The sequence below is a fragment of the Rhinoderma darwinii genome, chromosome 1 (assembly GCF_050947455.1).
Source record: "Rhinoderma darwinii isolate aRhiDar2 chromosome 1, aRhiDar2.hap1, whole genome shotgun sequence".
Taxonomy (NCBI): domain Eukaryota; kingdom Metazoa; phylum Chordata; class Amphibia; order Anura; family Rhinodermatidae; genus Rhinoderma; species Rhinoderma darwinii.
In genome coordinates, this window is record NC_134687.1 from 516,077,242 (window position 1) to 516,149,330 (window position 72,089).

The following is a 72,089-nucleotide window of genomic DNA, read 5'->3' on the forward strand; positions in this document are numbered from 1 at the left end:
CTAGAAAAAAGACGACTAAGGAGGGACATGATTAATTTATATAAATATATTAATGGCACATACAAAAAATATGGTGAAATCCTGTTCCATGTAAAACCCTCTCAAAAAACAAGGGGGCACTCCCTCCGTCTGGAGAAAAAAGGGTTCAACCTGCAGAGGCGACAAGCCTTCTTTACTGTGAGAACTGTGAATCTATGGAATAGTCTACCGCAGGAGCTGGTCACAGCAGGGACAGTAGATGGCTTTAAAAAAGGGTTAGATAATTTCCTAGAACAAAAAAATATTAGCTCCTATGTGTAGAAATTTCTCCCTTCCCTTTTCCCGTCCCTTGGTTGAACTTGATGGACATGTGTCTTTTTTCGGCCATACGAACTATGTAACTATGTAACATGAACACCCTGAAAAGCAAATTTGGTCCGGTAAGGTCCCTACTTTGTTTCTTCCACCTTTGTACCTGTTATGTCACTGGGTCAGTTGTAAATAAGGGACCCCTGTTTTATTTTGTATTTGTATACCTTAGGGGAAATATGTATGCACCAGGAAACCCTTTTTTTTTAAATGTGCGGTTTGCAGGATATCTCTGTCTTTCACCTACAAGAAACCTCTTTGTAAGAAATGCATTTGAGAAGATTGTGACAGAGGATTCACCCACCTTCCTGGATAATTTAAAGACACTAATTAGAGAAAAAGTTTCTTCTGATATTGCCTCACAGGTATCACCAACTGATCTTGCGCATCTTTCTTTACCCTCTACTTCGGCCACTGCGGGTCCTTCTTCATACCATGAAGTGGACAATGTACCAGATGAAGGCGGAGATTATTGACTCTGATTCCTCTGATGATACCTCAGACCAGCCATTTTATATTTCTGATGATACAGAAACTCTGCTCAAAGCTATCCGTACGGTGAGCTTTTATCTTGACTCACAGATCCTACATACTGTAGATGTAACGTCCACCAGGAAAGTGGACCCACTGGGCTACTCCACCGTAACAGAGTAGCAGCTGGCCAAACAAATATAGGACAGTCACTGGTCGATGGTACATTGGTGACAGGCTGGTGCCAGATTAATGGAAGCTGGCTTGTGCTAGGTTACCGGAAGCTGGCTTGTGCTGAATTATCGTAAACTGGTTTGTGCTGGATTATCAGAAGCTGGTTTATGCTGGATTATCAGAAGCTGGTTTGTGCTGGATTAGCGGAAGCAGGCTCGTGTTGGATTAGCAGAAACTGGACTCGTCTCGGACACTGGACTCGTCTCGGACACTGGACTCGTCTCGGATACTGGACTCGTCTCGGATACTGGACTCGTCTCGGACACTGGACTCGTCTCCAACACTGGACTCATCACAGACACCATACATGGATACTGGACTCGTCTCGGACACTGAACATGGATACTGGACTGGATAGTCATGGACACACATTTCAGGGAACTGGAAATGGAACCTTTTCATACTAACTCTGGGTTAGAACTAACATTGCTCAGGCACTGAGGCAGTGGGCAGAGTTCCTTAAATGGTCCAGGATGCGCTGGGATAGGCTGGGGCAATATTCCTGTGGCACACGCTGGCCTTTTAAGAGCTGGGACAAGTGCGCGCACCCTACGGGCATAGGTTGAGAGTGGAGGAGAGAGCAGTGCACGTCGATGTCCCTGGGCAGGGAGAGGCCGGTGACATGGACAAGCAAGCTGGCGGCCGCAGGGGCTCCACAGTACCCCCCCTTACGCCCCCACTTCTTATGTCCAGAGCGTAAGAGGAATTTTTTGATGAGCGCACGAGCATCAATGTTCTCTTCAGGTTCCCAAGATCTCTCCTCAGGACCAAAATCCTTCTATTCCACATTGTAGAAATTGTTCCCTCCAACCTTCTTGTAGTTCAATCTCTTTGACTTCAAATACATCTGAAGAGCCCCTGAGAGCAGACGCAGAATTAAACTACTTACTGTACCGGTTGAGGACCAAAGGTTTCAGGAGAGAAACATGGAAGGAGTTGGAAATCTTGAGAGTAGGAGGCAGACACAGTTTGTAAGACACGGGATTGATTTGTTGTATGATTTCAAAGAGACCAAGAAACCTGGGAGCAAATTTGTAGGAAGGGATTTTTAGGCAAACATTTTTAGAGGATAACCAGACTTTAACTCCAGGAGAGAAGTAGCCGTGGATTCAATCGTATGATTATTATATGAAAATTCGGCCCAAGGGAGTAGATGTGCCCAGTCGTCATATTGAGTCGATACAAAATGGAGATAGTTTTCGAGTACTTGGTTAATTCGCTCAACTTGACCGTTGGATTGTACGCAGACGAGAAGTCCAGTTTTATATCCGGGAGTTTGCACAGAGCTTTCCAGGATTTGGATGTGAACTGGACAGCATGGTCAGAGACAATGTGGAGAGGTAATCCGTGCAGAAAAAACACATGTTGAATAAAAAGACTTGCCAGGTGAGGAGCTGAGGGAACGCCTGATTGAGGAATGAAATGTGCCATTTTGGAGAAACAATAAACAACTACTCAGACAATGATTCAGTGTAATGAAGAGTAAAGAAGACCTTCAGGAACCAGCAGTGGCTGGAGTAGGGCCATAGATTTGTAATAAGCAATTTTGTTTTCAGCACACCTGGTACATGCAGATACATAGTCTTGAACCTCATTGGTTAGTGTGGGCCACCACTAGTTGCGAGTGATGAAGTCCCAAATCTTACGAATGCCAGAATGACCTGCCAACTTGGAGTTGTGGACCCAGAAGAGAATCTTCTTCTTGTCAGCAGTAGGGATATAAGTTTTCCCTGGTGGAATGTCTCTGATCTGTAGAGGAGCAACTGCTATTATGCGTGAGGGGTCAATAATATGCTGAGGGTCATCTTCATGGTCAGTTGTTTCAAATGAATGGGATAGAGCGTCTGCCTTGATATTTTTGTCAGCTGGGCAAAAATGGAGTTGAAAATTGAATCTGGAAAATAACACAGACCACCTGGCTTGAAACTAAACCAAGAAAATATGATCGACTACGGCACACAATAATGAAAAAAATATATAAATTTTATTAAATAACAAACATGAGACAATTTAAAAGATGGAAATGAGGAATAAGTCACACAATAAAAAGACGTCGCATCAATCAAAAGGTCGGATATGAGTGTTGTGTCAACATGTAAGCAGTTTACATTATAGCAGCAATAGGGAACGCATATGATCACAGAGGAAACCGTGTCCGGTTGAGATCACAGCAAGTAAGAGCCAGACATGTCCAAGAACAGCAATATGGTCAGTACAAAAATGAGGTACTAGTGATTGTAGCGATCTCTGCATAAGTGTGAGAGATAAGTATGGATCGCAGGAAGTTTAGATACACGATGTTACAGGACAGTGTAACATATCAACAAATCTTTGGAATCAACGGAAGGTAACCAGAGATGATGGACAAAACAAGGCAATAGCTGCTAGACAGAACAAAAGTTATGAAACATACCGGTGGACATGATGGAAGTGTGAGATGAGACGTCTGGACCCGACGCGCGTTTCGGCAACTGCCTTCGTCCGGGGTTTAGGGTCAGACTACTTGTGCCCAGCTATATGTAGTACACAGAACGTGTATTTGATTAGTTAATTAGTTAAAACAGTGAGGGAGGAGGTAGCATGAACAGGGTGGAGGTAATCGGCGTCTGATGCGGGGTACAAAGATGGCGCTGCCCCACTTCCTGTACCACGTCATCAGAGAGGATGTGAGGTGGCGAGGACTGACCACGCCCCCCCACATCCTACTCCAATTGCAGACAGCGGTCGGAAGAGGCCAGAGCCACTCCCCCCCCGAAAGTATGTTGTTACAGATTGTAAACACCATCAGCGCACAGCCACCCATGATACATATGCCGGCAGTGTGTTGGACGGGAGTGATGTGTGAATGAGTAATACAACGAACGTAGGTGTAAAACAATATGACATGAGTGGGACGATCTGGGAGGAAAGTGAAGCGGATTGCCTGAGATGTGTGGGTGCAGAGATAAATGAGTATATGCAAACATAAAAAAGTGATGATAAGTAAGAATGTGTGGGGAGGATAGCAGTGAAAAAATACGACAGTTGAAAGTGAAAATGATATAGTGAAGTGGACGGGCAGTGATGAATAAAGAGTGACTAAGTGAAGTTATGCAAGGATATTGATGCTTGAGTAAGAAGATACGTACAGCATAAAAGTGTAAGACGGTACCAAGAAAATAATTCTGGGGCCGATGATGTGAGTGAAAATGATGAATAATAAACACAGGTACAAAAAATGGAACAGTGAATTGATGTGGGAAACGTGTACAAGAGAAATATTAAATAAGGGAGGAACTGCCCCTAAACAAGGAACTGTGATGTAGCGTGTGTTGAGTACATATAACACAATCTTATAAAAGAAATAGAGGTTTGTACTTATACAAATACCTTATACGACCACACATATGAGGTGCATATTGTATTTGACGGAAATGCAATCCTATATCACATGAAGAGAACATACTAAAAATAGTGCATATAATGCCTATACGTGAGGAAACATATACCACGTGTATGAATAAAGTGGCTGAAAATGTTGTTGCAAAGCTAACATTGTATATACATATATAAATAGAAAGATGGTAATAAAACAATGAAATATACTACATTTATATTTAATATTAGAGTCGCAGCAAAAAATGATGTATACATAAACACAGACAAAACGTACAAGATTCAAATTCTCGTTCTTATTTTCTTTTTTGTTGAGAAGTTTTTTTGACTGAAGTCCAATCGGTGACCTCCTAATCATCAGGAAACAGCATGATTCTGTGTACAAAAATGAGCAGAAAGAGGGTAGTTAGTACTAAAAAGTGACAACGGAAATGAGGGAAGGGTAAAAACCAAGACCCACAACAGGAGTCAATGGCTACAAAAATGGAGCATAGCTCAGAGATTCATTTAATCCATGTGGAAACATTGTCCCAAGAGTCCAGATCCAGCGAGTCTCGCATTGTGCGAGCTTTTGTTTTATGGCCCCACCTCTCATGCCACATATGATGTGGTCAATTCCCCTCACCTTTAATTTAGAGGGGTCGCAGGAATGATGCATTTTGAAGTGCCGGGCCACAGGTTTCAAGTTCTCCAAGTTCTCTGCCCCCGATGCCCGTTTTATGTCGGCCATGTGCTCTCGTACACGAAGGATGAGTCCCCAATATTTGGTTTTAATGTTTGCAAAAATGTCAGTGAGCTTCAGAGTAAATACACAAATTTGTTACACCGCCGCATGAAAGTGTGGTGGAACAAAACCTTTCTGGAAAATTATATCCAGAGAAATCTTGTCCCAAGGGGTCTGAGAATCCAGATTTTCCCATCCTTTCCAATTTTTGAAGAAGAGTTCACCTCTAAATGGGAAGAGGTATGCAACCAGAGCTCCAGGAAATTCATGGAGCTCTTGGTTGACCTTAACCAAAAAATGATATTATCTATGGATGAGGAAATAGAAAGTGTCCAGGCCCAATTATTCCCACTAATGTCTGCAGACAATATGTCCAAATTTAAATATAATCTTGATGCCCAATTTGTGGAATGGGAAAAAGATATTCAAGACACTAAATCTAAGAAATTCTCTAGAGACATTGGAGATTTCCAAAATAATAAAGTATATAGGTGGAGAAGAAATCAGGCCCCAGGAGGTCGTAGCCGTACTCCTTCAATTTCCTCTGTATCCTCCCAGAGTGAAGCAGATAATATGCCTTATAGACCCAATTTTAATACCCGTCCAAAAAGGAAACTGGCACAAAGACAAGTGGCCAATAGAAAGCGACCAGATGTACGGGATCAGAGCAGCCGCCTAAAGGTAATCAACCTGTCAACACATACTTTTTCTAATACTGATTTAGAATTAATAGCTAAGGGGTTGACGTTCTCACCAAGCACTGGTTTTGACATGTTCTCTGCAGTGAAAGACCTACATATCTTTGGTCGCTCGCTCATCTTCAAAAAATGGTTTGACAAACCAGTGGACAGCGAATTCTTCCCAACAGCAGAGGAACAACAGGCACTTAAAGCACTAGAGGACCTGTTAGATGAGCACAAGACCGATGCAGGTAATGTTCCAGCATGCATTCGCATTAAATCTAAGAAGTTTCCTGCCCTTAGCCTGTGCCCTGCGGTGGATCTTTTTATTAAATCAGTGACCCAAGAATTTTGGAATATTCCAAGGTACATCAAAGATGACAATCTAACCCCCTCAGAGAGAAACAGCCTCAAACAATTACAAAAAATCAATGATGTAATATTCAAGGCGGCGGATAAAGGGGGAAATGTGGTGGTCTGGCCATGTACTATGTATGAGGCAGAGGCGAATAGACAGCTAAGGGACAAACAATGTTACAAGAAATTAACTTTCAACCCTCTGTCGTCCTTTAGATCAGAATTACAGGTCAAACTTCTGCAGGCAGTAGAAGACAACATCATTTCGAAAGAACTAAACATGGCACTTTCAACTGATGAACCCACCATACCAACCCTTTACCTATTACCCAAGATCCACAAAAATGAAAAAATTCCACCAGGAAGGCCTATTATTTCAGGTAGGGGTAGCCTCACTGAGGGGATTTGCAAATTTATTGATTTCCATCTCAAAAATTTAGTTATCAACCTACCCTCTTATATTCGTGACACGGCCGATTTGTTACAAAAGATCAGCGGTGTCAGCATCGACAGTGACATGCTCCTTGTTACCATCGATGTAGAGTCTCTCTACACGTGCATCAAGCATGAAGCTGGGATAAGGGCAGTCAAATACTTCCTTTCAATGTCAGAACTAGAAAAACCCCTTTGCTCATTCATCGTCCAGATGCTTGAGTACATCCTAACACATAATTTTTTTTTTGTGTTTAATGGTTGTTTCTACCTACAGCTCCAGGGAACGGCCATGGGGGCAGCGTGTGCACCATCCTACGCTAACCTCTTCCTGGGGCTGTGGGAAAGGAATCTCTTCTCAGATGACCGGGGTGACTCAATGGCACGGGTCCTCTTTTGGGCCCGTTACATTGATGACATCCTGGTCATCTGGAAGGGTACACACGCTGATCTTGATTCATTTATGATTGGGTTGAATAAAAATGATGAAAATTTAAAATTCACCTACAAAGCACATCCCAGCTGCTTGGACTTCCTAGATGTCAAAATCTTTGCAGATGAACAGGGTTTTCTTCATAGTGATGTGTTTCGGAAGGAGACCTCCGTTAATGCATTGCTACACTCTTCCTCGTCTCATCCTTCACAGACTATTCAAGCGATCCCCATTGGACAGTTCTTACGAATAAGGAGGATATGTTCTTCTGACTCATTATTCGAGAGACAGGCAAATGACCTCAAAGACCGTTTTTTGGAACGGGGATACAGCATGAGATCCATTAAAAAAGCCTATCAAAGGGCTAAACGTACACCCAGGGATGACCTATTATTTCCCAAGAAAAGGCCAGACAAACACAGTCAGGTAAGATTCATTACTGGGTATCATTCCCGATGGCCACAAATGAGAGAAATCCTAAAGAGGTATTGGCCGATCTTACTGACTGACCCCACTTTAGACAGATTTATTACGAAATATCCTAGCGTCACAGCCAGACGATCTAAAAATCTGAAAGACCATCTTGTCAAAAGCCATTATGACCCAACAAAAACAAAATATCCATTCGGGACCAAGGGTCCAAAATGGGGTTGCAAGCCTTGTGGACAATGTGTCGCGTGCCCTAACGTAGATAAAGCCACTACCTTCACCGATGCCTCTGGCAGTAAGACCTTCAATATCACTCACTCCATCACATGCACCACTAAAGCTGTCGTGTACTATGCGGTTTGTCCTTGTCCAAAAATTTATGTTGGTCTCACTTCCAGAGAGTTGAAGGTTCGTGTACGAGAGCACATGGCCGACATAAAACGGGCATCGGGGGCAGAGAACTTGGAGAACTTGAAACCTGTGGCCCGGCACTTCAAAATGCATCATTCCTGCGACCCCTCTAAATTAAAGGTGAGGGGAATTGACCACATCATATGTGGCATGAGAGGTGGGGCCATAAAACAAAAGCTCGCACAATGCGAGACTCGCTGGATCTGGACTCTTGGGACAATGTTTCCACATGGATTAAATGAATCTCTGAGCTATGCTCCATTTTTGTAGCCATTGACTCCTGTTGTGGGTCTTGGTTTTTACCCTTCCCTCATTTCCGTTGTCACTTTTTAGTACTAACTACCCTCTTTCTGCTCATTTTTGTACACAGAATCATGCTGTTTCCTGATGATTAGGAGGTCACCGATTGGACTTCAGTCAAAAAAACTTCTCAACAAAAAAGAAAATAAGAACGAGAATTTGAATCTTGTACGTTTTGTCTGTGTTTATGTATACATCATTTTTTGCTGCGACTCTAATATTAAATATAAATATAGTATATTTCATTGTTTTATTACCATCTTTCTATTTATATATGTATATACAATGTTAGCTTTGCAACAACATTTTCAGCCACTTTATTCATACACGTGGTATATGTTTCCTCACGTATAGGCATTATATGCACTATTTTTAGTATGTTCTCTTCATGTGATATAGGATTGCATTTCCGTCAAATACAATATGCACCTCATATGTGTGGTCGTATAAGGTATTTGTATAAGTACAAACCTCTATTTCTTTTATAAGATTGTGTTATATGTACTCAACACACGCTACATCACAGTTCCTTGTTTAGGGGCAGTTCCTCCCTTATTTAATATTTCTCTTGTACACGTTTCCCACATCAATTCACTGTTCCATTTTTTGTACCTGTGTTTATTATTCATCATTTTCACTCACATCATCGGCCCCAGAATTATTTTCTTGGTACCGTCTTACACTTTTATGCTGTACGTATCTTCTTACTCAAGCATCAATATCCTTGCATAACTTCACTTAGTCACTCTTTATTCATCACTGCCCGTCCACTTCACTATATCATTTTCACTTTCAACTGTCGTATTTTTTCACTGCTATCCTCCCCACACATTCTTACTTATCATCACTTTTTTATGTTTGCATATACTCATTTATCTCTGCACCCACACATCTCAGGCAATCCGCTTCACTTTCCTCCCAGATCGTCCCACTCATGTCATATTGTTTTACACCTACGTTCGTTGTATTACTCATTCACACATCACTCCCGTCCAACACACTGCCGGCATATGTATCATGGGTGGCTGTGCGCTGATGGTGTTTACAATCTGTAACAACATACTTTCGGGGGGGGGAGTGGCTCTGGCCTCTTCCGACCGCTGTCTGCAATTGGAGTAGGATGTGGGGGGGCGTGGTCAGTCCTCGCCACCTCACATCCTCTCTGATGACGTGGTACAGGAAGTGGGGCAGCGCCATCTTTGTACCCCGCATCAGACGCCGATTACCTCCACCCTGTTCATGCTACCTCCTCCCTCACTGTTTTAACTAATTAACTAATCAAATACACGTTCTGTGTACTACATATAGCTGGGCACAAGTAGTCTGACCCTAAACCCCGGACGAAGTCAGTTGCCGAAACGCGCGTCGGGTCCAGACGTCTCATCTCACACTTCCATCATGTCCACCGGTATGTTTCATAACTTTTGTTCTGTCTAGCAGCTATTGCCTTGTTTTGTCCATCATCTCTGGTTACCTTCCGTTGATTCCAAAGATTTGTTGATATGTTACACTGTCCTGTAACATCGTGTATCTAAACTTCCTGCGATCCATACTTATCTCTCACACTTATGCAGAGATCGCTACAATCACTAGTACCTCATTTTTGTACTGACCATATTGCTGTTCTTGGACATGTCTGGCTCTTACTTGCTGTGATCTCAACCGGACACGGTTTCCTCTGTGATCATATGCGTTCCCTATTGCTGCTATAATGTAAACTGCTTACATGTTGACACAACACTCATATCCGACCTTTTGATTGATGCGACGTCTTTTTATTGTGTGACTTATTCCTCATTTCCATCTTTTAAATTGTCTCATGTTTGTTATTTAATAAAATTTATATATTTTTTTCATTATTGTGTGCCGTAGTCGATCATATTTTCTTGGTTTAGTCTCTTGTCAATTATTGATCGATGCACCAAGTATATCTTGGTCATTACCTAGGATCCAATATAGTGCATGCAATATAGCTGGCAATTATGCTTTACAGTTTACTGGTTATCTTTTCTTAGCACTACGTTTTATTGTATCCTGTTCGTTGGTATTCTATCGGTTTATATCCACCTGGCTTGAAGCATATTCAGACGTTGTGCTTTACTGTACTGTAAGTGGATGAGGTTCTTGTGATCAGTGTAAATGACAACTGGATGTGCGAAACCCTCCAACAAATGTCCCCACTCTTCTAGAGCCAGCTTATTGGCTAGGAGCTCACAATCACCAATGGATTAGTTCCTTTCTGCAGCAGAGAAAAGTTTGGAGAAAAAAAAACACAGGGGACAGCTTTTCCCTTAGAAACTCTTTGGGAGAGAAGTGCTCCAGCACCAATGGACGAGGCGTCAACCTCCAACCAGTACTGCCGGGAGACATCAGGATGGCATAGAATGGAGGCAGAAGTAAAGGACCTTTTTAGCTCTGTGAATTCAAACTCTTGCTCCAGGGTCCATTTTTTTTCATTCACCCCCTTTTTGGTGAGGGCAGAGATGAGAGCAGTAAGCGAAGAAAAATTAGGGATAAACTGGCGGTAGTAATTCGCAAACTTCATAAATCCTCTGTATAGCATGGAGACCTTGAGGACAAGGCCAATGAAGAACGGACTTTACTTTTTCTGGATCCATCTGGAGTCCATGATCCAAAACAATATAACCCAGGAAGGGTAAGGATTTCTTTTCAAGGGTGCATTTTTCCAATTTGGCAAAAAGGTTGTACCCCTTAACCGTGACAGGACATGGCGAACATGCTTCCGGTGTGTCATCAGATCGGGTGAGTAGATGTGATCCAGATAAACCACCACGCAGACATACAATAGATCCCGGAATATGTAATTTATGAATTCCTGGAACACAGCTGAAGCATTACATAACTCGAAGTGCATCACGAGATGCTCATAGTGACCATCTCTGGTGTTGAATGCAGTCTTCCACTCATCACCTTTATGGATACATATCAAGTTATAAGCCCCATGAAGATCCAGCTTATCTGATTGTCTTCTAATCTGTTAAAAAAAAAAAAATCCGCAGACCATGAGTATGAAAGAAGTTAAGGAGTCTTTGTCTATCTGGGTTAAAATGTTCCAGGGTCTGTAAGAAAAGAATATAAGAGTCTTTCCGATCCATAAAACGGTTAGAAAACTTATTAACAAGGAATGTAAGGATCCAGAAAAAAGAGCATCTGTCTCCAAAGCGTTTAAACGTAAGTTATCCTGTTACAGAAGAAGAAGCAGATTTTTAGGACAACATCCCCAAAGGTAATGCACCAGTGGCAAAAATTTTTAAAAAGTAGTCTCTTCCCTTCCCTGAAGATATGGGTATGCTTAGGGACCCCATGGATAAGAGAGTGGTAGGCTTTCCAAAATGTTCTTGAGTAACTACAACTGCCATGCTGAGACTAGGAATTGCGGCCACCTGCACTGCCATATCTCTGAGCATTCTCTTGCAGCTGGTACTTCAAGAGAAGATCTTATTTCACCTATGCCTATGCTTAAACAAGCAGTACATTTTATGGCAGATGCTTCAGCAGGCATAGTGAAAATGGCTGCAAGATCTGCAACCCTGGGCAATGCAACAAGAACGATCTGGCTCAGGAATTATAGAGGAGATGCCGACTCAAAAAATAAATTGTGTACCATTCCCTGTGAAGGGAATCGCCTATTTGGATCAGGTCTGGATGATATTTTGGAGAACCCTTTAGACAACAAAAAAGGTTTTCCATCAGAGCAATTTTTTTTTTTTTTACCAATGCCAATACTTTCAGAAGAAGAGGAGAGGAAGACCAGGAGAAGAGGTACAGACAGATCACATCACCAATTCAGGGGAAGAGGAAAGGGGTTCCTCTTTAATACACCCTCTACTGAGCATCGTTCCAAGTGACACCAGTTATCCGGCAGGAGGCCGATTAAAATGTAATCACCTGTCTGAGAGGACATCACATCATCTCCTTGGATCCAAGGAGTGGTCCAAACAGGCTACAGATTGGAGTTCGAAAATTCTACTCCATCAAGATTCATGACAATAAAAAATCTATCCTCCCTTTATCAAGCAGCTCTGGTGAAAGAAATTTGTCTCCTCCTAAAAAAACATCTCATCTTCAGTTCACTCAACAGACCTTAACCAACTTGGGATGGCTAATAAACTTAGAAAAATCAATTCTGTCTCCAAGCATAAGAAAAATCTTTTTGGGAATTTTTTTGGGACTCTCAGAAAATGATCTCATTCCTTCCGGAACAAAAACAACAATTTCTGATCAACCAGATTTCAAGTTTCCGCTCCATCACTTCAGTTACCATCAGAGAGGTAATGAAATAATTAGGAGTACTGACATCCAGGATACCAGCTGTATTGTGGGCCCAGGCCCACTCAAGCATTCTCCAGAATTTTCTTCTTTCCTCTTGGGTCAAAAATCAGTCCTCCCTGGACAAAAAGATCTGGATTCCATCAAGAGTGAAGAACTCTTTGAGCTGGTGGATGATCACAACAAATCCCCAGAGAGGAGTACCATGGACACCTCAGAATCAGTTGGTCCTAACCATGGATGCCAGCAAGCGGGGTTGGGGAGGCCACACTGCCAATTCATTTGTCCAGGGAACATGGAATTAGTCTCTATCCTCAGCATCCTCAAACCTGAGAGAACACTGACGGCAGTATACCAGGCTTTCAAAGCCCTAACCCTAGTATCAAAAGATCGCCATTTAAAAATCCTTTTGGACAACACTACCACGGTAGCTTATCTCAACAGACAAGTGGGCACACAAAGTTACAATCTATCTCATGTGGCAGCCCAGATATTTTGTTGGGCATAGAAGAATGTTCTGTCCCTATCAGCAGTTTACTTCAAAGGAAGCAAAAAACGACATAGCATATTTCCTCAGCAGGGAGTCTCTGAGGGAAGGGGAATGGAAACCAAACATAAAAATCTTTCAGTCGATATGCAAGTAGTGGGGGGTGCTACCATAGATCTCTTTGCTTCCAGAAGAAATTTTCAGGTGCCAAATTTCTTTTCTCTGGCAAGAAAGAAACCCTCTGCAGATAAATGCCCTTTGACAAGCATGACCAAAAGATCTTCTGTATGCTTTTCCTTCATTCTCTCTTATTTCCAGGAATCTATCCAAGATCATCATGGAGAAGGCACATGTCATCCCGATTGCTCACTTTTGGCCCAAAAGGACCTGGTTTCCGCTGCTTCTCCACCTATTAAAAGGATCTTACTGGACTCTGCAACTCCTTCCGGATCTCCTTCTCAAGGGCCAATTCTTCACTCTTTGGTTCAGCTACTATGATTAACCTAAGGGGTTTGTTGATAAAGTTTTTTCCACTCTGCTTCTTAGTCCTAAAGAAATAACTTTTATGATCTTCCTTAGAAAATTGAAAACCTTATTAACATCCTCCAAGGACAAATGGGACTACTCCACCGTTCCAGATGTTTCACTTGTGTTAGATTTCTTGCAGGCTGGCTTGAACAAAGCTGGTTAGGCTTTCTTCCACTGCGGAAGAAAGCCATTCATACTTACCCCCTCTCTCCTCTGATGTCCGCTCCGGCTTCCCTGGATGACGTTTCAGGCCATGTGATGCTGCAGCCTGTGATTGGCTGCAGCGGTCACATGGGATGCAACTTCATCCCAGGAGGCCGGACTGCAGGAAGATGGAGGGTATTCTGGGTAAGTAGGACTTTTTGTTCTTCCGGCGTTGCACTTTTTACGGCATAACGCTGTGATTATGCCGTAAAAGTCGCAAAGTTTGGCTTTCTGTTGTGAGTTTTTCATCCCCACTGAATTCAATGAGGAAAACCTGCAACGGAAAATCTACAAAAACGCAGCATATATTAACATGCTGCAGAATTAAAATTCGCACCTAGGTCAAGTTATTAACGTTTTGCTGCATTTTATTTTCCCGCAGCATAGACATGAGATTTTCTAAATCTCATCCACTTTGCTGCTACTGCAAACAGAATTTCTGCACACAATTTCGTTGCGGAAATTCAGCAGCATTTACGCTACGTGGGAAGCCAGCATAAAGGTTTATGTGGCTGCTCTAAATGTTTTTTTCTACACTAAACTAGCTGATCTTTCTTTAGTAAAAAGGTTCACAAAGGGGCTTCAAGGATCCGTTCTGCTGTACACCCTTCTGTCCTTCCCTGGGACCTAAACTTGGTACTATCGGTGCTTACCAATTCGCCTTTTAACCCCTTAATGACCAGCCTATTTTGGACCTTAATGACCAGCCTATTTTGGACCTTAATGACCAGGCTATTTTTGACGTTTTTCAATCGTCGCATTCCAAGAGCTATAACTTTTTTATTTTTGCGTCGGCATAGCTGTATAAGGTCTTGTTTTTTGTGGGACAAGTTGTACTTTTTAATAGCACCATTTTGAGGTACATATTATTTATTGATTAACTTTTATTAACTTTTTTTTGGGGGGGAATAGAAAAAAATCTGAAATTTCGCCACTCTACGCCAATCTGAATCTTCGCCGTTTACCGTGTGGTATAAATAACACAATAACTTTATTCAGCGGGTTGTTACGATTGCAACGATACCAAATTTGTATAGTTTTTGTATGTTTTACTACTTTTACACAGTAAAAACGCTTTTTTTTCTAAATGATTTGTTTTTGTGTCTCCATATTTGAAGAGCCGTAACGTTTTTATTTTTTCGCCGATGTGGTTGTATGAGCGTTTTTTTTTTTGCGGGACGACTTGTAGTTTTTATTGTTACCATTTTGGAGTAGATGCGACTTTTTGATCACTTTTTATCACATTTTTTTAAAGTCAGTATTCACAGAAAACAGCAATTTTTCCATAGTTTTTTATTAATTTTTTTTTACGGCGTTCACCGTGCGGGTTAAATAATGTAATAGATTTATAGTCGGGGTCGTTATGGACGCGGCGATACCAAATATGTGTAACTTTTTAACTTTCTTTTTTTTTTTTTAATAGTAAAGCATTTTGTAAGAGGAAAAGCTGGGTTTTTCATTTTTTTCACATTTTTTTTTAAATTAACTTTGTTAAACTTTTTTTTCACTTTTTTACTAGTCCCATTAGGGGACTATAATATGCGATTCTCCGATCGCTATTATAATACACTGCAATACTTTTGTATTGCAGTGTATTACTGCCTGTCCGTTTAACATGGACAGGCATCTGCTAGGTCATGCCTGCGGCATGATCTAGCAGGCATTCACTCTAGGCAGACCTGGGGGCCTTTATTAGGCCCCCGGCTGCCATTAGAGACACAGACACTCGGCGATCGTATCGCCGGGTGTCGGTGGGAGAGAGAGGGAGCTCCCTCCCTCTCTCCAAAACCACTCAGATGCGGTGCTCGCTATTGAGCACCGCATCTGAGGGGTTAAACGGGTGAGATCGATACTAATATCGATCTCACACGGCAGAGCAGGGACGCCCCCAGCCCTCAGCAGCCTCTAGCAGCTGAGAGCAGGGAGATCTGACAGTTCCCTGCTCTGTTTACTTATTCCGATGCCGCAACGTAAAAAGTCTATGGCATCGGAATAAGTGACCGACGTAGAAACACGATGGGCCGGTCACTAACGGGTTAAGCCCCTTGAAAACATCCCGATAAGGTTATTAACCTTTAAAACAACCTTCTTACTGGCCATAACTACGATCAGGAGATATGTCTTTCATCCTTTTGTCAAAACCCGGCTAATAAGAAGGAAAAAGAATTCCACATGTTGGATGTCCGAAGATCTGTGCTATCTTATCTACAGAGAACGCAGGAATTTCAAAAGTTGGATCATCTACTTCTTCAGTTCTATGGGGAAGAATAGAGGTTGTGGTGCTAGTAAGATCACTAATGCAGGATGGATAAAATTGGCTATTTCAACTTGCTATCAGTGTAGAGCTCTTCCTGTTCCTAAGGGACTGAAAGCCCGTTCCACCAGGGCAATGGCAGCATCCTGGGCTGAGTAGGCTTCTGCCTCCCTTGAACAGATTTGTAAAGCAGCTACTTGGATGGATCCATCCACCTTTTTTCGCCGCTATAAACTACACGTTGGTGCTAATAGTCAACTTGCCTTCGGGCGTAAGGTTCTGTCTACTGATGTCCCACCCTAATGTCTTCTCTGTTAATCCTCCTGTCAGTGGCACTGTGGAAATGTTAGGGAAAGATGATAATTACTCTTACCGGTAATTTGAATTCCCGTTAACCTCCACAGTGGCACTGGATCCCCCCCCCCTGTATTATTTGCTGCCTATGTTGCACTAGGGCTGGGCAATCAATCGGAAAAAAAACAACAGAAAACTGAAATTCTGCACAATTAATTGATGTCATCCTGCACATTTCGGTTTTTTATTTTTTCCCCCCCCGGTTTAAACTGTATCCTCATCTTCAGGACGCAGACACAGTTGAATCCAATAGTAGAGCAGGGAGCCGTAAGGTCCCTGCTCTACCTTTCACTATACCTTTGAAGATATATGCATAATATACGTCTATCTTAATAAATTGTGTTAATACAGTTTTCAGTTATTAAGTGAAGCAGGTAAGAGGCGGGACCCTTTTATGGAACTACATTCTCGTTGTTTCCTGTTCCTGGGAGCGGGGGATCCCTCCTGTGCTGCTGTGGAGGTTAACGGGAAATCAAATTACCGGTAAGAGTAATTATTATCTTTTTGTGGCATTTTTCATTTGATATCATTTTGTACATGCTTTTTTTTTTTGGCTGTATTTGAAGACCTATGAAGAAGCCTATAAGAAAAATGCCTGAAAAGATGTTATACTCAGAGCAGCATGCTGCGTTTGGGACAAAACACAACTGACCACAAAATTGCCTCAAAAACATAGCAGGTTTTTTTTTAAGCCAAAGCCAGGATTCGATTCAAAAGGAAAAAATATATAATAGAAAGTCTAAGGACACCTTAACACACACAATTTTTCTGGCGTTTTTAACAGCATCAAAAAATGCTTCTAAGAACGCTGAGGGTATGTTCACATGCTAGCTGTCATTTATGGCTGAAATGACAGCCTGTTTTCAGAAGAAAACAGCTGTGTCGTTTCAGCCGTAAATGCTCCTCCTCGTAATATACGAGGCGTCTGTGACGCTCGTATATCTTGAGCTGCTCTTCATTGAGTTCAATGAAGAACGGCTCAAATTACGTGGCAAAGAAGTGCCCTGCACTTCTTTGCCGAGGCAGTCAATTTACGCTGTCAAACGACGACACGTAAATTACAGGTCGTCTGCACAATACGTCGGCAAACCCATTCAAATGAATGGGCAGATGTTTGCCGACGTATTGTAGCCCTATTTTCAGGCGTAAAATGAGGCATAATACGCCTCGTTTACACCTGAAAATAGGTCGTGTGAACCCAGCCTAACAGTTTTCAAATGTAATATACGTTTAAGGCATTTTTAGTTGCGTTTTTTGGGGCCTTTTTCATTTGGTGTTATATTGTACAAGCTGTTTTTTCTGGCATTTTTGAGATCCCATAGAGAAGCCTATGGGAAAAATGGCTGAAGAAAACGCCATACCCAAAGCAATTGGAACAAGATGCCACTGACTACAAAATTACCACGAAAACACCACAAAACAAAACGCAATTGTGTGTAGTGACTTTAATATTTTACTATAGACTTTAATGTCACATCTGGCCGCACTTAAAACTGCATGAAAAAATTCCACTAAAAACACCATTAAACACACTACCAAAAACGCAGCAAAAAAAGGCTTCACACGGCTAATTTCTGTTCCGACGGGCCGTTTTTTTACGCGGCCGTTATCGAAAAATGGCCGCGTAAAAAAACGGCCGCGAAAAAGAAGTGCATGTCAATTCTCAAGCTGTTTTTGGAGCCGTTTTTCATTGTCTGTATTGAAAAACGGCTGTAAAAAACGCTGCAAAAAACGCGAGTTGCTAAAAAAACAGCTCCGTATTTTCAGATGTTTTTTATTTTGAGTGTGCACATACCCTAAGACTTCAGAAACACCAGAAAAAAAGCATGTACAAAATAACACCAAATGAAAAACACCACAAAAACCGACACTAAAAATACCTTAAAAAACGCAAGTTACATTTGAAAATTGCTAGCATTTTTATAAGCGTTTTTTGATGCAGTTTAAAATGCCACAAAAAAAAACTGTGTGTAAAGGAGGCCTTAACAATGTTTTAAAGACTTTTTAAATAAATTTCTTTTCATGAAGCCTTCCACATAGGATCCTATAAACAGGTCCAAAAAAGGTAAATAAAATAATTAGATAAATTAAAATATAATGTGCAAATAAATGGTTGTCTGGCTGTGTAGTCTGAACCGCTGCGTCTAATTACAGTTTTGAGGAGGCGGTCCAGACTACACAGCCAGGCAACCAACCAATAAATGCACTCCAGACTACAGAGCCAGACTGATAGGCAGCAACCAGCAGATTTTATATCTACTCTTTTTCTTTTATAGAAATCTTCTCCGGGCCAAACAAAGTTCAAATGCTAATAAAAGTATAGTATATTACAAATTTGTTTATTTTTAACTATTTAAAAAGAGTGACTTTTAAAGCAACTGTCTCCTGACTGGGCAGATATTATGAAGCACTTTTGGGGGTTTAAAAATTAAAATATCTCTCCTCTGTTCCTCGACTTCCCCCGGCTTCGGAATGGAGTGAGCAGGCAGACACTGATTTGTGACATCACCAATTATACTTGCCCACTCTATTCACATAGACTGTGCTGATGATCGCTTTAAGGTGAACCTACACTACGATGCCATTGTTCATACATCATACCCCTGTTTCATTTTGTTGAACTAATATGTACTGTCTACATCACAGCATATACACCTGAATAAGCGGTCTGCTAATCTTTATTCTATACTACAGTGTGCTAATAAATATGTGCTAATATCCATTTGAACAACACTTTATTGCTCCCGTGCATTTTGTGTGTGATGTATAATCTATACTGTGACTATATAGCTTACATTTCTTATTTCACAAATGGGTTTTCTTTTCCTGCAGCATACGTAATATATTTTGAGTGCAAAAGTTCTACAGCAGGCTTGAAATTAGAGGCTTATAAACTCTCAGACAAATGCTCTTGGTTTGCTGGAGAAATATATGTCCCTAACTACTGAATATATTTAAAACTGAAATACTGTACCATCTAGAAATGAACTGTGACCATGTAGTATATATATATATATGATTGTCAAACATGTCATGCTATTTGCCAATTACTGAGTAAATTTAATGCAAATGCATTAACCTATTTAATTCCTGCAGTTATAGTATTCAAATTTTCTTTTAAAACATATTTCAATATATTTCATTGTATAATCATGCTGGATTTATCTATAGGCACCGTAGGCACATGCTTGAGGACAGGCTTGAGGAAAGAGCACCTGGAAGTGGCAAAATGTACATATAAAAACACATTTGACCGTGGATTATGTGTATGTATATGTTCCTCTGGTGTAATTGTATTAAGAATAACGGCATTTCCAGGGCCAGGCTTTGGGCTGTGAAACCTGCGCTTTTGTACAGAGGCAACAGTCACCTTTACTGGCACCCAAGACTTCTGACCACTTAAAATAGTAATATTAATTATATAGCAGTTTTTTTTAGGTATTGCATAGCACCATTATTTTTTCACTTTATGTATGAGGCTGTTATCTGATCACTTTGTTGGTATTATTTGAGCACTGAATGTTAGTATTTACTTTATTTATTATGTGGCACTGCTACTTAGGAACTCTACAGTGCATTATTTTTGCGGTGTATGAAGGTGGCAGGACTGTATAGAATTGTTTTTTGGTCAATGTATAAGGGCACGGCCAGACGTGGCGAAGTTCCACAGCAATTCCGCCACGTCTGGCCGTGCCCTTAGACTGTTATTTGTGCACAATATGAGCGTTCGAGCGCCACCAACCCTTGAAATAGCTGATCGGCGGAGGTGCCTAGACTCGGACCCCCACCGATCACATATTGATGGCCTATCCTGAGGATAGACCATCATTTGTATCTCTGCGTGAAACCCTTTTCTGTAGTAGCCTCATTGATTTTCGGAGTCTATAGTGCTAGACACTTTGTGCCAAAAGGCTCCTGGTATTTAAATGAGCGAGTGAGATGAGTCACCTACTAATTTTCAGGCAGAAGCATTTGCTTATTCAGTCTTTGTCATATGTGCTCACACGTGGCGTACTTGCAATGGATTTCCACAGCGTTAACATACAGCTCAAACAATAAATGTTCACAACGTTTTTGGTGGCCGGACCAACCACCACCATCTCTAATGTAGCATATCTTCACCCATACATGGCCAGACAGTAGCCGGTTTCACCACTGAACAAGTGCCACCTAGTGCATGGAATAAAAAGACAGCAGCAACAATATAACACAACGGCGAGACACAGGGTTTAACCCATTAGTGACCACCCAGAGGTATTTTTATGGTGGCCACTAACGGGCTTTATTCCGATGCAGTAGCCTTTTTATGGAGTAGTTATCGGAATAAAGAAACACAGCAGGGAGCAGTTAAATCTCCCTGCTCTCAGCTACCGAAGGTACCTGAGGGCTGGGAGCAGACCTGCTCGAGTGGGCAAGATCGAAATAGGTATCGATAAGTATCGATCTCGTCTGGTTAACGCCTCAAATTCTGCGTATAATAGCGAGCACCGCATCTGAGTGGTTTTGGAGTGGTTTAAGATCGCAGGATGCCGGTTTCTTCTATGGCAGCCGGGGGCCTAATAAAGCCCCCAGGCCTGCCTCTAGTTAATGCCTGCCGGAGGCATGGCCTAGCAGATGCTTGTCCATTTTACACGGACAGGCAGTAATACACTGCAATACAGAAGTATTGCAGTGTATTATAAAAGTGATCAGCTGATCACACAGTAAAGTCCCCCAGTGGGACTAATAAAAAAGTAAAAAAAGTTTAATAAAGTTAATAATAAATAAATAAAAAATCAAAGTAAAAAAAATGAAAATCCCACTGTTACACATATTTGGTATCGCCACGACCGTAACGACACCAACTATAAAGCTATTGCATTATTTAACCTGCTCGGCAAACGCCGTAAAAAAACAAAAAAAAAAACAATGTAAGAATTTATGTTTTCTGTTCATCTTGCCTTAAAACAAATTTGATAAAAAGTGATCAAAAAGTCGCATGTACTCCAAAATGGTACCAATAAAAACTACAAGTCGTCCCGCAAAACAAAAGCCCTCATACAGCTGCATCGGTGGAAAAATAAAAAAAGTTATGGCTCTTCAAATATGGAGACTCAAAAACAAATAATTTTGAAAAAAAGTGTTTTTACTGTGTAAAAGTAGTAAAACATAAGAAAACTATTAGGTTTTGGTATTGTTGCAATCGTAACAACCGGCTAAATAAAGTTATTGTATTATTTACACCACAAGGTAAATGGCGTAAATTTAGGATGCAAAAAAGGGTGGCGAAATTGCTGTTTTTTTTTCCATTCCCCCCAACAAATGTTATTAAAAGTTAATTAACAAATTATATGTACCCCAAAATGTTGCAATTAAAAAATACAACTTGTCCCACAAAAACCAAGACCTTATACAGCTATGTCGATGCAAAAGTAAAAAAGTTATAGCTCTTTGAATGAGACGATGGAAAAACGTAAAATATATCTTGATCATTAAGGGCACGGCCAGACGTGACGGAATTGCTCTGGAAATCCGCAGCGGACATTTTCTCCATTGGTTTCCACACCTTTTTACTTAGGTTCGTGCTCACGTGGCGGAAAACAACTCTGTGGACCATAGGCTGCGGTGCGGAATTTGGTGTCCGCAGCATACACTCACTGTTGCGGAATTTCTCCATTGACTTCAATGGAGATTCAAAATTCCGCAATGAAATCCGCAGATGTTATGTGTGTTGCGTTGCGGATTGGTTTTACGAACAGGATATTTCTTCATTCTGGCTGGACCTATATGTTTCGAGGTCTATAGCCAGACTGAGATGAAATGTTTTAAAAGACAGCAGGATGTACTCTTCACCTGAATACACAACGGCTAATCCGCAGCAATTTACTGCACATTTTAGGCAAGGCCGCAATGGAATCTGCAACACAGATTATGTGTGGCATTAATGCGGACAGTGTCTACAGAAAAATGCCACTTCTGGCCATGCCCTAAGACTTAAAATAGGCTGGTCATTAAGGGGTTAAAGCTGCAGTACACAATACAAGTAGTACATATAAGTACAAGGCCATGGTGCGTCACTAAAGGCATATTAAGGCCATCAATATTTAACCCTTTCTTTGGGATTAAAGAATACAAAAACCTAATAAAGGTTTGGCTCTTGGAATGCGACATTGGAAAAACAAAGATTGGCTGTGTCTCCAAGGGCTTAACTGGTTGCCGACACAGGACGAGAATGCTCGTCCTGAGTGGCGGGTACTCCGCGCATTAGGACGAGCATTCTCATCCTGTGTGACAGCCAGTGTCCGCGCGCAATCGGGAACGGGGCAATGGCTATAATACAGCCACTGCCCCGCTCTAACGATGGAGAGAAGATAAACATCTCTACGCCATTAACCCCTTGAATGTCGCGATCAAATCTGATCGCAGTGTTCCAAGTAAATAAGAGGAGGGGGGACTGCCCTTTGATCGTGTCACAGAAAATCCCTGTGACGCGATCAAAGCCCATAACTTGTATGGCCAGACAGCCCAGGGTACATTGGAGGACCCCAGGGCTGTCTGAACATATTTCCTGTTGTTAGGGCATACTGAGGTATGCCCTAAAAGCTGCCTGTGTACAATCAGTACACTGTGTACAATCAGTACGCAAGCTAATGTAATGGCATATAGATATATGCCAGTACATTACAGTTAAAAAATAAAAAGCAAAATGAAAAATCCCTTTATGGGATTAAAAAAAAGTTAAATTAATGTAAAAAAAAATTAATGTTCGATAAAAAAAAAAGGAAAAAAATACACAGAAATACACCAAAATAAAAGTGAATTAATAAGTCCCACATACCCCAAAATAGTACAAGTGAAAACTATGTCTCGTCCCGCAAAAAACAAGCCCTCATATCACTACATTAGCGGAAAAATAAAAAAATTACGGCTCTTGGAAAGCGACGATTCAAAAACAAATAATTTAAGTTCAAAAGTGTTTTTATTGTGCAAAAGTCGTAAAACAAAGAAAACCTCGACATATGTGGTATCGTCATAATCGTACCGTCCCATAGAACAAAGGTAATGTGTTATTTACGCCGCAAAGTGAACGGCGTCAATTTAAAACTCATAGAACTGTGGCGGAATTGCTGGGTTTTTTTCTATTCCCACCAAAAAAATGTTAATAAAAGTAAAAAAAATTCTATGTACCCCAAAATGGTGCCATTATGTTGACGGAAAAAAAACAGCTTTATAGCTCTTTAAATGCGATGATAGAAAAACAAAAAAAAATTGAATGGTCATTAAAGCCTAAATTAGGCTGGTCACTACGGGGTTAAAAGATCTGTATCTCCAAAAACAGGGGACGCTCCGGCCAATAGCGTACTTCAGGTAACTGGCATCTCTCACCGTGCCAAAACACAAACAGGAAAAACCATGTAGCTACGGCATTGGATATAGGTAGTCACATTATCACTACTCTTTCATGTCAGATATTTAGGGAACGTGTTTAGTGTATTAATGCTATATTAGCTGTGTATCGGAATGTGCTGTATAAGGCCTCATTTACACGAACGTGATATACGTCCGTGCGACGCGCGTGCTTTTCACGCGGGTCGCACGGACCTATACAAGTCTATGGGGGCATGCACACAGTCCGTGAGTTTTGCTCAGCGTGAGTGCGCTGAAAAAAACTCACGACATGTTCTAAATTTCTGCGTTTTTCGCGCATCACGCACCCATTGAAGTCAATGGGTGCGTGAAAACCATGAAGGTCGCACGGAAGCACTTCCGTGCGAACTGCGTGATTCGCGCAAGAGCTGTCAAACTCTGAATGTAAACAGAAAAGCACCACGTGCTTTTCTGTTTACAAACATCCAAACGGAGTGTCTTAGAGATGAGCGAAACGAACTTCACCGGGTTTGGCCGAACTCGTTTTGACCGAACCCGGCAAAAAATTTTCCGGTACGCGACGTCAGGAGACAGTCACTGTCCAGGGTGCTGAAAGAGTTAAACTGGTTCAGCACCCTGGACAGTGACTTCCGATCACAATATAAATGAACGTGTAAAAAAAAAAAGAAGTTCTGACTTACCGATTACTCCCGGCTTCTTCCTCCAGTCTGACCTCCCGGGATGACAATTCAGTCCAAGTAACAGCTGCAGCCAATCACAGGCCAAGCACAGGCTGCAGCCAATCACAGGCTGCAGCGGTCACATGGACTGCCGCGTCATCCAGGGAGGTGGGGCCGGATGTCAAGAGAGGGACGCGTCACCAAGGCAACGGCCGGGAGACCGGACTGGAGGAAGCAGGAAGTTATTGGTAAGTATGAACGTCTTTTTTTTATTCACAGGTTGCTGTATATTGTGATCGGAATTCACTGTCGAGGGTGCTGAAAGAGTTACTGCCGATCAGTTAACTCTTTCAGCACCCTGGACAGTGACTGACGTCGACTAGCCTCATCTCTATGATGGTGACTGCGCGAAAATCACGCAGTTGCGCATCATACACTGATGACACACGGAGCTGTCAAGTGCCTTTTGCGCACGCAAAACGCTGCGTTTTTTTGCGTGCGCAAACTGCACACGCTCGTGTAAATGAGGCCTAAAGGTCTGAACACAGTTTGATGGTGTGATTTGATCTCAATCAGCTATTTTAGGTATCCGGTGTTTGTGCATTGTATGTGTTGGGGCGCGGATGCTATATATATTTTGTTCGTTATTGGTCTTGGCGATCTACAGGAGCTTGCCAGGTTTCTGCCACCCACACATACTACAACAAGCTGTTAGAGGGGCGCTAGTGTTGCCTCCTGGACCTGTGTTTATTTCTTTATTTGCTATGTCCACACAGTGTTTGACAAGTTGGGTAGATGGAATGTTACAAATGGAAATAGAGTAGTGTTTTACCCATTATCCATTCAACATGTGCACATATATCCTACATCACTTCACAGGGTTCAGAGTCTGGCCTGCTTTTCCTGCCAGAGATTATCTAGTTTAACCTTTGGATCAATGTTAGGCTATGTTCACACGGCCTATTTTCAGCCGATTTTCAGGCTGTAAACGCCCCGAAAAACATCTGCCCATTGATTTCAATGGGAAAAAACTGAGTTTCGTTCCCACGGGGCGTTTTTTTAAAATGGCCGCGTAAAAAGAAGTGCATGTCACTTCTTGAGCCGTTTTTGGAGCTGTTTTTCATTGACTCAATATAAAAACTGCTCAAAAACGTCCGTAACAAACGCTGCAAAAACCGCTAGTTGCTTAAAAAACGGCTGAACATCAGGGGCTGTTTTCGCTTGAAAACAGCTCCGTATTTTATGGCCATCTTTGGTTTGCCGTGTGAACATAGCCTTAAATTGGTTAAAGGACCTTTTTAAAAAATATTTTTACACAAGCAGCGCCACTTTTCATTTGAATGTGAGTGATCTGCAATGCCAGACATAGCCCATGGGCAAGAGTGGAGCTTTTTCTCGAAAAAAGGAGGCCATTTTTTTTGTGTATCCTGGACAACCCTTTTAAGCTTTAGGCAGGACCAGTTGGGACTTGGCTGTCATGTTAGCCATAAATTGTGATCTATATCTTTGTCTGCCTATATAATCTTGTGCGTTTCGTTCCATTTCCAGTTGGCTAACCTGCAATAGAGCACAGAAATGTATTCCTCAGTAAACAGTGAGACAATTTTTCCAGAACCTTGGAGTGGTTTTACCACTATGCTGTATTCTGTGACATATTTGCAGCTCAACACTAATGAATTACAAAATTATTGTGTAGGAAGAATTATATGTGAATTATTGCAGAAAATGATATTCATATTTGTGTTTTATAATATAATTGCTGTCCTATCTGCATCATATTTTCTATTTGGAGATATTTTGTTACCACGTTTATTGTGTAGTTAAAAGCAAACACATCATGCTGAATGCCAGGATGAAGGCAGACAATGATTTAGTTCCTGTTCTATGGCTACAGGCTAATATAAATAATGCAAATAATTCATTCCAGATGGCAGGTTTATTTCATTCTGTTATACCAGCATTCGAAAACTTCACAGATTATGTGAAACAATGGAAATAATGCTAATATGACCTGTGCTGCTTGTCTCACATCCAAAACTATTTGCATTTATCTCTCCTAATGTATCAATTAATCTAAGGAATTAAGGCTTAATTTTTGCGGGGAGAGTTGGAGTTTCTATTGGCAGAGTACCATATAATGTACTGGGAAACGGAAAAAAAAATCTTTGTGGGGTGGAATAGGAAAAAACCTCAATTCCTTCATACTTTTTTTGGTTTACCATGCGGTAAAAACTAAAACGTAACTTTATTCTGCTGCTCAATATGATTACGGTGAAACCAAATGTTGGACTTTTTTTTTATCATTTACTATTTTTACAAAGAAAAAACTATTTGTTAAAAAAAAAATTGTTTTGTGTCACCACAGTCTGAGAGTCATAACCTCTTTAGTTTTTCGTCGATTGAGCGGTGTGAGGGCCTATTTTTTCTGGACAAGCTGTCATTTTTATTGGTGCCACTTTTTCGTACATACGATTTTTTGATCACTTTTTATTACATATTTTTTAGCACTAAGTCGACCACGTGAGTTAAATAATGGTATATTGTAAGGGCACATTCAGACGTGGCGGAATTGCTGTTGAATTCCGCTGTGGACAGTCCGCAGTGGAATTCTGCAGCAGTCGTGTTTTTACATTTGTTTCTATCCATTGTTGGGAAACTTAGTTCAGACGTTGCAGAAAATAACTGTGCGGAATTTAGGCTGCGGTGCAGAATTTTCCCTCCACAGCATGCACATTGTAATCCGGAGAAGCAGCGGAATTTCACTGCGGATTTCAGCATTTACATTGCAAAGGCTGAAATCTGCAGTAAGTCCGCTGTGATATCCACAACGTCTGAATTACCTGTCAAATATGAAAATGTTGCTGCAAATTCGCAACGAATCTGCAGCAACATTTTCATCTGATAAATTCTGCCACGTCTGACCATGCCCTCAACCTCCTAACAGTTTAAATGCCAGGGTTGCTATTGACCGCAGCATTTAACTAGTTAAACGGCCAGAATCAGAGCGATCTTTGTTCTTGGCCGTTAGAGCAGCGTGTCCGCAGTGATACACAGCTGACACCTGCAACATATGGAGCAGGCTCAGTGCGTAAACCCGCTCCAAACTTCGCACCCCCACCCCAGTTTTGTCATGGGGCGGGAAAGGATTAATGTAATTAATTAGATGTAAGTAGAAGAGATAGTGTTTTGTTTTTTAAATGTTGTAGTTATGTTTTTTTAACTTAAAAACTTCCTGGAGGTGGAAATATTGGAGACATACATGTCCTTCCTGCATTGTCTGTAGTGTTTATCAAGTATCCCCTACTTAAGCACAGAATGAGGACAGAGTGAGTACCCATTGGAGACATGACATGTACCCCCTGTGAAATATATACCAACATGGTGTGTCTGCTTAATGGCAACTGAAATGAATGGGAGTTAATAATCACAATAGTGTCCATATACATATAAACTTTTGGGGAAGAGATAGTGTGGTGCCACCTCCCCAAGAGAGTGATAGGGGAAATGTATAAAAAGTGTGTATAGTGTTATTATTCTTCCTTATTTAGGCCTCTAGCAGTACAATAGAGCTGTCAATTAAATCAAATGATTGAGAGATGACTCTACTGACCATATCCCAGTCCATACAGCAAAGCTGAAAAGTAAGTTGCAGAAAACAGGAAAAGTCAGCCTATTGTGTGTGTGCTATAGTGGCCAATGTAAAAACTGCAGGATATTTTTACATGTATAGTCATAAAAACTAGCAATAAAAACCTAATCTAATATGTTAAAATATATTCAGTTATACTGTGTATTAATAGGAAAGGCAATCATTTAAATACATTTACTATATCATATAATAGCATTATAACACATCTGAATTGTTCTGTTTGTAAGCAATGTATCTTATATATAAGGAACCAGAAAGCATTTCAGACAAGTGACTCATAATGTTAGACATATGGGAGCCAGAGAATAGAGAAGAGCTCGGGCCAAGAGCCAGAACTGTAGCAGAGCTTGATGGAACAATAGGTTTTGGTATTGATTTCTATCAGAAGATTGCTTCGATTAAATGTGTGAAACTAGAACAGAGTCTTGTGTTGCACAATAATGATTCACTACAAAAGTAGAATATGAGGCATACTGTATAACTCTATATTTGAGTATGGAAAATGTTTTAGAGCCTGGTCTAAAGACAATTAGAGTCTAATAAAAAGCATAATATAAAAAAAAAAAATTGAAAATAGGAAGAAATTATAACATTACAGTATATTTAATATATGTACGAAAATAAACTGTTTGCTACGTTTTTCAGTGGTATGTGTATATTGATATGCATATGTGTGCACATTTGTGTATATTGTATTAACTTGACGGAATTTAATGTAAATCAATAGAATGCCTAGTATGGATATAGCCTTATTCAGTGATAATTGTATTTCTGCCATAAAGAAGTGGTTCTCACTTTGACGTACCTGTGCAAGCTCCAGCAATGCGTCCTCTCCTTCCTGTACATGCAATACTCAGTAAAGCTAACCATAATCATAGACACACTATTTAACCACTTCCTGACATTTGGAAGGGAATCTATGTAGCAGGCTCCATACTCAGCATGTGTCTGCTGTATGTTACAGTCAACACCTCACTGCAACGGCCGATATCGGCCCGTTTAACCACTTAGATATCCCCTACCTTAACGATGAAATCACAGGGTGCCGACGACTGTCATGGTAGCCTGGGGGCCTACTAAATGCCCCCAGGTCTGCCATCTTGGTTCTTTGCTTAACAGGATCCAGTAAAAAACACAATATACTGAAATACATAAATATTGCAGTATATTGTGCAAGCGATCTAACTATCACTTGTTAGGGACTTTATTTATCAGTTAAATAAAGTTTGTTTTTATATCCAAAAAATATACATTATATAATAACCCTTTTATGACCAAGGGTCAATGAAACCCCGTTGTCCAGGTCAAATTTTCCATTTCTGATATGCACTTCTTTAAGCAATAATATATTTGCAACCGCTTTGAATATCACAACTATTTTTAGTTGTTTTTTTTTACAAGACTTATGAGGCTTTAATTTTCTAGATTCGTTTAATTAATTCCATGTTTTACATTTCTATTATGAGCAGAAAAATCACCAAAAAATGAGAATTTTTAATATATATTTATCTATATTTTACATATATATATACACACTGTTGCAGCTCTGCAACAATTCTCTCTCCGTCAGCCTGGATCGCTTATGTGGCGCTCTCTACAGAGTGGTTGTGTGTGTCGCCATCTACATGGGGGGTGTATTCCGGTATCCGGTTGTGTTTAAACTGAAGGAGCACTGTACTCATTAAACCCTGTTCCAGGCAGCCAACATTTATATACGTGACAACAGCAGTTGGAGCGTATATAGCCGTATGGCTGTCGTGAAGGGGTTAATGTTATAAAACCACCCTTTTCCCGTTTTTCCCTAAAGTAATGAAAAAAAAGAAAATAAACATAATTGGTATCACCACGTCCATAAAAGTCCATACTATTACAATATAACATTATTTAAAAAGCACGGTTAACATAGTAAAAAATAATAATGTCAGAATTGCTCTCTTTTGGTCACCTTGTCTCACACAAAAAATCAAATAAAAAGTGATTAAAAAGTCGCATGTTCCTCTAAAAATATATATTTTTAATATTTTGTTTTTTCTTTGTAAAAGAAGTAAAACATTAAACAAATATATACATTTAGTATCCCCGTAATCGTTTTGACCACCAGAACAAAGTTAATATAGTTTTTATCACACGGTGAACGCCACAGAAATGAGGCCTGAAAAACTATGTAGGAATCGCTGTTTTTTTCCTATTCTACGCCACAAAGTATTTTTTTTTTTTAGATTTCCAGTACATTTTATAGTACTTTAATTTAATGCCATGAAAAACTACAACTCGTCCTGAAAAAAACAAGCCTTACATTGCTATATTGATGGGATTTTTTTTTATGGCTTTTGAATGCTGAGAGGAAAAAAACAAAAATTAAATGAAAAACCGAAAAATGGCTGCGGCGCCAGAAAGTTAAAGGGACTTTCCACTGGACGCTTTGTTAGTTGTAGTAGATTATTCCCTGTTTTGACTTGTGAGTTATTTCTGTCTTCTGTGACATACAGTACGTAGACCTGACCTGCATTGCTCCTGCCTTGCCTTGCCTGACTACACATCTGATTACCCCACGGTACTGCATTCCGGATCTGCTTGACCTCAGTTATTGGCCTCATCTATTCTGATTATGTTTGCTTAACACCAGCACCTCCAGTTCGTTGACCACCCTTAACTGGTACGTACCTGAAAAAACTTTCATAGTTGTCATTGACCTTCACAAATGGACCTCCCTTTTATTTTGATTTCATCTACTGTATGCTGGAAGTTATCCATGGAATCAAACACTGGACTTATTTAGGGTACCATAATCTTGGGGCCAGCTGAATACCTCGACCCAATCTGCAGTTGTAAAAAGGGTAATCCTATATGCGAACTGTGCAATCTAGATTGGTCCTTTCCCTGGGTACTGCAAGAATCACATTATTACAGATAAATAAACCTTATGAAGCTATAAAGCTATCCAAAGATCTTTATAGATTTATTTGAAATAAACTATGGATAAGGCTAAACACTATTCCTATGTAGACCAGAATCTTGAAAGTGTCATAGAAAACCAATTGGGACTTTGTATGCTATTCCTGTAAGAACAAATAGAGTTGCTACATTTATTGGGAATTTAGATTCTAATATTTCATATGAAGTCCCCAATCTACATCTTCTTGAGTGAATGTGCATTCCCTTTTCCTTGTGATGATGTAATTATAGAAAGTGTGGGATAGATTTGGGGCAATTGTTCAGTATAGTGGGCTATTGACTGAATGACAATTCTTTACCTGTGTATTAAATCTTAAATTGGTGCCCATGCAAGGAATAGCCTTCGAGAGATATTTACGTAAGCGTTATGTACAGTTCAAGCAGTGTGTTGTTTCAAGAATTATAGACTGCAGCGATATCACCATAAATACCATGAAGATGACCTCTCCACAACTGCTCATGATCCCACCGGTTTAAAAAGACAGGACAGGTTCACAGGTTTGTCTCTGGTTTAAAAGTACTTTTTTTTTGTTTGACAAATTTACAGTTAAAACAGGATGAAACTGGTCACAAAAATGATGTAGGTTCCTTTTTTCTGTCCTGTTGAGGAACAACAAGAGTAAATGACAACAGGATGCAACAAGCTAGGTATCCTGTTGCATCCGTTTTAAAGGTACCTTGGCTTCTAATCTTGGGGGAAAAAACAGTACCCTTTAACAGGATGGAAAAACATGGTGTGAAATGGGCCTTATAATTCTGCCAATTTTTGGCGGTATGCATCATCACACAAACACAAATACACAGCAATGCAGAAGCATACATACAAAATACAAGCAGATACACACAGCAAAACACAATCAGTTACTCAAGCACAAATAGTCAGTATCGCACAGGTGGTGAATGTGTGAGAGTCCAGTTTGAGTGACTGTGTATGCTGTGTTTCTATTCATTGGAGCAGATTTACTAATGCTGTATAAGATTAAGACTGCATAAACTTAGACCAGGCAGTCAAAAGATGCGCCAAATTTCACTGCATGATAAATTTGGTGCGTCTTGCTAGACACTTTTCCTTATACCACCTCTTGGTGAGCTTAGTTTACATTTGGCGCACCTCAATTCATTTTAAACCACTTCCCTTTTTTCTAAGTTACAGCCCTTTTCTAGAACTTTTGTGGTGCATTTGCTTGGAAAATAGTCTAAATATTGATCCAACGTTATGCGCCATAAAATGCCCCACATTTTGGCGCATTTTACAACAAGGTCTAGGTGCAATAACATTACTAAATCTGCCCCATTGTTGTTTGTTTTTGTTGTCCAACAGCTGGCAGTCCTGTCCTCCATAGCATTGGTACGCAGAAGTAATGGTTACGGAGAATGAGTTAAAACTTCAAGGCAAACTTCATAATGTCTTCTTTGGTCACCTGATTAATGCATTCCCAGTTGAGACAATTTGGAGGTTTAGGCATTATGTAGAACTGGCATGTCAACATCAAAATATTTTTTTTACTCCCATTGTTGAAGAAGCACTACAGCAATTTTTTATTTATTTTTGCACATATCATGTGTCACGACCTAGGGGTATGTGGACCCACTAGGCTGCTCTGCCATAGCGGAGAGGCAGCTGACCAAATCACAGTCTATGCAAAAGTCTATACAAGTTCGTAGCACCAGGGTACCTGAAATAGTCCAGATGGTGGAAGGGGCTCTGGCACGGATGGTAGTAGGTGCAACAGGTTGCGCCAGATGTGGCGGTTGAGAGCAGGTGCAGTAGGTTGCGCTAGACGTGGCTGATGACAACGGGTGCAGCAGGACACAGCTTCAAACACTAACAGGCTCAGGAACAAGGACACAGCACGGGATAAAGGATACAGGTAGCAGGGCACGGGTAACAACGGGAACAGGATAACACTAAGGGACCATTTGCAAGACTGACATGGGAATTCTACCAACGCTCAGGCAATGAGCAAAGTGGCAGGACTCTTCTTATAGTCCAGGGTGATCATGGGCTAATTGATGATGATTCCCATGTGCGCGCACACCCTTCCAGGACACAGCGGACCGGACCAGCGCTCACAGATCCATGGCTGTGGCCGCCAGGGGGTGAGTAATCCCAGCGGCCCGTGGCCATGGACCCTACATCATGCTAACTCACCAACAGTATTCTAGCAACTCAACAACTCAGACACTCCGCAGCAGGCTGAATGGACATCGTTTTAATGCTAAAAAGGGTTTTCTTAAACACAGTTTATCAAGACATCTGCTACAGCATCATCAATCAAATTTAAAAAATATCAAAATTTCGCTCATAGAACAAATAGATGTAAATACACACAACAGAATACAAACATTGAACAAAAGAGAATCGTTTTGGATCTTTAAATTTGAATCACTGAGCCCAAACGGACTCAATGAAAAAATAGACTCAGTATAACCTTTTGAACTAACAACAATACACACCCCCCCCAGAAAAAAACAAAAAAATATTACCAATAGATTAAGACTCTGGTGAACATAAATAAATATAAGAAGAAACAGAACACTTATGAAATCATAACATCACCATCGTCTGTGCTCCTGTTCGGGTTGCGCTACATGATGCAGAGAAAAACCATGATACTCCAAAAGGAAGCTGACAAGAAAAAATAAATATTAATAGGACGTTTTTCATAATAAGACTTCGGAACGAAATTATAATATCCCCATCAGAGAGAAACGAAAAAACAGTAAAATATAGATACAAGTAAAGCGGTGTCCCCCGAGGCAGAGCAGAAACATGACACTCCAAAAGGATGTTTAAAGTAAAAACACTAATTAGACTGTTCAAAATAAGACACCAAAACGAAATCATAATACCCTGGCTAGAGAGAAACGAAAAACTTTATAAAATATAGATAAAAGTCAAACAGTGTCCCTCAGTAAAGAGAAGTAATATGATACTCCAAAAGGAAGGTGTTAATGAAAACACCGACAGGACCTCTCACAGGAAGATACCAAAACGAAATCAAAATACCCCTGCTAGAGAGATACAAAAAACAGTTGAATATGGACATAGGAAGTACTCTTTTGAGAAAACTATACATCTATATGATTATCTGTGTGCTTTTTTACATTACCTTTTTAAGTTGTTTATATAACGCACGTCTCCACCTTATACCTTTGAACCCTGACCCGCCGTTGTGTTTTGGCGGTTTTTTCTTTGAAGTTCCATCTTAATTAGTGCAATCAGCATTACCACAAACAACCAACATATCTATATATACATACATCTATAGCATATCTCTTTTTTATCTGCCTGACGAAGACGCCGGTCCGGTGTTGAAACGCGTTGCAGTCCACATTTATTTTATTCTTTTATGTTTCATAGTTTTTACTAACGATATGTATAAATAAAAACATTTTTATCACAAAAAATGGGTCTGGAGTGAACGAAAATCCTGCTACACAGAAGCGCCCGAAACAAGGAGTTTTTTCTATATCCCGCAAAACAGTATTCTAGCAATGTAATTTGTATCTTCCCAGCTAAGTTGCATCTATACATTTTGAACTCTTTCATTGATGGCAGCTGTGTTATGTGATCTCAGTCTGACCCCCAAAATAGATCATGCTCTCATGTGTAGACGGGATGTCAGTCTCTCAAGTGTAGATGAACTACAGGATTACATCATCACCTACCAAATCCCTCCTGGCAGTTCTGAGACCCGTCCCCTCCCCACCCAGCTCCACCCTCCTTGTTCCTCTGTATGTCCCCATGCATATAGTGCTGCTGAAGAGATCAATTCTGCCCTATCTAAGTGAGCAGGAGTGCAGTGATATAATAGGTGAGTCCATACAATGATTAGCTGCAGAGTTATAATACTCCACTGACTCACACTGACTGTCTATACTATCTGTATGTGCTGTGTGCAGAGAGTCCAGTGTAATTCTATGAGATGCTACTTCTCACTGCCTCTTGTATAAAAACTGACACAAGCAGAAGACAGGCTGTGCTTCATCACTTAGGATACACTGGAATTCTGCAGCTAGGGGGACAGAAGTTCTATGTTACTGATCTATGTTACTTGCTGCACTTAGGACTCAGAGCAGAGCAAACACAGTGTGATAAGACTCTGCTCCCTCTGCCTATGCAAAGCCAGAGGCATTTTGGGAAATGTAGGCTGCATTAGGGGAACCATATCAGAGGGGAAGAAGGAACCAAGATGGCAGACAACCAATAAATGGCACATGAACTAAAACAGGTATACGCAAGGCATACACAAGAGCCTCTACAATATTCTTTCATAATAGCCCATGCTGCACTATGTAGACAAAATAAAAATTGCTGGAGTGTTTCTTTAAGACAATGAATCTCTTGTTTCAGTTGTGGTTTTGCGTGCTAACTCTTGAATATTTTTCACATAGAGACCTTGAATCTGTTGCTGACTTAGTGAACTCAGGCACAGCTGTTCTTTTCCAGCTATTTTGCTTCCTAGACCTTGTTAATTTCTATGCTGGCTCATATTTCATGATCATTTTTTACAGATACTGTGAAACAGCTGCTGCATTTCAACAAGAGCAAAAGTCCTATTTCTGACATCTACTGATGTCTCCCTTGAAGCTGTCATGTTTTATTTAAAACATGTTTATGTTAAAGCTATGCTATAGGTCTGTTGACTTTAACCCCTTAATGACCAGCCTATTTGAGACCTTAATGACCAAGCAATTTTTTAAGTTTTTCCATCGTCGCATTCCAAGTGCTATAACTTTTTTGCATCAACATAGCTGTATAAGGTTTTGTTTTTTGTGGGACAAGTTGTATTTTTTAACAGCACCATTTTCGGGTACATATAATTTATTGATTAACTTTTTTTGGGGGGATAATGGAAAAAAACCCAGCAATTTCGCCACTCTTTTTTGCGTCTTAGATTTACTGTGTGGTATAAATAGAATAATGACTTTATTCAGTGGGTCATTATGATTGTGGCGATACCAAATTTATATTGATTTTGTATATTTTACTACTTTTACACAGTAAAAACACTTTTTTTCAAAATAATTTGTTTTTGTGTCACCATGTTTAACCCCTTAAGAACAAGGACAATTTTGGCCTTCAGGACAGAACAATTTTTTTAGATTTCCCTCTTTGCGTCCCGACGCTCATAACTCTTTTATTTTTTGTATGACATAGTTGTATGAGACTTTGTTTTTTGCGGGACGAGTTGTACTTTATGTAGGTACCATTTTTTGGTACAAATACATTATCGTTTAACTTATATAAATATTTATTTTGGCGAAAATGCCGAAAAAAAAGCAGTTCCGCTGCAGTTTTAATATATTTTTTTTTACACCATACATCGATCATCATAAATAATGTTATACATTTGTTGTACAGGTTGTTACGGTCGTGGCGATATAAAATATGTCTATATTATTTTATGTTTTGGGACTTATATTTTAAAAAGTTTATTTATTATAAAAAAATGTGTATTTTTTTTACTTTTTATTTATTTATCATTAATTTTATTTTACATTCATTTAACTTTTTTTTTTAATCCCATAAAGGGATTTATCATTTTGATTTTGATTTTGTAACTGTAATGTACTGGCATAGAGCTATATGCCAGTACATTAGCCTGTTACTGATTGTATACATGCAGTTGTTAGGGCATACCTCAGTATGCCCTAACAGGAAATATGTTCAGACAGCCCTGGGGTCCTTCACTGGACCCTGGGCTGTCTGGCTATACAAGTTGTGGGCTTTGATCGCGTCACAGTTATTTTCTGTGACGCAATCAAAGTGCAGTCCCCCCTCCTTGAACGCCGCGATCAACTTTCATCGCGCCGTTCAAAGGGTTAACGCCGGAGAGGAGATGTTTCTTTCCTCTCCACTGTCAGAGCGTGGCCGTGGCTGTGTATTACAGCCGTTGCCCCGCTCTCGATCGCGCGCACAGACGGCTGTCATACAGGATGAGAATGCTCGTCCTAATGCGTGAAGTACTCGCCGCTCAGGACGAGCATTCTCGTCCTGTGTCGGCAACCAGTTAAAGAGCCATCATTTTTTAATTTTTCCACCGATGCAGCTGTATGAGGACTTGTTTTTAGCGGGATGACTTTTTTATTGGTACTATTTTGGAGTACATCTGATTTTTTGATCACTTTCTATCAAATTTATTTGAAGGCAGGATGAACAGAAAACAGCAATTCTGGCATTGTTTTTTATTTTATTTTTTACAGCATTCACCGTGTGGGTTAAATAACGTAACTTTATAGGTGGGGTCGTTATGGACGTGGCAATACCAAATATGTGTAATGTTTATATTTTTTTTTGTTTTTTTCATGTTAAAGTATTTTTTAAGGAAAAAAGTGGGTTTTTCATTTTTTGGGGGGATTTTTTTACATTTATTATTAACTGTATTAAACTTTTTGATAACTTTATTTTTAGTCCCACTAGGGGACTTCACTATGCGATCTTCTGATCGCTTTTATAATATACTGCAATACTTCTGTATTGCAGCGTATTATTCCCTGTCAGTGTAAAACTGACAGGCACCTGCTAAGTCATGCCTCAGGCATGGGCCTAGCAGGGATCCACTCCAGGCAGACCTAGGGGCCTTTGTTAGGCCCCCCCAACTGCCATAGAAGACATCAGCACCCTGCAATTGACATTGCAGGGTGCCGTGTGGTGAGAGAGGGAGCTCCAAAACGACTTGAATGTGGTGCTCGCTATTGAGCGCCGCATCTAAGGGGTTAAACAGGTGAGATCTATGTCGAAATCGATCCCGCTCGTTAGAGCAGGTGCCCGGCTGTCTTTGGACTGCCCGACACCCGTTGAGCCGGCACAGGACCCCCGTGCCAGGCTTATGTCAGAGCGCCGTGAAAAGGCAGCGCTCTGGCATAAGTACCCATGAAAAGGCGTATTGGCGGCCATTAAGGGGTTAAATATATGTCACTATCATTAGGCATTTAATATATTTATTTTTTAGTAGCTTCTTATATATACATAATAACAAAGGACGTTTAATAATATTGCTAACATTCCGAGTGATGCCCTGAAGTATATATTAACCCCTTCCCGCACCTGTACGTACTATTAGGACATGGTAACTGTATTGTTCGCGCTCCATGACCTAATAGTACGTCACGGGAGTAACGTCCATTTTGGCCGTCTTCACGACACATGCAGGAGCTGTGACAGCGGCTGTCTCGTACAGCAGTTGCCACAGCTCCTATCGCGGGGACCGATTGCTGTGTCCCCGCTAATTAACCCCTTAAAAGCCGCGTTCAATAGCGATCGCGGCTTTTTAGGGGTTAAACCACCATCGAAGGCCCGCTACACGATAGCGGGCTGTGATGGTTGCTATGGCAACCGGACGCCTAATAATGGCGTCTGGCTATGCCATCTACGGAAGCCTAGTGGGTCCTGACAAAGTCAGGACCCACTATGCTTGCTGTCAGTGAGTAGCTGACAGCTCTAATACACTGCACTACGCATGCAGTGCAGTGTATTAGAATAGCGATCAGGGCCTCCTGCCCTCAAGTCCCCTAGTGGGACAAAGTCATAAAGTTAAAAAAAAGTTTAAAAAAGTTGTGTAAAAATAAGAAAATAAAAGTTTTAAAAGTAATAAAAGTAAAAATCCCCCCTTTTCCCTTATCAGTCCTTTATTATTAATAAAAATATATAAAAAAACAAATAAACTATACATAATTGGTATCGCCGCATCCTTAACGTCCTGACCTACAAAATTATTTTGTTATTTATCCCACGCGGTGAACGCCATAAAAGAAAATAATAATAAACCGTACCAGAATCACAATTGTTTGGTCACTGAACCTCCCAAAAAATGGAATAAAAAGAGATAAAAAAGTTGTATGTACCTAAAAATGGTACTGATCAAAACTACAGTTCGTTACGCAAAAAACAAGTCCTCGCACGGCTGTCTTGATGGAAAAATAAAAAAGTTCTGGCTCCTAGAATATGGCAACACACAAAGAAAAGATTTTTTACAAAACGTATTTTATTATGCAAATGCCATAAGACATAAAAAAAAACTATAAACATATGGTATCGCCGTAATCGAATAAAGTGAATATGTCATTTATAGCGCACGGTGAACTCTGTAAAAAAAAATAAAAAATAGAATAAAAAACAATAGTAGAAATGCTGTTTTTTAATCACCACGGCTCTTAAAAATAGAATAAAAACTGATTAAAAAGTTGCATGCACCCCATGAAAACTACACTCAAGGGGTCTAGTTTCCAAAATAAGGTCACTTTTGGGGGGTTTCCACTGTTTTGGCACCACAAAACCGGACATGGTGCCTAATAAAAAGGAAGCCTCATAATCCTCTAGGTGCTCCTTTGCTTCGGAGGCCGGTGCTTCAGTCCATTACCACACTAGGGCCACATGTGGGATATTTCTCAAAACTAAAGAACCTGGGCAATAAATAGTGAGTTGCGTTTCTCTGGTAAAGCCTTCTGTTCTACAGAAAAAATAATAATTAAAAGGATTTTCTGACAAAAAAAAAGAAATATGTAAATTTCACCTCTTTGCTCCAAATTCCTGTGAAACACCTAAAGGCTTAATAAACTTTCTAAATGCTGTTGTGAATACTTTGAGGGGTCTAGTTTCTAAAATGGGGTGTTTGATAGGGGTTTCTAATATATAGGCCCCTCAAAGAAACTTCAGAACTGAACTGGAACCTAAAAAAAAATAAAAATTAGGCAATACTTCGCTTCTTACATTATACTGATAATGAGCAGTGCCCACCCCGAGATGACCCCAGTTTTGACAGTTTGTATAAACTGAGACCCCTATTAGATCGTTTCAGTGCCCGGTTTTCCCAAGCATACACCCCCGAGAAGTGTATTTCTGTTGATGAGTCCTTGGTAGATTTTAAAAGGAGGCTTCAATTCCGCCTGTACCTGCCGAGTAAGAGGGCAAGGTATGGCGTGAAGATGTATAAGCTGTGCGAGAGTGCATCAGGGTACACCTACAAATTTAGGATATATGAAGGGAAGGACACCAGTACTCAGCCCCCAGAATGCCCCCCCCTTACTGGGAGGTAATGCAAAAATTGTGTGGGATTTGGTGCACCCACTGCTGGACCAGGGTTACCACCTCTACCTGGACAATTTTTATACCAGCGTTCCACTCTCCAAGTGCCTCGCTTCCAGAAGTTCTGCGGCATGCGGCACCGCTAGAAAAAAATCTGAGAGGCCTACCTAAGACTCTGCTTGGGCAAACAAGAAGGGGTGAGAGCAGGGCACATTCTAGCAACAACATATTGTGTGTCACGTACAAGGACAAGAGAGATGCCACACCAGTACCCATGTACCTGTACGAGGTACCAGTACAGAGACCCCCAAACCAGACTGCATCCTGGACTACAATAGGTACATGGGAGGGGTGGACTTGTCAGATCAAGTCCTGAAGCCCTAAAGCGCCATGCGGTGTGGTATAAGAAGCTGGCCGTGCACATCATACAGATGGCATTGTACAATGTGTACGTGCTACGTGGATGTGCAGGCCAGACGGGAACTTTCCTGGAATTTCAAGAGGTGGTTATCAAGATCCTAATCTTTAGCGACCAAGAAGGGGGGCATCCAGTACTTCTGGAAGCGAGGCCACACGCATCGTACCAGGGCAACACTTTCCAGGAGAAGCTCCCCAAACTGGCAAGAAGGGAAAAAGTCAAAAGAGGTGCAAAGTCTGCTCAAAGAGGGGGATAAGTGAGGACACAATATATCAATGTGACACGTGTCCCGAAAAACCAGGGCTCTATATGAAAGAGTGTTTTAAAATGTATCATACATTCCTTAGATTTCTACCCTGACGCACTCCGCACAGCTTATCCCCCTCATCTTTCCCTTCTGAACCCCGCTGTGTGCCCAGGCAGCTGATAACAGCCACATGTAGGGTATTGCCGTACCCAGGAGAACCCATATTACAGTTTATATGGTGTATATCTCCTGTGGCGCATGCTGGGCACAATATATTGGACACTGAAATGGCATACATATATAGAAAATTGCAAATCTCACACTGCACCATCTGCTGCGCATTACCTTTTAGACAATACCTGTGGGTTCAAAATGCTCACTACACCTCTAGATGAATGCCTTAATGGGTGTAGATTTTAAACTGGGGTCGCTTCTTGAGGGTTTCCATTGCTTTGATACCTCTGGTTTTCCAAAAATGCAAAATGGCACCCGAAAACCAATCCAGCAAAATCTGGACCCCAAAGAACACATAGCGCTCCTTTCCTTCTAAGCCCTCCCATGGGCCCAAACGGCAGTTTATGACCACAAATGGGGTGTTGCCACACTCAGGATAAATTGGGCAACAAAATGGGATATTTTATTTCTTGTGAAAATAAGAAATTTTGAGCCAAAACTACATATTATTGGGAAAAATTACATTTATTTTAATGCGCAGCCCAATTCAAATAAGTTCTGTGAAAAAACTGCGTGGTCTAAATGGTCACAAAACCCATAAATTAATTCCTTGAGGGGTGTAGTTTCCAAATGGGGTCACTTCTGGTTGGTTTCCATTGCTTTGATACCTCTGGGGCTCTGCAAATGCGACATGGCACCCTAAAACCAATCCAGCAAAATCTGGACTCCAAAGAACACATAGTGCTCCTTTCCTTCTGAGCACTCCCATAGCCCAAACGGCAGTTTATCACCACAAATGGGGTATTGCTGCAATCAGGACAAACTGGGCAACAAAGTGGGGTATTTTATTTCTTGTGAAAATAAGAAATTTTGAGCCAAAACGACATATTATTGGGAAAATATTAATTTTTTTAAATTCACAGCCCAATTCAAATAAGTTCTGTGAAAAAACTGTGGGGCCTAAATGGTCACAACACCCATAAATGAATTCCTTGAGTGGTGTAGTTTAAAAAAGTGGGTCACTTCTGGTGGGTTTATATTGCTTTGATACCTCTGGGGCTCTGCAAATGTGACATGTCACCCAAAAAACGAATCCAGCAAAATCTGGACTCCAAAGAACACACAGCGCTCCTTTCCTTCTGAGGCCTCCGATGGGCACAAACAGTAGTTTATCACCACAAATGGGGTATTGCTGCACTCAGGACAAATTGGGGAACAAAATGGGGTATTTTATTTCTTGTGAAAATAAGAAATTTTGATAAAAAATGAAATCTTATTGGAAAAACTTTCATTTTTTTAAATTTCACAGCCCAATTCAAATTTGTGCTTTGAAAAAACTGTGTGGTCAAAATTGTAACAACAACCGTACATGAATTCCTTGAGGGGTGTAGTTTCCAAAACTGGGACACTTTTGGGGGATTTCTACTGTTTTCGCACCTCAACACCTCTTCAAACCTGGCATGCTGCCTAAAATATATTCTAATACAAAAGAGGCCCCAAACTGCACTAGGTGCTCCATTGCTTCTGAGGTTTGTGTTTTAGTCCACGAGCACACTAGAGCCACATGTGGGACATTTCTAAAAACTGCAGAAACGGGACAATACATATTTAGTAGTGTTTCTCTGGTAAAAGACTTGTGTGTCACAGAAAAAAAGAATGTAATAAAATTGAAATTCAGCAAGAAAAATGTAATTTTTAAATTTCACCTCCACTTTGCTTTAATTCCTGTGAAATGGCTAAAGCGCTTAAAAAAACTTTCTAAATGCTGTTTTGAATACTTTGAGGGGTCTTGTTTTTAAAATGGGGTGGTTTATGGGGGTTTCTAATAAATAGGCCCCTCAAAGCCACTTCAGAACTGAACAGGTACCTTAAAAAAAAAAGGCTTTTGAAATTTTCTTAAAAATATGAGAAATTGCTGTTTATGTTCTAAGCCTTGTAACGTCCAAGAAAAATAAAAGAATTTTCAAAAAACGATGCTAATCTAAAGTAGACTTATGGGAAATGTGAACTAGTAACTATTTTGGGTGGTATAACCATCTGTTTTACAAGCAGATGCATTTAAATTCAGAAAAATGCTATTTTTTTCAAGATTTTCTCTACATTTTGCAATTTTTCACAAATAAACACTGAATATATCGACCAAATTTTACCACTAACATAAAGCCCAATGTCCCACGACAAAACAATCTCAGAATCGCTTGGATAAGTTTAAGCATTCCAAAGTTATTACCACATAAAATGAAATATGTCAGATTTAAAAAATGGCTGAGTGCTTAATGGGGTTAATGCGTACATGTAGGAAAATGTTCTATTTTATATAGGCATAAATCCCACTTATTTGTAAATCATATTTTATAGATATATTTAGCGCTCATGCACGCAGTGCTGCATGTTCCCACCACGTTTGCCCCATAAGTCCGACATATACATTTGTACACAAACAAATTCTATAATGTACTCATAGCTTTCTATAGGGCGGGCAAAAATATGCCCAAAAATTACCTGTTAGAAGATGTTTGACAGTTTGAGATCAAACTTTTTGGCTATTATGAAAAAGTTCAGCCTGCTACTATTTTCAGTAGCATAAGTAATAAAAACAAAACAATATACCTTAGGGCTTATTCGCGCGATCGTATTTATCGTCAGTGTGCTGTCCATTTTAACAACGGACAGCACACAGACCCAAATAATTTAATGGGGCTGTTCACATATCTGTTTTTTTTTTTCATGGAGCATGTGTCCGTTGCAAGAAACTCACAGCATGTCCTATTCTGGACTGTTTTTACAGACGCAAGTCGGACATGCTCGTGTGAATAAGGAAGGGGTCTCAAACTCGGCCGGGTAAATGGGCCGCACATAGGAACAAATTAAAGTTGACGGGCCACATAATGTTCAAATTTGATAAAATAGCAAATTATTGCTAATCAATTCGATTAGTTAGTTATTTGAACTACTATAACAATACTATATTACTATAACAATAATAGATTACTATAACAATAATACATTACTAGAATAATACTACATTACTATAACAGCACTACATAACTATAACAGTACTACATTACTATAATACTACATTACTATAACACTACATAACTATAATAATATTACATTACTATAACAATACTACATTACTATAATAACACTACATAACTATAATAACACCACATTGCTATAACAATACTACATTACTATAATAATATTTCCTTACTATAACAATACTACATTACTATAATAATATTTCCTTACTATAACAATGCTACATTACTATAATACTACATTACTATAATAACACTACATAACTATAACAATACTACACTACTAAAATAATACTACATTACTATAATAATACCGCTAGGCTTAAACTTACCGGAAATTTGTGAGTTTACTCTTACTGCTTATTTTAACAATTCCGTTTTCCAGTTTAAGTAGCGCTAAATGCAGTCTGGCTGCTCAGTTGGCAGCGTTTGGCAGAGACAAGAATGTCAAGATTGGGCAGCCCCTTTTTAGATAGTGCCACAGTGCACTTTGTAGATACTGCCACCCTCCCATAGATAATGCCACAGTGCCCTTTGTAGATAGAGCCACACCCCCCTAGATAATTCCCCAGTGCCTTCTGTAGATAATTCCCCAGTGCTTTCTGTAGATAATTCCCCAGTGCCCTCTGTAGACAATGCTACAGTGCCCTCTGTAGGTAATGCCACAGTGCCCTCTGTAGGTAATGCCACAGTGCCCTCTGTAGGTAATGCCACACCTCCACCAGATAATGCCACAGTGCCCTTTGTAGATAATTCCCCAATGCCCTCTGTAGATAATTCCCCAGTGCCCTCTGTAGATAATGCCACACCCACCCCTTTGTAGATAGTGCCACACACACCCCCTTTGTAGATAGCTCCATTGGGGCTCCCTCTAGGAGTGGAATCCCCAGCCAAAGTGTTCCCGGCACTTTGGCCGGAGATTCCTCTCTTGGAGGTGCCCCTGACATCACTGTCCATATATGGACAGTTACGTGAGAGGCCTCGTCTATCAGCAGAATCCCTGACCAGTGCGTCGGCAACGTGCTGGCCGGGAATTCAGGTCCAGGAGGAGCCACTGACATCACTATACATATATGGACAGTCATGTCAGAGGCCTCGTCTATCAGGCAGAATCCTTGACCAGGGCGCCGGCAACGCGCTGGTCGGGCATTACGTTCCAGGAGGAGCCACTGGTGCCAGGTCTATCAGCGGAATTCCCGGCCAGAACGCTCTTGCTGGAGATCCCACTCCTAGAGGTAGCCCCAATGAAGCTATCAATAGAGAGGGAGTGTAGCGCAGTCCACAGGGTAGGGGGTGTGGGGTGGCACTATCTACAGGGGCGTGCCCGGCGCTCCTCCTTTGGCCTGCTCTCCGGCTGTCAACAGGCCGCAGATGACCGCTTCAGCGGGCCGAGTGTTTGAGACCTCTGGAATAAGGCCATAGCATGGATTTATGTCGATTTTGTTGCTTATTTGCCACAGATTTTCTGCTTTGCATTGGGTAGGGCGAAATCCACATTGAACATTTCCTCCAAATCCACAAGAGAATAGACATTTTGCTTATTTCCTCCCGAAAATGGTACCATTCCCCTTGTCAATAGGGTGTGTCCCTACAATGTTTGACACTGTCACAATGAAGTGTTCTAAGATGCTACAAAATTGTTATCTTATGGAGAATACAAGTATTTACTAAACTAGCAAACCCCTTAAATATGATGGTTCATTTTTAGATATTCTCTGAGATGTCTTTAATGCAATGCTCACGACTCACAGTTATAGGCCACTTTTACACGGTAGTATTTAAGTCAGTATTTTGCATCAGTATTTTTAAGCCAAAACCAGGAGTGAGTCCAAAACACAAAAAAGGTACAAATCTTTCCATTATACTTTTTCTCTGTGTAGGTTCCACTTCTGGTTTTGGCTTCCTAATACTGAGCCCAAATGCTGACTAATATACTGCTGTGTGAAAGAGGCCTTTTTTTTTTGCCACAATTTACGGTGATTGCGGCAAAAACAGCCACAGAGAATGACTCAGTTAAACATGCCCTAAGTGATAGATATAGGCCACTTTATAAAATGTTGTTAATTTTAAATGCAGAATTTCTTCATAGAATTCAAAGTTATTTCAACAAAACAAATTAAAAATCTTCCACAAAATCTGCAACACAAATCTGCTGGGAAAATGCCATAAAATACGCAATGTTCATTCCACATGTAAAAATGCAAAAACAAAACGTCTTAAGAAAATTATACTGGCGGACTTTTATATAATTAATTTTTTATTAAGTATAAAACATAGCCATACATTTGCACAAAACCATATCAAAGTTTGTACAAAGAAAAAAACAACATAACTATGCTACACATAGTACAACTAACTAATTTACCCACCCAAACTCACCTACCCACCCTTAACTAATATGGCAGCAGCGAACAGAGTGCAACCAAATAAAGAATTGAATTATTTTTTTTTATTTACGCTGGCAGACTTTTAAGGCCGATATTGTGGCATATTTTTACGCCGCTTGTGAATTCACCCTAATAAGTGCTTCTTCATACACAGTGAATTGTAAAGTTGACATATTACTAGACTAGCCAAATTGTGAATGTTTTGATTTCTTCTTTTTTTAATTATTTTTAAAATATACTGTAGATATACTTATTTCTAGAAGGAAGAAAAAATTCCTGCAGAAGTCAAGTCTTCTAGGGATGCAGGAGGAATACCTCATATGTCAATCTTTTTTTTACATACAAGACCAGGGGTCTCTAGCACGCGGCCCGCAGGCCGCATGCGGCCCCTGGGGCAGTCATCTGCGGCCCGCGGGACACAGAGCCGCTAGTATAGGCTCTGCTCCGAGACTCTGGAATTCGCTGACATCGCTGTCCACATATGAACAGCGATGTCTGGGGCTTCCCCAGAGCCGGAATCCCGTGCAGAGCGCTAGTATAGGCTCTGTTCTGGGACTCTGTGGAATTCCCTGACATCGCTGTCCATATGTGGACAGTGTGTCAGGGTCTTCCACAGAGCGGAGACCCGGGCAGAGCGCTAGTATCGGCTCTGCTCTGGGACTCTGTGGAATTCCCTGACATCGGTTTCCATGTTTGGACACACGATGTCTGGGGCTTCCCCAGAGCTGGAGTCCCGTGCAGAGCGCTAGTATAGGCTCTGCTCCAGGACTCTGTGGAATTCCCTGACATCGCTGTCAGTATATGGACAGTGTGTCAGGGTCTTCCCCAGAGAGGAGACCCGGGCAGAGCGCTAGTATCGGCTCTGCTCCGGGACTCTAGGGAAGCCTCTGACATCACTGTCCATACATCAACAATGATGTCCGGGGCTTCCCCAGAGCAGGAGTCCCAGTGATGTCAAGAGCACAGCTGGAGTCCCAGGAAGAGCCTACTAGCGCTCTGCCCGGGTCTCCAGCTCTGGGGTTGCCCATGACATCTCTGTCCATATATATTATTATTATTATTATTATTATTATTATAGTAATATAGTGTTATAGTAGTTCAAATAACTAATTGATTAACAATAATTTTGTATTGTATCAAATCTGAAAGTAATGCGGCCCGTCAACTTCCAATTTTTTCTATATGTGGCCCACTTACCCGGCCCCTGTAGTAGACCTGTCATTTTTAGTAGTTTATAAATACCAATGAAACAAATTTTTCATCAAATATTATGTGTTAAAAACAAAAAACGTAATAATGGCCATAGACAAGTATTAACTGAGTACAGTACAGCATACAATGTATATTTAGCAGTCTAGGAACATAGAAAAGATGATATTTTTGGCATGTAGATGGAATGGAGAATATGAATCAGATTATGAATATATCTGTTCCGTCTGCTGCTTGAAAAATATCCCTTGAATAGGCCTGATGATTGCAGCAGACTCAATAAATATCTTGATTTATTAGGGATTAGGCTATATTAATTCCTCAATTTTAGTTTTACAACTGAATACTAAATAGAAATTCTACAACACACACACACAACACACACACACACACAACACACACACACACACACACACACACACACACACACACACATTACACCCTATCTGCTAGTAGACAGTTCATTTAGCAGAAATAATTTTGATATGCAGATTATTGCAGCAACACTGTCTCTATATGCATGCTAATGACTTACTATATGTTGCTTTACAAGAGTTTTGTTTGGCTTTTTTATGTTAATTTTCTTTTAGAATTTTTTTTAACATATCGAAATACATGAAAGATAACATTTGCTGGCTACAATGCCAAAAATTTCTGCTATATGCTTGAGCGATAAAGCATGAACAGACAGTAACAAAACATGAAGCATTTAAATAGAATTTTGGTTCAGCGCATTGTAAGAGTATATGACAGTGTTTAGAGGGATGGGTGGGGCAGAGAGTAGGGGAGGGGTATACAGAAGTTTGTCATAGTGTAAACTAAGAGCATTCCATACACAAGGAGAAAAATAATGAAAAGAAGGACAAAAAGCAGAAAAATAAAATAAGAAAAAAACAAAAGATGAACTTTGCATAATCATTGGGAATACAATACAATACAAGCCCAAATACAAGCAAGGGTCCATACACCTGTCCTCCGAGCCAGCTTCCAATTTCCCCTATTAAGAGTTTTCATGTCTGCAGTGTTAATCTAGTCTCAAGGAGCTCTGTATTAGCAGGGACCTTTTGGGAGGATAGCCAAGAAGTCCAGATTTTATGAAATTTGAAATGATTCCTGTTGCTTCAGCCCAATAGTTCTTCGAAACGACAGATCTGGCTAACTTTAGTTATCCATAGATCATGTGACGGGGCAGTTGTTGGAGCCAATGCAGAGGTATAAGGGACTTCGCAGCTGTGATTTGATGAGTTACTAAGTTCGATTTAGAGGGGTGGTAATGTTTACTCGGTTTCGCCAAGATTACCATGTCTACTGTCAGGGTTACGTTCAAAGAGGTAACTCTATTTATTGTCTGTTCTTTTTGATCCCAGTGTGGTCTGATGATAGGACATTGCCACTCAATGTGTATGTAGGACCCAGCTTGTGAGTTACGTCACCAACAAACATTTGAGGGGGCAAGTTTGTACGCATACATCCACTCTGTAGTCTTATACCATCTAGCTAATAGTTTATAGTGGTTTTCCTGAAGTCTAACACAGGTGGAGAAACCATGAGAATGTGTAAGAATAAACCTAGTTTCCTTATCCGAGAGTGTGATTCCCAGTTCTCTTTCCCATAACAAGAGGAAGGCTGGCTTGGAGGACAAAGATGTTACAACAAATGTGTTATACATTTATGATATTTTCCTATGCATGGGGTGTTTGATACTCAACAATTTCTCAAAATCCGTAAGCGGTCCATCTATTTTGCGCAGTACTCGAATGGAGTTTAAGAAATTTATGAAGTGTTGTCTATGGAGGTAGGTTGGATTAATTGGTTCTAATAGAGAAGTTAAGTGTTCTATAGCAGATGTTGAGTCTAAGTTTATTAGATCAATAAGAGTCGTCGAGTGGAGGCAATTCCATATAGTCTGATAGGTCTCAGAAGTTTCACCTCCGGGTGTTAATTTTGGTAGTAAGCATGGGGAAGGCTTTTTTTTAAATTTCTATTAATGACATTATTACAAGTTCCTTTCATTTTGCAGCATAGTTGGAAAACCACATAGGGTTTCTACTGGTAAACTTTGTTCATTTTCTTTCTTGCAACTGCTTGCATTTTCTGGATAATGGTTGATAATCCATTGTCCATTTTTACTATTGGCCATATGTGTAGCATCCATGGCCGCGGACCGTCGGGTTTACTCACCTCCCGACGCCCGCAGCCATGGATCCGTGAGCGCTGGTTCCCATCTCCTTCCTAAGAAACGCCAGCGCTCACTTCCGCTCTGGCCTGCTGTGTCCCATAGGGTGCGCACACACGCTCGTGCCCAGCCTTAAAGGGCCAGCGCGCACAGGTGAGAATCATCATAATCAACTGCCCATGATTTCCTGGCCTATAAGAAGGTCCCAGCCCTTCTGATCCTTGCCTGAGCGTTGTTAGTTATCCCAAGTCTGTCTTGCAAATGGTCCCTTAGTGTTTCCCATTCCAGTTGTTACCCATCCCTTGTTACCTGTTCCTGTATCCCGTGCTGTTCTTGTTCATGTGCCTATTAGTGTCGGAGTTGTGTCACGACCTGTGTCAACTGCCACGTCCGGAGGTATTCGCCACGTCTGGCGCAACCTGCGGCTTTTGTGCCATACGCCACGTCCTGTCATCTGCCACGATTGGAGGCATTTGCCACGTCTGGCGCAACCTGCGGCACCTGTGTCATCCGCCACGTTTGGCGTTACCTGCTGCACCCATCTCCATCAGTACAAGAGCTGCGGCCACTGTCTGGACTATCCAGGTACCCTTGTGCGGGACATTGTATTGCTGGGGTTCCCTGTTGTTTGGCCAGCTGCCTCCCTGCTACAGCGGTACGGCCTAGTGGGTCCACAAACCCACTTCGTGACTGTACGCTCAGGCCATGGACCACGCTGGTCAACCTGAGACCTTAACGACACAAGCCATGCTGACCGAGATGGAGGATCTCCAGTCACAACAAGACCAACTCCTCCTGTCGGTGAATGCCATAGCCCATCGGCTGCTTGCTCCAAACACAGTCATCTCCGCACCCATTCCTGCTGTTCCTCCTGCTACACTTCCTGTCTGTACTAGTACCAATGCCCTGTGCTTCCTGACGCTACCTCCACGCTATGACGGAGATCCGAGGTCCTGCAGGGGATTTTTGAATTAGTGCCAGATCCACTTCAAACTACATGCCAGGTCCTTCTCTTCGTATGACGTCAGGATCGCCTTCATCATCTCTCTCCTTACTGGCAAAGCCCTGGCATGGGCTAATCCTCTGTGGGAACATCAGGGACCAGAGACCCTTGACTTGCAGTGCTTCTTACGGACCTTCCGCTCGATTTTTGAGGAACCTGGGAGAGTTTCTTCGCTGCTGCATCCCTGCTGACCCTACACCAGGGAGACCTCTCCGTGGGCGAGTATGCCATTCAGTTCTGTATCCTGGCTGCTAAGTTGAAATGGAAAAACGAGGCTTTGGTGGCCACATTCTGGCAGGGACTGTCTTCAGGGATTAAGCACGAGCTGGCTGCTCGGGACCTGCCATCTACCCTGGACGATCTTATCCTACTCGTCTTCTGGCATGACATGAGGATCCGGCAGCATTCCCAAGAGGTTCTCCGGGAGAAAGAACTTCCTAAGCTGGATTCTACTTTCCAGCAATCCTCCTCAGTCATCCAACCAGAGGATCTTGTGCAGAGTAACCAAGCCAAGTTGTCTATCCAGGAGAAACAGCGCTGACGCACTTCTGGACTTTGTTTGTATTGCGACCTTGGAGGCCATATTGTGTGTCTGTGTCCTTAGAGACCCCATTGCCTTGGATTGGTTGGAGAGACAACCCTAAGGAGAATGGTACCTAATAGAGCATTCTGCTCCAAGTTGACTATTCCTGTGACCCTAGTATCCGGCGAGAGGACGTATCGAGTCTCTGCATATCTTGACTCTGGGTCTGCGTCAAACTTCATTCAAAAGGAGCTAGCAGATCATCTTCAGTTGACCACAGTTCCCCTGGAGACGTCTTTGGCTGTTGCCTCGGTGAATGGGCTGCCTCTGGCTGATCCTATCGTTTCTAAAACCAAGCCGTTGAAGCTCCAGGTTGGAGTCCTTCATTCTGAACTGATTTCTTTCCTTGTTTTGTCCAATGCAATCAATCCTGTTCTGCTGGGCCTGCCTTGGCTTCGACTACATGCCCCGGTCCTGGACTGGAATTCTGGAGAGGGTCTCCAATGGGGCTCCAAGTGCCTTGGTCATTGTCTGTTGCAGATCTATCCTGTCAAGCCTCCTCTGCCTCAGTCATTGGTGGGACTGCCCCCCCAGTTTGCTCAGTTTGCAGATGTTTTCAGCAAAAGGGAGGCTGAGACGCTGCCTCCATATCGGACTTATGTCTGCCCCATTGAACTGGTTCCTAATGCCTCTCTCCCCATAGCCGAGTATATCCTCTCTCCTTTTCAGAGTCTCTATCCATGTCAGCCTATATCAAGGAGAATTTTGAGATGGGTTTAAATACGAAAGTCTTCCACCTCGGCCGGGGCTGGATTCTTCTTCGTTAAAAAGGACGGATCCCTTCGACCCTGCATTGACTACCGTGGTCTCAACCAGATCACGGTCAAGAACAAATACCTGTTGCCACTTATATCTGAGCTGTTTCTAAGCTAGACCTGCGGGGGGCTTATAACCTAGTCTGGATTCGCCGGGGTGACGAGTGGAAGACGGCATTTAACACCCGGGATGGGCACTACGAATACCTAGTAATGCCCTTCGGACTGTGTAACGCTCCCGCAGTCTTTCAGGAGTTTGTTAATGATATCTTCCGAGATCTCCTCTATGTTTGTGTTGTTGTTTATCTCGATGATATTTTGATTTTCTCCCCAGATTCGACGACTCATCAGAGGCATGTCCGTCAAGTTCTACTACTATTTAAGGGAGAATCATTTATACGCCAAGCTGGAGAAGTGCGTCTTTGAGAGGAGTTCTCTGCCCTTCCTGGGATACATCATCTCAGATGAAGGTCTTAAGATGGATCCTGAGAAAGTGAGAGCTGTCCTTGCGTGGCCGTGTCCTCAAGGCCTAAGGGCCATACAGCAGTTCCGGGGATTCGCCAATTTCTACCGGCAATTTATTCCTAACCTCATCTCTGACGGCTCCTATCTCTACCCTTACCAAGAAGGGTGTGAACGCCAAGGTGTGGACTCCAGTGGCAGAGTCCGCATTTATTAGCCTCAAGAGAGCCTTCACTTCAGCTTCGATCCTCCATCATCCTGACGTATCTCAGCAGTTCTCACTGGAGGTGGACGCTTCCTCTGTTGGTGCTGGCGCACTTCTGTTCCAGAGGAGCTCCAAAGGAAAGGCAGTAGTATGTGGCTACTATTATAGACTTTTTTTCTTCTGCTGATCGCAATTACTCTATTGGAGATCGGGAGCTACTGGCCATCAAATTGGCTCTGGAGGAGTGGAGACATCTTCTAGAGGGCGCAGCTCACCCCATCCTGATCTTCACCGACCACAAGAACCTTACCTACCTTCAGTCTGCTCAATGACTGGTCGCTGTTCTTCACCCATTTCCAGTTTGTGCTTCACTACCGTCCCGCGGACAAGAATGTGAGGTCGGATGCCCTGTCCAGATCATTTGAGATGGAAAACACGGTGGAGTCCCTTCAGACTATCATAGACCCGTCCTGCATTGTCACTGCTAATCCTCTGCAGGTTAGAGACATCCCTCCAGGGAGGACTTTTGTTCGGTTGGCAGACAGGAGAAGAATTCTCCGCTGGGGACACAGTTCTAAACCAACTGGGCACGCTGGTGTCCGTAAAACCCGAGACCTGATTGCTTGTCACTTTTGGTGGCCTACCACTACCTAAAGATTTTCTGGACTTTGTCTCTTCTTGCACGGTGTGTGCTTCTAACAAAGTTACTCACTCAAAGCCTGCCGGCCTGCTTCAAGATCTGCTTGTACCCAACGCCACCTGGCAGTACATTGCGATGGACATTGTCACAGACCTTCCCCCCTTAGCAGGATGCAACACTGTCTGGGTGGTGGTGGACCGGTTCTCTAAGATAGCATATTTTATCCCGCTGACCGGCCTACCTTCTGCTCATCGACTGTCTCTTCAATCAGCACATCTCTTGCTTGCATGGCTTGCCTCTTCACATTGTGTCCGACCCGGGGGTTCAGTTTACTTCAAAGTTCTGGAGGGCCCTCTGTAAACTCCTGGATGTGAGATTGGACTTTTCCTCAGCCTATCACCCCCAGTTCAATGGGCAAGTTGAGAGGATCAACCAGATCATGGAGAATTATCTCTGCCACTTCATCTCTTCACAGCACGGTAACTGGGTACAGCTTCTTCCATGGTCCGAGTTCTCATACAACAACCACACAAGTGAGTCCACCCCTTCCACTCCATTTCACATTGTGTACAGTCAACATCCTAGAGTCCCTCTTCCAGTGTCGACCACATGTCAGGTACCCGCTGCTGACTCTGCATATGGGGACTTTCTGCAAATCTGGCAACAGACCCGGTCCTCTAACTTGCTGGCAGTCGATCACATGAAGCGAAAAGCAGATACAAGGAGAAGAGAGCCGCCTCAGTATCTTCAGGGTAAAGTCTGGCTGTCCTCTCAGAACATTCATGCCTTCATACAAATTTGCTCCCAGATTTCTTGGTCCTTTCGAGATTCTGCAACAGATAAACCCTGTCTCCTATAAGCTGCGGCTGCCTCCTTCCCTCAGAATCCCCAACTCCTTTCATGTGTCCCTCCTGAAACCTGTGGTCCTGAACCGCTACAGCAAGACTTCTAGTTCCCCAGTTGCTCCCAGCGGTTCTTCTGATGTGTTCGAGGTGAGGGAGATCAGGGGCGTAACTAGGAAAGACTGGGACCCATAGCAAACTTTTGACTGGGCCCCCCCCCTCCGCTGGGTATCACACAACCCCCTCTTGTAGTCCATGCCTCCCTATAGATTCCACCACACAGCGCCCCCTATAGATAGCACCATACACAGCCCCCTGTAGATAACGTCTTACAGCCCATATCCCCCTGTAGATAACGCCATGCAGCACCCCTGTAGATAACACCATACAGCCCCCCTGTAGATAACGCCATAGAGACCCCCCTGTAGATAACGCCTTACAGAGTCCCCCTGTAGATAAGGCCATACACAGTCCCCACTGTACATAACGCCATACAGACCCCCCTGTAGATAATGGCATACAGAGTCCCCCTGTAGCTAACACCATACAGACCCCCCCTGTAGATAACGCCATACAGAGTCCCCCATGTAGATAACGCCATACAGAGTCCCCCCTGTAGATAACGCCATACACCCCCCCTGTAGATAATGCCATACAGCCCCCCCTGTAGATAACGCCATACAGACCCCCCCCTGTAGATAACGCCATACAGACCCTCCTGTAGAAAATGCCATACAGACCCCCTGTAGATAACGCCATACAGACCCCCCTGTAGATAACGCCATACAGATCCCCCTGTAGATAACGCCATACAGACCCCCCCTGTAGATAACGCTATACAGACCCCCCTGTAGATAACACCATACAGAACCCCCTGTAGATAACGCCATACAGACCCCCCTGTAGATAACGCCATACAGACCCCCCCTGTAGATAACGCCATATAGCCCCCCCCCCGAAAAAAAAAACACGGCCTATAGTTTGTCCTACAAAAGAGATGTATCCCCTATCCACAGGATAGGGGATACATGTGTGATCACTGGCAGCGATAAGGAGAATGGGGGACCGAAAGTCCCCCCAAGTTCTCCATGACTAACCTCGGACTTCCGGAGTCTGCGCAGTTCAATAAAAATTAAAGGTGCGCTGGTCACGCATGCGCAGAAGCGCGACCAGTGCACAATTCATTTCTATGGAGCTGCAGACAGACCCCGGAAGTCTGAGGTTTGTCATGGAGAACTTCGGGGGACGTTCACCTTATCGCTGGGCACCTCAACGATCACACATGCATCCCCTATCCTATGGATAGGGGATGCATGTCTTTTGTAGGAACAACCCCTTCAGTGGTGTTGCGCTGTAGCAGCCATAGCGGCTGCTAGCGGAGCCTCCGGCCATGGGGGGGCCTATGCCGGCGGGTGGCACGGGCCCCCTCATGCTGTGGGCCCCATAGCAGCCGCTATGGCTGCTATAGCGGTACTTACGCCACTGAGGGAGATCCTGTACTGCAAAAGGGTGGGAGGAAGGACTTTCTATTTGGTAGATTGGAGAGGTTTTGGTCCTGAGGAGAGGTCCTAGGAGCCAGAAGAGAACCTCAGTGCCCCTGCTCTCATTATTAAATTCCTCTCTCGCTCTGGCCCCAAGAAGAGGGGGCGTGAGAGGGGGATACTGTAGCATCCATGGCCATGGGACATCGGGTTTACTCGCCTCCCGCCGCCTGCAGCCATGGATCCGTGAGCGCTGGTTCCCATCTCCTTCCTAAGAGACGCCAGCGCTCACTTCCGCTCCGGCCTGCTGTGTCCTGTAGGGTGCGCGCGCACGCTCATGCCCGGCCTTAAATGAGAATCATCATCATCAACTGCCCATGATTTCCTGGCCTATAAGAAGGTCCCAGCCCTTCTGATCCTTGCCTGAGCGTTGTTAGTTATCCCAAGTCTGTCTTGCAAATGGTCCCTTAGTGTTTCCCATTCCAGTTGTTACCCGTGCCTTGTTACCTGTTCCTGTATCCCATGCTGTTCTTGTTCCTGTGCCTATTAGTGTCGGAGTCGTGTCACGTCCTGTGTCATCTTCCACGTCCGGAGGAATTCGCCATGTCTGGCGCAACCTGCGGCTTTTGTGCCATCCGCCACGTCCTGTCATCTGCCACTACCTGTGTCATCTGCCACGTCCGGAGGCATTTGCCACGTCTGGTGCAACCTACGGCACCTGTGTCATCCGCCACGTTTGGCGTTACCTGCTGCACCCTTCTCCATCTGTACCAGAGCTGCGGCCACTGTCTGGACTATCCAGGTACCCTTGTGCGGGACATTGTATTGCTGGGGTTCCCTGTTGTTTGGCCAGCTGCCTCCCTGCTACGGCGGTACGGCTTAGTGGGTCCACAAACCCGCTTCGTGACAGTACGCTTAGGCCATGGACCCCGCTGGTCAACCTGAGACCTTGACGACACAAGCCATGCTGACCGAGATGGAGGATCTCCAGTCACGACAAGACCAACTCCTTCTGTCGGTGAACGCCATAGCCCATTGGCTGCTTGCTCCAACCACAGTAATCTCCGCACCATTCCTGCAGTTCTTCCTGCTTCACTTCCGGTCTGTACCAGTACCAATCCCCTGTGCTTCCTGCCGCTACCTCCACGCTATGACGGAGATCCGAGGTCCTGCAGCATATTATTGAATCAGTGCCAGATCCACTTCAAACTACATGCCAGGTCCTTCTCTTCGGATGACGTTAGGATCACCTTCATCATCCCTCTCCGTACTGTCAAAGCCCTCGCATGGGCTAATCCTCTGTGGGAACATCAGGGACCAGAGACCCGTGACTTGCAGTGCTTCTTACGGACCTTCCGCTCAATTTTTGAGGAACCTGGGAGAGTTTCTTCGGCTGCTGCATCCCTGCTGACCCTACACCAGGGAGACCTCTCTGTGGGCGAGTATGCCATTCAGTTCCGTATCCTGGCTGCTGAGTTGACCTGGAACAACGAGGCTTTGGTGGCCACATTCTGGCAGGGACTGTCTTCAGGGATTAAGGACGAGCTGGCTGCTCGCGATCTGCCATCTACCCTGGATGATCTTATCCTACTCGCCTTCCGGGTTGACATGAGGATCCGGCATTCCCAAGAGGTTCTCCGAGAGAAAGAACTTCCTAGGCTGGATTCTACTTTCCAGCAATCCTCCTCAGTCGTCCAACCAGAGGATCTTGTGCAGAGTAACCAAGCCAAGTTGTCAATCCAGGAGAAACAGCGCAGACGCACATCTGGACTTTGTTTGTATTGCGGCCTCGGAGGCCATATTGTGCGTCTGTGTCCTTAGAGACCCCATTGCCTAGGATTTGTTGGAGAGACAACCCTAGGTGGAATCGTACCTAATAGAGCATTCTGCTCCAAGTTGACTATTCATGTGACCCTAGTATCCGGCGAGAGGACGTATCGGGTCTCTGCATATCGGGTCTGCGTCAAACTTCATTCAAAAGGAGCTAGCAGATCATCTTCAGTTGACCACAGTTCCCCTGGAGACGTCTTTGGCTGTTGCCTCGGTGAATGGGCTGCCTCTGCCTGATCGTATCGTTTCTAAAACCAAGCCGTTGAAGTTCCAGGTTGGAGACCTTCATTCAGTTCCCCAGTTGCTTACCTGCTGCACCCATCTCCATCTGTACCAGAGCTGCAGCCACTGTCTGGACTATCAAGGTACCCTGGTGAGGGACATTGTATTTCTGGGGTTCCCTGTTTGGCTAGCTGCCTCCCCGCTACGGCGGTACGGCCTAGTGGGTCCCCAAACCCACTTCGTGACAATATGTGGCCATGTTAGTACAAATAAACTTTCTAAATTATTTGTATAAAAAAATTCTGCTGAATTTATAAATGCAGAGAAATCCAGTTCCCTTTTCCCTGTAATGAAAGGAATGCAGACTTGGCTCAGCCCATACATTACCCTCACAACCACCCATACAGAAATACTGGATGAATTGGTTGTTACTATAAAAAGTTATTCAGAAAAACAATCAGATATAACAAGAAATGCAAAAATGATGCAGCACTATTCTGTTCATCAAAAATACTGGAACCTCGAACGAAATCTGACAGACCCCCATTATGAGTTAATGGGTTCCATCAGGATTTATATTTACATATATTCAAAAACGGATCTGGCATTGCTGTCATTGCTACATTAGGAACAAACGCCATGACACATGTGTGAACAGCAGACCACTTTTACACATGCAGTATTTTGGTCAATATTTAGCATCAGTATTTGAAAGCCAAAACCAGTACTGGGTCCAAAACATGGAAGAGGTACAAATCTTTCCTTTAGGGCTGATTCAGCCACTTACCTGCTCCATGAGGCAGCATCATATGATGCGCGGCTGCGTGCTTTTCGCGCAGCCGCCATCATTATGACACGCCATTTGGATGTTTGTAAACAGAAAAGCACGTGGTGCTTTTCTGTTTACATTCATCCTTTTGACAGCTGTTGCGCAAAACAGGCAGTTCGCATGGAAGGTTTTCACGCACCCATTGACTTCAATGGGTGCGTGATGTGCGAAATACGCGGAGATATTGAACGTGTCGCGCTTTTTATGCAGCGGACAAACGCTGCTCAAAAAGCACGGACTGTCTGTACTGGCCCATAGACTTCTATTGGTACACGCGACCTGCATGGATGCAATTCACGGTCGTCTGAATCAGCCCTTATACTTTTTTTTTTCTCTGTGTAGATTCCATTTCTGTTTTGAGTTTAAAATACTGACCAAAATACTGCCGTGTGAAATTGGCCTAACCCGCAGCGTATTACAGTAGCAGAAAAGGGGATGAGATTTGAACAAATCTCATCCACACGCTGCAGAAAAATGACACACAGAATACGTGCATAAATTGACCTGCGGTGCAAATGATAAATTTCACAAAAAGTTCTGGGCCATATACGCCGTGTGTGAACATAGCCTAATATCACACAGGGCGTATACTGCCCAGAACTTTTAGGAAAATGTATAATCTGCACTGCAGGTCAATTTATGCACGTATTCTGTGTGTAATTTTTCAATTAGCTTGAATATGTTTCAATGAAAGTTGAACAAATTTCTTCTAACTATGAAAGGCTCATTCTAGAAATATATGAGTTAGTGAGAGTGTCGTATTAGCAGTTATAAATATTAAATAAACCATAACTATAGTGAAAAAATTCTCCACAACATTACAGTGCAGTCACATGCGGCAGATTGCGTTGCAGAAGTTTTCTGCAGCAGGTTTATGGATTTCTGCAAGTTCCATTCACCCCCACCACCCATAGAATTCAATAGGGAAAACCTGCAACAGAAGATCAACGAATCCGCAGCATGAATGGACATGCTGCGAATTTAAAATCCACACCACAGGTCAATTTATGAACGTGTTCACTGCAGATTTTTTTCTGCAGCGTGTGCATGAGATTTCTTCAAATCTCATTCCCTTTGCTGCTACTGTAAACGCTGCGGAATCTCCGCACAGAATTCCATTGTGGAAATTCTGCAGTGTTTACGCTACATGGGAACCCAGCCTAAGGGTATGTTCACACAGCGTGGATATGCTGTGCAAAAGTGTGCTGCGTATCCGACCCAGAACACACAAGTAATTCCTGCTGTAAAATCGCACCAAATTGTGGTGCAGATTTTTGGGTGGAATCTCTGCTGTGGAAAACAGTGCTGGAAAAAATGCCAATATTTACCCCTGAGCATTGCCACGGCGACACATCTATCTGTTCTCTGTGCAGCCCAGCCTCCTGTGATGATGCAGCATCTCATGTGACCGCTGCAGCAGTCCAATGGGATGAAACGTCACCCCAGGAGGCCGAGCTGCACAGATAACAGAGGCATGCATCGAAATTGCAACGCTCAGGGGTAAATATTGTCATTTTTATTAATTTTAAATGAAAAAAAGTGTTTTTTTTCATATGATTTCCGTTTTTTGCTGTGGACTTGCAGTTTTTTTGCTGCAAAAATCGCAACATTAGCTATTAGTGGCGGGTTTTACCTCCCCATTGAGTTAAATGGGGAAAATCCACAACAAAAGTGCAACGACTTCACAGATAAATTGACATGCTGCGGATTAAAAAAACGCACTGCAGGTCAATTAATGAACACTTTCTCAGCTGATTTTTTTCTGCAGCGTGTGGATGAGATTTGTGCAAATCTCATCCACTTTGCTGCTACTGTATTATGCTGCAGATTTTCCTCAATCTGCAGCTAACCCAAGTGTGAACGTACCCTTAGGCAGGGTTCTCACATAGCGTAAACGCTGCAGAATTTCCGCAACGGAATTCTGTGTGGAAATTCTTCAGCATTTACAGTAGCAGCAAAGCTGATGAGATTCAGAAAATCTCATGCTTAGGCCTTATTCATACGAACGTGTCCGTTTTGCGGGCGCAAAAAACGCTGAGTTTTGCTTGTGCTAAATTTCTGTGTGGCATCAGTATGTGGTTCGTGCCTGCGTGATTTCCGCGCATATGGAAGTGTGAAGACACTCTGTTTTTATGTTTACAAACATAAAAGCAGGAGGTGCTTTTCTTGTTTCATTCATTTATTTTACTACTGTAGCGCAAATCACATGCGACACATGGAAGTGCTTCCGTGTGCCGTGCGGAATTTTAACGCACCCATTGACTTCAATGGGTGCATGATGCGCGAAAAATGCCCAAGTATAGGACATGTCGTGAGTTTTATGCAGCGCACATACGCTGCGTGAAAATCACGGACTGTTTGAACGGTCCCATTCACTTACATAGGTAGCACGGATGTAATATACAATCGTGTGAATAAGGCCTAAGGCTGCGGAAAAAAGACGCAGCGTGAGCGTTAATAAATTTACCTGCAATGCGGAATTTAATTCTGCTGCATGTCAATTTATGCCGCGTTTTTGTTGATTTTCTGTTGCAGGTTTCCCCCATTGAATTCAATGGGGATGCAAAACCTGCAACAAAAAGCAAAGTGTTTCGCCTATTGCGGCATATTGGCAGATAATGCGCTGCAAAAATCTTAACTACGGAACACAAAACAAAATAATCATACTTACCCAGAACTCCCTCCTTCTTCCTGAAGTCCGGCCTCCTGGGATGACGTTTCATCCCATGTGAACGCTGCAGCCAATCACAGGCTGTCAAAAGACGGCACGTAAAATTATGCCTGCGTCAAAGAAGTGCAGGACACTTCTTGGGACGTAATTGGAGCCGTTTTTCAGGAACTCCATTGAAAAACAGCTCCAATTACGGCGCAAAAACCACGTGCACTTGTAAAAACGTCTGAAATTCAGGAGCTGTTTTCTCCTGAAAATAGCTCCGTAATTTCAGACGTATTTGGCGTTTGCGTGTGAACATACCCTTACATATAAACCTCATCGAGGTAATGAGTTCCCCGTGGGTGTTCCTACTATGAGGGTATTATGAAAGAAGTATCTGCACAGATAAAGGGTCCAATTGCAGGTTGTGACTGATGAGACATAATAGACCGAGCAACATAGTTTACTGGACAACAAGTAAACAAGCTGTGCTGCTTCTTGTTCCAAGAACTATTAACTAGGTAGCATTGCTAAGAATGTCATTATGATGGCTCACCACAGCTGTCCTGCCATGTGTCTCATGAAACCATCATGGAGAGCGGTGACATTAAGGCTATGTTCACACGTTGCTATTTGTTGCAGATTTTTGAGCCAAAGTCAGAAGTGGTTACAAAAGGAACAGGAAATATAAAGGAAGAACTTATATTTTTCCTTCCACCTGGAACCACTTCTGGCTTTGGATCAAAAATGTGCATCAGAAATCAGAAGATTTACCAAAATCTGCAACAAATTACGATGTGTGAACATAGCCTAAGACCTCATGCAAACGAATGTGTTTTTGCGGCCGCAATTCACCCGCATACAGTACCTGTGGGTGAATTGCGGTCCAATTTATTTCTATGGGCCCATGCACACGACCGTGGTTTGCATTGCCCGGGAGCCTGGACCGAAAAAAAATAGAACATGTCTTATTACGGCCGCAATTTGCGATCCGGGCTCATTGAAATGAATGTACACGGCCATGTGCACGGCCCGTAAATTTGTTGTGTGCATGAGGCCTAAGGCCGGGTTCCCACAGGATTGAATACGCTGCATAAAAATCACGCAGCGCCCAGGGCTTCTCCTGGAGTGGAATCCACAAGTACAGCGTTGGCAACGCTGTGGACTGGGATTCCACTTCAGGAGTTGCCCCTGATGTCACTGTCCATATATGGACAAAGACATCAAGCGCTCCATCCAGGAGCGGAACCCCGGGCGACAGGGGATTCTGCTCCTTCAGGGAGCTAGTGTAGCGCTATCTACAGGAAGGGGGGTGCTATCTACAAGGGGGCTGTGTGGCACTCCCTACAAGGGGGCTGTGTGGCACTAACTACAAGGGGGCTGTGTGGCACTACCTACAATGAGGCTGTGTGGCACTACCTACAAGGGGCAGCGTGACAAGTATCTACAGGGGGCTGTGTGGCACTATCTACAGGGGGCATCTGTGAGTGGCAGGCTGATGGTCATTTTAGTGAGAGTGGCGGGCGTATGGTCATTTTACTGTGAGTGGGGGGCTGATGGTCATTTTACAGTGAATGGGGGGCTGATGGTCATTTTACAGTGAGTGGGGTGCTGATTGTCATTTTACTGTGAGTGGGAGGCTGACGGTCATTTTACTGTGAGTGGGGGGCTGATGATCATTTTACTGTGAGTGGGGGACTGAGGGTCATTTTACTGTGAGTGGGGGGCTGATGGTCATTTTACTGTGAGTGGCTGGCTGATGGTCATTTTACTGTGAGTGGGGGGCTGATGCTCTTCAAGTGGTTTCCACCTCTGACCTCCAATTGAAATTAATAGGAGGCAGAAAATACCTGCGGCTCTCATTTGGAGAGCCTGCATCTTTTGCATTAGCTTCAATGGCGTAAAAAAAAAAAACTGCAAAACAAAACCCTCAAATAACGCTATCAATTCAAAATCTGCCTCAAAATTCCTGAAGGAATATTGAAGCAGACTTTTTCTGCCTTACCCTAAAAGTATAGTGCTTGTTTTTAGCCATTTTCTCTCTTTCTCAAAACTATTTTTGGTAGAGGTGCCCTAAGGAAATTTTTTTCCCCAGGGTTGCCTTGAGTGCGAAAAGGTTGGAAACTCTGTACCAGGCTACAGGATCACGGCGGCCTTTCCGTTGTAGAGCAGCTCAGTTAGTCGTGGGAACGGGGCCTAGGTGAGTACAATTTTTTTTGTTTGGGGGCACTGTCTACAAGGGGGAGGTAGGGGGCTGTATGGGACTGTCTACATGGGGGAGGTGGGGACTGTATGGGACTGTCTGCATGGGGAGGTGGGGGGCTGTATGGCACGATCTACAAGGGGGAGGTGGAGGTATGTATGGCACTGTCTACAAGAAAGGGATGGGGGATTATGGCACTGTCTACGGGGAGGCTGTATGGCACAATCTACAGGGGGGCACTATCTACAAGGGAGGGCTGTGTGTGGCAGCCAGGGGAGGGGGTATTATACTGTGTGGAGGCCACTAAGCGGACATTATACTGTGTAGCGGCACTACAGGGGGCATAATTCTGTGTGGGCAAAATTAGAGGACACAATACTGTGTCCTTGAAGGGGTTGTAATATATTATATTATTAAATATTATTATACTGTATGGGGGGCACTAAAGGGGCATTATACTGTGTGGAGGTACTATATAGGGCATTATACTGTGTATGGGGCATATTTTGTTATTATGGGGGTGGAGCGCCGAAAGATCATTTTGCACGAGGTGCCATCTATTGCTAAGCCCGGCCCTGGCTCCACTCCACTCCAAACATTTTCTACAGACAGGGCAGCAACCAGTACCTCCTAGTTATTTTTGTTTTCAGTCAGTTACCTTCACGACGCTCAGCACACACACCACATAGTAATAGCATCGGCAGGATCTAGGGGCGGAGAAAGAAAAACACTAACACTGATAGGCTCAGCCAACCAGTATTAGGCTTAATTTCAGCAGCACCGCTATCCTGGATCGAACTGGTCCAAAGATAGCGATGCTGCTTGCTAGGTGTGTGACGCTTTATCTGGTGGTCTTGGTCACCTAGTGAGCATCAATGTCAGATGTTGCACTGCATCTGACAGTGACTCTGGTTACTAGGTGACGAAGACCACCAGATAGAGCATGCCTGGTCAGGCCCCTCCCCTCCTAATACGTTTTGTAAGTAATAGATTGGCGTGGCCGCGCGGCAGACGGAGGTGGCCCTCTCCCACCCCCTCCCAGCCTGTGCACGTTTGGCAACTCACAGATCGGGCCCCCTTCCTTCACATATGTTATTGATACCATCAATAATATATGTGAAGGAAGGGGGCCCGATCTGTGAGTTGACGAAAGTGCACAGGGAGGGAAGGGGGCCCCCTCCATCTGTCGCACGGCCGTGCCCAGCTATGTGCCCAGGGCCGGTTTTAGACAAAGTGTGGTCCTGGGTAAAGTTAAAAGTGAGGACCCAAATGCTCAATTACTGTATCAATAATGCAGTCAATTCAGAAGGCGATGTGCAGAGAACTGCATCGCTGATTTCTAGCATGTCCAGGAGTATTACAAGCCCCAAACCATATGTCCCCCCTCTCACACAAAAAATGATCTATATACATATATAGTTATTAAATCATACCACTATACCAGATGAAATATTACCTGCATACTGTTACTGAACACAACTCACTATTATAAGACCAATATTACCAATAATAACACAATATAAGGTCCAAATAATACTGCCACACCATAACCATGTTGACTGAATAATACCCCCATACTGTTACTGAATAATACCACCACACCATAACCACATAGTGACTGAATAATACCCCATACTGTTACTGAATAAAAACCACTATACAAAAACCAATATTACCACCACATAGTGACCATATAGTGGTAGATGCCAGTTAAACACAGGAGCTCTGCAGACCATATTAGTGATTATAGCACATTTATATGAAGTGACTCACAGGTGATGTCTTCTCTGATTAGAATCGTTCACTTTCCCTTATTTTCTCCACCTGGCCCGGACCACTGTGACGACTTATTCCAGACATGACTCGTCTCTGCAGAATTTGACACACAGACATGTTGGTTTCTCGCTTTTTCAGCATTCTCCACACCTATATACCATCCTCTAAACAAACTCGTAATCCACATTGCCCCAGATGGTAATAATGATCCCTCAGTGCTCGACACAATAAAAGTGCCCCCTTAGTAACCGTGCCACCTTTGTGCCCCCACAGTAATAATGCCCCCTTTGCACCCCCTGTATATAGCACCACAGCATCCCCTGTAGATAGCGACCACACACAGCCCCCTGTAGATAGCGCCAAACAGCCCTCCTCCTTGTATATTGTGCCATAGAGCTCCCCCTTTGTAGATAGTGCCACCCAACCCCCCCCCCTTTGTAGATAGTGCCACGCAGCCCTCCCCTGAAATGTTTCATTTCAGAAACTCAATCTAGTGATTTTACTAAATAATTCATTTTGCATATTCTAATCCAAGATTTGCTGATGACCTGTAATTGCAGAACAGGAAACTTGAGTGGAAACATCTGTTTTAATAGTAGCTCTTTTTGTGCAATCAGCTACATATTTCAGAAATGTATTGTATATTATTCTGTTGCACTGCCTATACGGATGCAACGGTATGACAACTATATATCTGTGTTGACTTATTCTTTAAATGGATCTGTCAAAAAAAGGAAAGTGCATAAAGTTGCCTTTCATATAGAATGTTTTCTGCCGACGGATTCAAAAATATACTATGCAAATATATACAAACATATACTCTTAAATTTGGATACGTCTGTCATTGACTTCCATTTAAAAAAAAAAAATGCTCTCTTAATATATGCATTGTTTGTGGTGTTCTGTGTTTAAGGCCGGGTTCCCATGGGTCGGATACGCTGCGTAAAAATCACGTACCTGGAACCCGCAGTACATTCTGTACGAAATTTTTCTAATGTAATTTCTGCTGCGAAAGAAAACGCTCATACTTACCCCCTCTGTCTTCTCTGCGCATAGTCCAACCTCCTACGATAACATTGCAGGCCATGTGATGCTGCAGCCTGTGATTGGCTGCAGCGGTCACATGGGATGAAACGTCATCCCAGGAGGCCGGACCTCAGGAAGAAGGAGGGCGTTCTGGGTAAATATGATTTATTTTATTTTTTCTGTAGCTGCGATTTTTGCAGCGTATTCGCTGCCAATACGCCCGCAAAAGTTGCAACACTTGGCTTTCTGTTGTGGGATTCGCATCCCAATTAAATTCAAATGGGGAAAACCTGCAACCAAAAATCAACTAAAAGGCAGCATAAATTGACATGCTGCGGAATTAAATTCCGCACTGCAGGTCAATTTATTAATGTTTATGCTGCGGATTTTTGTTTGCAATGTGGGCATGAGATTTTCAAATTTCATCCACTTTGTTGCTACTTTAAATGCTGCTGAATTCCTCACAGAATTCAGTTTCGGAAATTCAGCAGCGTTTACGCTACATGGGAACCAGGCCTAAGGGTATGTTCACACTTGGATTAGCTGTGAATTGCGGAAAATCTGCAGCATATTACATTTACAAAACGTGAGAATCCGGCCTAAAAGTTCTGCAGCCCACTTTTTTTTTATGCACTAAAAAAGAAAAAAGGGTACCCAGAAGTAAACCTGCCAGATGTATGTCAAAAGGACCCACTTTTGGTATGTCTATGGATACTGTGTACAGTGTAGCTTCGGATACATCTTTTTTATTTCCATATGTATCCTGTATTGGAAAATGTGGTGTGTTTGTAGCCAGACTATGGTACAGCATGCTTTAACATTTCTCATTTTGCCCATATTAAGGATTTCTTTCATATCTCAAAAATTTCAAAAGTTAGTTTATGAATTTATTTTAAAAAAATGATAAAGGAAAATTCCAAGTGCAATATAAAATTCAGTGTATAGTTTAAAGGGGTTTTCACATGAGGGACATTTATGACATATCCACAGGATATCTTCAGAAAAAGCGTGGTAAACAACAGCACACATCTCCCCAGTTTCAATCAATATGTTCTTTTATTGGTCAAACATCCAGTAAAAAAATGGCAACGTTTCGACCCGTGACAGGTGGAGGATCTTTCTCAAGCCTGTCACGGGTCGAAACGTTGCCATTTTTTTACTGGATGTTTGACCAATAAAAGAACATATTGATTGAAACTGGGGAGACGTGTGCTGCTGTTCACCACGCTTTTTCTGAAGATTACATTACGTCAGACTGGGTTTGTCTGATTTTACAGCGTGACACCGCTCCTGATAACGCGATTTGTGCTGCTTCAAATATTGTATTTTTTGGATATCCACAGGATATGTCATAAATGTCAGATAGATGCGGGTCCCACTTCTGGAACCTGCACCCCAGTTAACCCTTTCAGGACCAAGCTCATTTTGGCCCTTGAGGACCAGCCCCATTTTTTTTCAAATCTGACATGTGTCATTTTATGTGATTCGGAGATTGTTTTCTCGTGACATATTGTACTTTATGAATACCTATATAGAACCAGACCTGACAATAAACATTATGGTAAACGTCCACACATATCAAGGAAGAACAGACAATGAATACCTATAACTGTATGTGAGGACAAAATAATGACACCCCGTAGGGTAAAAAATAACACCAAATACCACAAGAAATTTCTTGTGGTATTTGGTGTTATTTTTTCCCCTACGGGGTGTCATTATTTTGTCCTCACATACAGTTATAGGTATTCATTGTCTGTTTTTCCTTGATATGTGTGGACGTTTACCATAACGTTTATTGTCAGGTCTGGTTCTATATAGGTATTCATTATTGCTTTTGTCTTTCTATAGGCCTATATACAAATATGGATTTCCGTACACGTGAAACCAATTGGCTGTCAGTTGTGACCCAAGTTTTTAGCAATGATGCTGTAGGACCTATGGGTGTAGCCCATATGGGAGCATTGGAAACCCAAAAGAAACTGAAAGAATTATTGAAGCAAAGGATGAGAATATGGTGGAACAAGGTGACTTTGGAGCAATATCTCACCAAGGACCTGATCCCCAGAGGCCTGCGGGTTCAGGTTTTCCCCTCCTTTACTTTTGATGATGTCATGTTTCGTTCTCGATGGGAAGAGGCATGTAAATCCTGTTCACGGACGTTTATTGAGCTCCTGATTGGCTGGGATAAGAAGCAACTGGAAGAAGTTGAAAAACTGCTTTTGCCCTTACAGGAGAAAATAAAAATTGAACATACCCCTGATCTTCTCTCTAAATTTGAACATGAATTGAGTCTTGAATATACAAAATGGGAGAATGATATTAAAGAACTAAAGTCCAAGAAGTATCAGCGCGATTTGATGGACTTCCAGGAACAAAGGGTTTACAAGTGGCAAAGACGGGGTTCTAATACCAGGTCACGCTCTGAATCCCAGTCCTCAATAGATAGTGCAACATCTGGAGTATCACAGGGTGGCCAACTTATGAGGACAAGAAGATACGAAACCAGATACAATCCCATTAAATGAAAATGTAACCCTTTGGAAGACAATGTAGGAGGGGAACTTAAGGTAATTAACCTTTCAGATATAGTCTTTACTCCCAGTCAAATCTCAGTACTATCTTTGGGGCTGTCATTTTGTCCTGTGACAGGCTTTGATGACTTTTTGGCCATCAAGGATGTGTTCTTATTTGCACGTAAACTTATATACAAAAAATATTACTCTAAAAATGAACCTCACCATCTCTTCACAGTACAAGAAGAATTGGAAGCGGTCCGGGCGTTAGAGTCTTTACTCCAGGAGCAGGATGTTAGTGCTGGTAGGTTTCCTGATGCCATTCGTCCCAGGTCCACCACATTTCCCCCCTTGTCATTAAATCCATCAGTCGAGATGTTCGTCAGAATGGTGGTGGATGAACTTCGCAAGCTTCCACAAGATCGTGGTTATGACAATTTATCTTGGGCTCAGCGTAAGGCTTTGCGTGAGCTCAAGCAGATGAAGGGTATCGTGTTTAAACCGGCTGACAAGGGTGGAAATGTGGTGGTATGGCCATCCGAGATGTACGAATCGGAGGCATATCGTCAATTACGGGATGTGCAGTGCTACAAACGTTTGATGCGCAATCCCACCACTGATTTCAAGGGACAGCTTGATGTGTTGTTAATGGAAGCCTGTGATAAAAACATCATCACCAAAAAAATCATGGATGGGCTCACTGTAAAATTCCCCATTACCCCCACGTTATACCTGTTACCAAAGGTACATAAAGACCAAAAAAAGCCACCGGGTCGGCCTATTGTGTCAGGATGTGGGAGTTTGTGCGAATCAATCTGTCGTTTCTTGGATTTCTATCTTCGTCCTTGTGTCGAAAATCTTCAATCGTATGTTAGGGATTCCACGGATGTGCTGAAACTCCTAGATGGGGTCACCATTGAGCAGGATATGTTCCTGGTATCCTGCGATGTGGAGTCTTTATATACGTGTATCGATCATGAGCTTGGGCTTGGAGCAATCCAATATTTTTTGGATTCCTGTGACCTTGAATTCGAACTGGTCCAATTTCTGATTCTTCTCATGCGTTTTGTCCTTGAGCATAATTATTTTGTGTTCAGGGACAAACATTATTTACAACTCCGGGGGACGGCAATGGGTGCCACTTGTGCACCGTCATATGCCAACTTATTTCTAGGATACTGGGAACAGGAAATTGTACAGGAAACCATGGATAAGGTGCCTGGTAGTGTTGTTGGTTGGATGTGTTTCATCGATGATATCCTGTTTATTTGGCAGGGTACGCGGGCAGACCTTGATGAATTTATATCGTCTTTGAACAGCAATTCACAGAACATCAAACTAACAAGCAGGATCAGCCAAACGAATATGGATTTTCTCGACATTAAAATGATGGTACAGGACTCAGGTAAGCTCAGTACTACCATTTTCCGAAAGGAAACCTCTGTTAACTCTCTCTTACATGCAACATCCTTTCATCCTTCTCATGTTATACGGGCTATCCCTACGGGACAGTTCCTGAGAGCAAGACGGGTATGTGACTCCGATTCTAATTTTGAAAAGGAGTCACAATTTTTGAGGACCCGCTTCTTACAACGTGGATACCCGAAGAGTGATATTGAGAAGGGACATTATAGGGCTCGTCATAGTAACAGAAATAACTTTCTCATCCAACAGAAATACAAGTAGAAGGATGATATAGTGAGACTTATCACTCCTTATAATTCACAATGGACTGGGATGAGAAATATTGTGAGTCGTTTCTGGCCAATCCTGCTTACTGATCCTGATTTGAAAAAACATCTGCCCTTGAAGCCCCAACTTACAGCCAAAAGAAGTAAAACTCTGGGTGATCATCTAGTCCGGAGTCACTATGGTGCTCCTGGTCCCAAAACCTACCTCTTTGGCTCTAAAGGACCAGTGTGGGGATCTTTTTCGTGTGGTCACTGCTCCATCTGCAAATTGATTGTGAAAACTGATACTTTCACAGATTCTGAGAAGACAAAAAGTTTCAGAATCGTACATTTTATCAATTGCAGAACTACTGGTGTGGTATACATGGCCACTTGTCCATGTGGCCTGTCATATGTGGGAATGACTACAAGAGAATTAAAAATGCGAATTCAGGAACATGTGAGGGATATTAAAAAGGCAGGAACAATAGAGGATAATAACTGGGAAGAACTTAACAAATTGAAAACTATTCCTCGGCATTTTCTGGATTTCCATAACAATAAGTGGCAGGATCTGAGGGTTCATGGCATAGACAAGATCATTGTTGGTTCACGTGGAGGAGATACTTTCCGAAAACTGGAACGGATCGAATGTAAATGGATTACGAAGCTGAAGACAAGCTCGCCTCTGGGGCTCAATGAGAAAATGTCCTTTGCTTCTTTCCTGTAATCTTTATTATAGTTTGGGTCCTATAGCATCATTAATCTTTTAACTTTTTAACCTGCATACATTCTGCTAGTTTGGTTGATCATACTACTGAGATGATATTTGGTGTGGTTTTTTGTTCAAGCATTTGTGCAGTGTGGCTGCATGTATACTCGGTGGTACTTCTTTATATTATTTTTACTATTTTTACTTTTGTTTCCCTTCAGGGGCTACATGTATGTTCGTTTTGAGGTGTTGTTGTTGGGCTGAAGTGAACACTGAGCATCATATGCTATATTTCCGAACTAAAATCTTTTTGGACTTCGTTCATCAATTGCTTTTTGAATATCCCTAACTTTGATCATCCGGAGGCTTTTTCATGGGGTGCTTATTTTTATTTTTATTATTTATTTTAATATTTTTTTATATATATTTTTTTATTTTTTTGCATATATTGCACATCCAGGTATACATATCATACATATAAAATCTCTCTATATAGATTTTTTTATTTTATTTATGAGTATATTTGTTACATTTTATATATATATAAACACCCATCTATATTTTATATATAAATTTTTACACTAATTTTACACATATTTATTTCCACTATTATAAATATATATTTATTATTTACATATATATTTTTGTCATGTATATTTTGGTTACACGTATTAGATATTAAAATATATTCACATATATTCATACATTATCATTATTATTTTCATATTTTTTGGTATCACATTTTGGGAATTGACCTATATTTATTTGTATGTATTAAAACATTAATAAACAGAAGTATAGATCTTTAAAGGTATTATTTGTCACGTGTGGTTCACTTTATTTACTTTTTTTTTATTTATCACTTCACTTTGCACGTGTTGTTCACTCTCACTTGTATTATCATATTATTTTTTGATATATTTTTTTATTATTATTATTTATTATTTATTATTTTTTATTATATATATGTAAATTGCCCCCTTTTTTCCAATATTATGTATTATGTATATGGATGATTGGACCTGTGATCAATTTAATATGGATGTATATATGAAT

At 42.1% G+C, this 72,089-nt stretch overlaps 1 protein-coding gene across 6 annotated transcripts; it reads left to right on the forward strand.

The window, feature by feature from the left end:
• Positions 1-5,670: 5,670 nt before the first annotated feature.
• On the forward strand, positions 5,671-8,432 carry LOC142744658 (uncharacterized). Of its 6 annotated transcripts, XM_075854825.1 has the most exons (4): positions 5,671-6,569; positions 7,268-7,480; positions 7,882-8,014; positions 8,265-8,432. In XM_075854825.1, exons 1-2 carry the CDS (start codon positions 5,726-5,728, stop codon positions 7,324-7,326), a joined length of 903 nt encoding a protein of 300 aa, XP_075710940.1. In that variant the 5' UTR covers positions 5,671-5,725; the 3' UTR covers positions 7,327-7,480; positions 7,882-8,014; positions 8,265-8,432. The 6 variants fall into 6 exon arrangements, with proteins under 6 accessions (XP_075710940.1, XP_075710939.1, XP_075710941.1 ...); XM_075854824.1 differs by having other exon boundaries at positions 7,268-8,014; XM_075854826.1 differs by lacking the exon at positions 7,268-7,480.
• Positions 8,433-72,089: the final 63,657 nt, after the last annotated feature.

Coding starts and splice junctions, on each gene's coding strand:
- LOC142744658 (XM_075854821.1), top strand. CDS start 6,486: ATGAACCCACCATACCAACCCTTTACCTATTACCCAAGATCCACAAAA. Junction 6,570..7,267: donor AGGAAGGCCTATTATTTCAG/GTAGGGGTAGCC, acceptor CATCCTTCACAG/ACTATTCAAGCGATCCCCAT.